This window comes from Gobio gobio (assembly GCF_949357685.1).
Source record: "Gobio gobio genome assembly, chromosome: 23".
NCBI lineage: Eukaryota > Metazoa > Chordata > Actinopteri > Cypriniformes > Gobionidae > Gobio > Gobio gobio.
In genome coordinates, this window is record NC_137119.1 from 41,625,585 (window position 1) to 41,697,673 (window position 72,089).

Genomic DNA, 72,089 nt, shown 5'->3' on the forward strand with positions numbered 1-72,089 from the left:
TGCTGCGCAGATTCTGAAAGAGTGAGGGGTGTTTACTTCGCCGTTCAATCCGTAAGGATGGCATGGCGGTTTCAGTTTAGCGGAGAACCAGGCGCTGGTCATAGGTTTGCCGTCTGCTGTGAGGAACAGCGGGTCTTGGGGCGGCGTTTCTCCGGGATTGCAGATATCGTGACATGAAAGAAAAAAGGCAAAACACAGAATTCTGGATAATAAAATATGTGACCCTTTATTGGATTTGTCGGTTTTTTGAATGCTTTAAGAGTAAAGAAAAATGTTTTTTTTGAAGGTGAGATCGGCTATAGTAAAATCTATATCAGGATTAAATGATAAGGATTTGCATGTGAATTCTCCGCACTTTAAAAACCCATTAAAGGCTGCAAGAAACTGCCTCTAGGAGTGTGTTGGTATAAAGATCGAAAACACGCTTTTTAAGACGGAGAAGCAATTTGTGCAAAAGAGGAAGAGTAAAGGGTAACCATGTCTTTGGTTGCAGGAGTCTTCACGATACCGTTCAATAGCAGACGAATATCAGGATGTTCTTGGTTATCACACAGAACAGTTATCTTTTCCTAGACCATTCGTTTCCCCAGTAGACATGATATGATAATGGGGTAGATTTCGAATAGCGCGGTAGATTTAATATCTGATGCAAGGTTAATGATCTCGGACGGCCATTTGTGCACAAACCACTTGTTCCCGAACATCCCCCCCGAAACCTGTGATGGAACGCGTCTGTAAAAATTTGGAGGGAGCTGGAAGTTTCAAAAGTGTTGTTGTAAAAGAAGATATGCCATTCCATTTATTTAGTAGGTGGGTCCAGAAACGTAATTCGGAAAGACATCCTTCGTCTAACGTGATTAGATCGTGTAGATTGTCAACTGTTTATAAATCTAAGAGTCTGATATGAAAGCACGGCCTAGCAAAATTAAAGTGACCTAATAAAGACAGCATATCTCATTTTGAAAGAGACCGAACAGTTTGGAATTCGGAGATAATTTGGTGAATGCGTTTGAGCTTTTCTTCTGTGAGGGATGCTTGCATTGTTTTGCTATCCAATATGATGCCTAAAAATTTGAGACGAGTAGATGGGCCGATTGTTTTTCTTTTGACAAGGGAATTTTTAAACTTGAAAATTTCTCTTGAGTTTAGATGGAGAGCGCTCAGCGGGAGAATTGGGAAAATCGACCACAAGAAAATCGTCTAATAAATGTAAAACAAAAGGGAGTTTACATTTGTTAAGCAGAATCCAGCATAAAGCTTCCGAGAGACAATCGAAAATCTTAGGGCTACTGCGGCAGCCGAAAGTTAAAACGGACTGCGAAGTACATTTTAGATCTCCATCTGACACCGAAAAGGTGCCATTGCGAAGGATGTAGCGGCATGATTTTAAATGCGTCTGTTATGTCTGCTTTGCTTGACCATGCGCCTTCACCTGCTGTTTTGATTATTTGAATGGCGTGATCTATGGTAGCGTACGAAAGAGAGAATATATCCTCCGGAATTAAGCTGTTAATACTAGGTGTAGAAGAATTGTGGGGAGAAGAGTGATTGATAATTAATCTTTTCTTTCCTGAATATTTCCTGGTAGCATTACCTATAGGATTAATGTGGAAGGTAGGAAACAGATATTTACTAAGAGCCTATTATATATCCTTTATCTAGCTCTATTTGAATTAGATTATCAACGATTTCAGGTTGATTTGTGGCTGACAGTAAATTTTTGCAAATGTGTAAGGAGGAAGGAATTAGACTGAGCCCAGCTAGGAAACCTTGGGTTAGACCTGTAATGAGGAAATTAACCCAACAGCGATTTGGATGAGAAGATACATATTTTGACAGTTCTTCAACGTTGACAAAAGTAGAAGGATGTTTATTCATCTTTTGAAATGTTGCGGGTTCTTGAACCTGCAATGATCTGGTTTCTCAGGTTGTGAGGGATTGCTGCTGCTGGAGAAATGAACGGAGACCCGTTTGATGGAGCTGGCAGCGCTGAGTGTGCCGTGGAGCTGGATTGATGCAGGGTGTTACGTCGACCGTATGTTGCTCTGTTGGAAGAGCGCTGGATGTCGAAGGAGAAGGGCCGTTCTTTTCCAGGGTTGATACTCTGTTCTCTAGTTTCCCGATGGAGTCCATGATTTGAAGGAGAACAGAAAGATCTGGATCGTTGACATCCGAGAGGTCGCTGCGCCTTTGCTGGAGGAGTAGCAGCAGGTGCAGTTGTATTCTTGCGCTTGGCCTTAGCTTTGGCTGGTGCAGGGCGTTGCGCCAGACGAGCGCTCCGGCGAATGGAGCTGTGAGGAGCTGCCTGGATTGTTCCAGTGAAAGGAGAGTTTGGGTTCTCTATATCAGAATCAGGGTCTGGATCAAAAGCTTGGTCTACCAAAGATAATATCTCATCGACTCCCAGATGAGACACTATTCCAAGTAAGTAGATTGTTATAGTAAATATATTATCAGAGTTCTCATAATTTTGCAGCATGCGAATAGCTGCTAGGATACGTTATAAGTAAAGCCACATAGATGAGGAAGTACCTCCGATTGGCTGGTGTCGTAGACTGAAAGAACCAATCAGCGATTAATAGAGTTTCATGACTGAACTTTGTATTTATCACATGCAAAATCAACAACAATAATATACAACTTATTGCCATATTAAATTGGCTCTTACAGTGATAATCTGTAAAGTAAATTATCCCCTGTCATTAGAAACTGAAAATTGAGGCAAAAATGCACGTTTTGGCACCTGATGTCAAAACCAAGATCTTACACACCGCACAGTTGTATTTACATTTACATTTACTATTCTTTTATTTTAATTTTTTAAGATCAATGCTGAATTTATACGAATAACAACTATTCCACTTATAACGCGATTCCTGGCTTCTCTGGACAAGCACCACAGCAAGCGAATAAAGATCGTCAGAAACAAGGGAGGAGTTGTTAGAGAGAAGACCCAGAATATTCTGAATGTTCTTGATCAAGTATGTACTTGCACAACACATCAAATTGTATTACTTGTATCACATAAATAGTAATTGAAGAAACAGTGTTCATTTAGTCAACAAGTTGCGTAATTAGATTAGGCCTTTTAACTTCCTTTTTTTTCAAAGCTTTTGTAACTATACAACTACTATAACTCTGATCACACAATTGTGTGCATTGTGTATTGTTTGCATCAGTGAAAATGCACAATTGGACTGCATAAGAATGCATTATGTGTGTTTTTGCGCTCTCACCTAGAGCCTCGATGTGAATCAAAAAAGGAAGTGTTTGCTGAAATGCCTTATTGTGTACCTTGGGGAAGATGTGGACAAACTTATCAAGGAGTATCTGGTAAGTAGTTTTGCATTAATCACTTAAGCTTTAGATGAGTTGAAACATCAAATTTTTTACTTTTAAACGTGGACTCAGGTCTGATCAAAATACTCGTACATATAAGTACATTTGCCTAAATCTCATACATCTTGTCCAGGCATCATTGTACCCACATTAAGCTGATGCTCCTTAATAATTCCATTGTTCCCGCAAGAAACACACATTCAATGGCCGGTCATTTTTGACCAGGAACACCACGTGTGACTCTGTGCCATTTTTACAAAATAAAAGCATTTAAAAACAAACTTCCTGGTAGACATTAAAGTAGACTAGTGTGATCAACAGAGCAACTTTTCATATTTGATTTAATATTCCCAAAATTATTCACAAATAATGCCTTTTTTATTCATTAATTTGTCATTTAATTTACTCATTATTCTACGATTAATCAGTTAAAAAATAAATACAAAACAGTCCTAATTGAAAGAAAACAAGTTGACAAAAAGATTAAATCCAATATTTAGTGATATTATAGCATAATGAGAGATGTATAAGCTTTTTTTGTAGGCTGTGACAGGGAACACAAAAAGTGTATTATGGTTTTCAACACAAGAGTTAAAAAAAGAGCTAACTGACCACATAACTATCTCTGTGCTAGTTAATATATTGTGTATTATATTTTGTAGAACACTGTATATTGAATCTTGAATCAAAATATGTGTTACTTCAGAGCAGCAGCAGTGCAGATGGAGCAGTGAAAGGCTGGTCATAAAATGTATATTGTATCCAAATATTGTATTGTGGAATGTGTCAGTCTGTGGCCAGATTCTGAAATGAATGAAAATATGAGTATGGCAGTTGTATCTTTTAACAGTATAATGAGTATTGGTTGAGTTATGTATAATACTGTATTAAACTAAAAAAAAATGTTTTTTATTCAACATTTAACATTTTGAATAAATATATTATATAATACTTGTACCAATGCTTTACTTGTGATAGTTTCTATGAGAAAAATATTTGGAATTGCTGACATGAGTATCTGCTGAACTTTGCAAATCATTATTTTATTACTAGACCTCCAATTAGTTTTTTGAGATTTGATTGGGATTAATTTTTTTGTGTACATATTTTTTATAGCAGACACTGATTTTATCAACATAACTTTGTAATACATGTCTTGTCTTTGTCCTTTATTAGGTTGCTCAAAAGGATGAAGCTGAAACTGAGCTTGAGAGATGTTCAATGGCAGTGTTTGTCATCAAGGAAGATGAGGATCCTCTCCAGCCACCACATCACAATGGCCCTCATTTATCAAAAGTGCGTACACCAAATTTCCAGCGTACACCTGGCGTACACCCAAAACCACGGTGACTTTGAGATTTATCAATATGGACGTTGGCGTACGGCACGCTCAAATCCTACGCCAGCTCAGGAGGTGGTGTACGCACGTTTTGAGTTAGTGCGAAAATGCGCAGAAAACAATTCCTAACACCACAAAACGCACTGACAAAGATATGCTATATTATGACCCACTGTGAAAAAAACCCAACAACAACAACAACTAAAGCCCTATTCGCACGGGATAAGTAGGCTATTATCTGGGGACCTTGTGTGATTAAGAATACTCCCCCAAATCTGAATTTTGCGTGGCGCATTTGCACAGGATAAGCTGTGATTTTACTTGAATTTACTGATTTATCTCCCGGATATGAAAATGTTTTTTCGTTATAGATATAGCTGTATGTAATTATAAACAGTCGTATCGATATCATTTTGATTGTTTTATAGTAATAAAAATAATTCCGTTCAGTTAGAGAACAGACGCAATAAAAAACGTAACTGAGCAATATAATAACAATATATGACGGAAGATTCAGTTTCAAAGCTAAATGTAAAAGTGCCCATTTAAGCGAGTTGTCATTGTAGCCTACTGTTCTGTTTTTGTGTTTTTCATTAAGAATAATATTAAACACACCATTCTAGCAATTTACTCCCAAATTGGTGCTCATTCTAAAGTGAAAGTATAATCCGCACGGCCGCACGGGAAGTCATAACTGTGCGCATTATATGCAGCCTAGCTCCATTCTTCGTGAAAGATAAAGATAGAAATGTGCACAGGACACAAAAACATTGCAAAAATGATATACGATCCGCCTAATCCCGGCCAAATCACAGAGATGCCGATTCGCACGGGACTATGTTATCACAGGACCTCAGTGTTTGGCGAAATATGGGAGGTCATTTGTAGGGGGAATATTTACTGTACATATTACAGACATGGCCGATTCGCACGGGATTAAGATCACAGACATTCTCTGCAATTATTACAAATCACCAGAGGTCCCCACATAATAGGCTACTAATCCCGTGCGAATAGGGATATAGTAATTATAAACTTCAGTGTTTATTTTTGTACAACATGGACTTCAATGTTTAATTTGTGTGACTTTACCAAAGCATTTGATTTGTAGGCATATGTATCCCTCCAGTTGCGAGCCTGTGTGCTTTACCTGATGTTTCAGGGTTAGGCCCGACAGCTGCGCACGGACTGAAAATAATTCAGACTGACAAAATAATAAAAATGACATTCTTCTTCTTTTAAATAATAATAAAATAAATAATAATAATAATAACGACATTCTTCTTCTAAATAACAATAAGCGTCATTAATAATACAAATCATAATAATAATACGAATCTTACAAATTGTCATGCAATTATTAATGTGAATGAATGGTACTCCACATCACATCATCATCACTATTGTACACCCCCAATACATGTGACGTGATACGAAATTAAATGCTAATTATTTCAAAACACGTGCTGTAAAATAATGAATTGTGAAAGGTAATTTCTCATCCATACTGCTATTTAAACTGGATTTCCACCGTACACCTTTTTGTGGGCGCCTTTAATCCCACTCTTTAAACTCCCAAATAAATGTTTTTTGTTTTTTATCCACTTCCCTGGTGATGGTCTCGATCTCCACGTCAGAGAAGTTTCGCTTCATTGCCGTCTTCCGTGTGTCCATGGCGTAAAATTAGGGCGTGGGGGAGGCAGAGACTTGAATATATAGGGGCGTATTATTCTAATGACGATCGTTTTCAGCCGCGGCATTTATCAAGGGCAGGTTTTGCGTACGCCTGGATTTCAGAGGTGCGCACAGCTTCATAAATCAGGCGGTGAGAGGAGTGTAAGCATAATCTTACGCCAACATATACGCCCGTTTCTACGCAAGATTGATAAATGAGGGCCATTGGGATTGTCATTGAAGGTGTGGAGGTCCTTAATGACTTGCCATCAGTCCTACATGCATGTGCCATGTTGTTTGGGCTCATCTATGTTTTAAATTTGAGCTATCCAAGTGAGCTCAAATACACCTTTGATGCACTGCAGAAAATTTCCATGGAGATAGAACGTCTCGGTTACGTATGTAACCCTCATTCCCTGAGGAAGGAACGGAGACGTAACATTAGTGACTAACGAATGGGGGTTTCGCTTAGAAGCCAATTACATTCGAGGAGTCTAACAACGCCCAATGGCAGTTCCAATGCCATGGGCATGCGGAATTTGCATGCGTAACTCCGCCCCACCGTGTGGGTATATAAGGAAGCACACTGGCAACATCCCATTATGTTATCTGCTGCGGAGCCAAGACTGAACTCCCGGCCGTTCCAGCAGTACAGCGGATGTGGCAAAGGGACGTTACGAGGGTTACATACGTAACAGAGACGTTCCCTTTCGTTCAGTCACTACGACGTAACGTTAGTGACTGACGAATGGGGGTCCCAATACAGTGACGCGACTCGGCTGTCTTCCAGTGCCCTGCGTAAGTGTGAGTTCCCTGTCGTAAGACTAGTACGGACGAAGGACTCCCACTTATCACAGGAATACCAAGGTACACTGGGAAGCATATTCCAGTGGAGATATGCCAAAATGCCTACCCGTAGGGAGGACTTATAGAGTACACATATGACCCGCTGAGGGCTGCATATGGGAAACTCTAGGGTACCAGCCAGAGGGTGGATTTTTAACCCCAGGGGTGGCAGGGACTTGCCAAGGGAAGACACCTGCTCACTGAGCAGGCTTACGGTGGAAAAACACGTGTGGAGTTTGCCGGAGGGGAACCATGCACACGGGGCACCTGGCCGGACACGAGGGTCTGGGCTCGAGAGGGCAGACTTACTGGTGTCAGCGGCGACAGTGCTGGAGGAGCTCAGGGCTTTCTGGAAGCTCACCTGAGGAAGATATCATACGTATCCAGTCCGCGGAGTGGAATGGCGAGCAAGCAAAGACACCTGAGCCTAGTCCATTACCGGCCACTAGTAGAGGCGAGTACATAGTCGGACATGGGCTCCACTCAGAGATTGTAGAATCTGGCGAATGTGTTGGGTGTCGCCCAGCCTGCAGCTCTGCAGATGTCTGTTGGCGAGGCGCCATGCACTAGAGCCCAAGAGGAGGCCACACTCCGGGTGGAGTGGGCCCTGACCCCAAGGGGACATGGTCGACCTTGCTGCTGGTAAGCCATAACAATGGTGTCCACTATCCAGTGAGACAACCTCTGTTTCGAGAGAGCTCTTCCCTTCTGCTCTCCACCATAACAGACAAAGAGCTGGTCTGAGGTCCTGAAACACTGCGTCCTGTCTATGTAAGCGCGGAGAGCGCATACTGGACAGAGCAATGCCAAGGCTGGGTCTGCCCCCTCCACGGGCAGCGCTTGCAGGTTCACCACCTGGTCTCTGAACGGAGTGGTGGGAACCTTGGGCACATATCCGGGCTGGGGTCTCAGGATCACGTGAGAGTTAGCCGGCCCGAACTCCAGGCATGCTTCGTCAACCGAAAATGCCTGCAGGTCCCCTACCCTCTTGATGGAGGCCAGTGCGGTCAGGAGCGCTGTCTTCATAGACAAGAACTTAAGATCTACTGACCGCAAAGGCTCAAAGGGAGACCTCTGCAGAGCATCTAAGACTACTGAGAGGTCCCAAGAGGGTACGAGGGGAGAGCGAGGATGATTTAGTCTCCTGGCTCCCCTCAGGAACCTGATGACCAGGTCGTGCTGACTTACCTTTTTGTCTCCCAAGAGATCGTGGTTGGCCGAGTAATTTTACATAAACTTTAAGGGTGGAGGGAGACAGCCTTCGCTCCAACCCTTCTTGGAGGAACGAGAGCACGGACCCGATCGGGCATTTCCAGGGGTCTTCTTGGCGGGAAGAACACCAGGTGACGAAGAGGTTCCACTTCAACGCATAGGCATGCCGAGTGGACTCTGCCCTAGCGGAAGTGATGGTAGCCACCACCGGAGGTGGTAGGGTACTCAAACCTGCCGCAACCCGTCCAGGAGCCACACGTTGAGGTTCCAGAGTTCGGAATGCGGGTGCCAGAGGGTGCCCCGTCTCTGAGTAAGGAGGTCCTTCCTCAGAACTGTTCCCAAATCAGCTGGACCGTCTGGGGATGGAGTCTCCACTCTCCAGGAAGTGGCTGAGACAGTGAGAGCTCGTTGGCTGCACGGTTCAGTTCTCCCGGGATATGGACAGCACGAAGGGACCTCAGGTGCTTCTGACTCCATAGAACGAGATGGCGTGTGAGTTGATACATATGGCGGGAGCGCCCTGGTGGTTGATGTACGCTACTGTGGCCGTGTTGTCTGACCGGACTAGTACGTGTTGACCCTTCAGCAACGCTCGGAAGCGGTGCAGGGCGAACCGTACTGCCAGCAACTCGAGGCAATTGACATGCACAGGACTTCCAGGACCATGTAATCTCCTCATGCATCTCGGGAGCGAAAGGCATTGGGGGCGGGGCCCAACAGCTGTCAGGTGCCACCCCCAAAAACCAATCGCGCAACCACGAGCGCTCGTGACAGGGCGGAGTTCCAAACCAGCCCGAGGCTCGCGGCTGCCCGAGATAACATGGCTGTCAACTCTAGGTCGGATCCGGCAGCACTGGCACACCCAAAGGCGGAGCACAGCCTAACCGTAATCCCCAAAGGACTCTAGCCCACCTTGAGATGCGGCGATCGACATCTCGCTGCTATCTGGAGTGTGAACGAAACAAACTGGGCGTCAGAGACGATCCCGCCGCTTCAGTCCAGCACTTGCGGGAAGCGACGTGCGAGAGGGGGGCGTGGCCCGAGGAATGATCGTCGGGGTTCTTAATACCACGGTACCGCCCTCAGGTCACCCTGGCCACCAGCCAAAGTGCCACCTCTCTTGGAGACGGTAGATTGGGGTGTGGCAGAGGGGACTCTCTTTCCTCACGGAGATCTAGACCACGACATTGCGATGGTCACGTTCCCGCAGTGGGAACATGACACATCCACAAACACTGCCCGAACGTGCTGAAGCCCAAACACATCGAGCAGTGAATGTGCCCATAGACAGCAACGGAGATCGATCGCACCCGGAAGTGCGCCGGCGAACCGTCTTGAAAAAATGCCACGCACAAGCTCTTTTTGTGGGAGGAAAGCTCTGCAGAGTGCCGAAGCGCCCAGGGAAAACACACACAGCTGTTGCAGATCACTGCACAGATCAGCAGTCAGGCAATGTGAGATCGCTGGAATGCGCCGTCAAACCAACACCCTGGAGAACCGCTCGTCTCGAAGACTGAAGAGAGAACTTCAGAATTCAGGCTTGTAGGAGTGAAGAGATGCTCTTGGCTCCAGAGCAGAAACATAATGCGATGTTGCCAGCGTACTTCCTTATATACCCACGCGGTGGGGCAGCGTTACGCATGCAAATTCCAAATGCCCATGGCATTGGCACTGCCATTGGGCGTTGTTAGACTCCTCGAAGGTAATTGGCTTCTAAGCAAAACCCCCATTCGTTAGTCACTAACGTTACGTCGTAGTGACTTAACGAAAGGGAACCCAAGAAAATGACGTGCAGAGTGTTCAATTTGAGGGTCAAGCTGTAAATATTGCATAAATCCAAGAATGACGTTCGGATACAGGATACGTTTTATTATGTGTTATAGCTTGTTTTCAAATAAATTTGACCCAAAAAGGGACCATTGTTAATATAAGTTATACATATGTTAAACAAGTTAACAGAGCTGTTTCTGTTTTATAAATATTGAGGCACTGATATCAACACTGAAAATTTAAATACAAAATTTACAATGGCAGCAATAGTGGTGATGTTTTTCTGAAACTGACTTAGGCAATCAAGATCAAACTTTGTTCATGGATTACACCCCAAGCAATTGAACTTGTTTAGATTTTTTGTTCTCTTGATTTCTCATTTGTAATGGGATTGACATTCATACATGTGTAGCAATACGTGGCCGTCTAGTAGTGACTACGCCACCCCGAATTACCGGGGAAATAATCTAATAAATAGGACACAAGTCCGTTTGCTCATGAGAGGCAAGAGACGTGAGTTCAAATAGAAACAGGCATTTTTTTTATTAAAGAGAGCAATTAAACAAACACAATCAATTGTCTCATTACGTAATAAACAAAAGTTAAGGCAACCAAAACAAAAGAATATGATCACGGCAGGGGCTGAGACCACAGAGAAGCAGGCTAGCTATAGCTGCATCTGGCAATGAAACACACCTTGAAGAATCACTCCACTACAAAATAGTGATTAAGAATCACACCACACTTTTAACCCCTATCTAGGGTGAAGGCCTGCAGCTAAAACCCACCAGCCTGCCTCCAGGGGAACCCAGCTCCTGCAGGATACAGAAAAGAAATAAATTTAGAAATGATTAGAGATAGACAAATCGAAATGAGACAAATAATGAAAACAAAATCAAGCTATGAGATAAATGATCATCTATAATAAATGATCATCTATAATAAAAAAACAAAGAAAATAAAATATAAACCAGTCACATTCATAAGAAATAAACAAAACACAATTTATGAGACCAAATAAAGTACTCCTTCTGACCCACTTGAGCCCGAAAGAACGAATCAATTGCCTGAGCAATAGATAAAGTGAAGTCCAGCAGTACAATTCGGCTTCCACAAAGCAGCAGACGTGGCTCACAAAAGCATGGGTTGCTGACAGCAAGTTCGTTAAAGTAGCTGCTCAGCCTTGCTTTAACACGAGCAAAAGAGAACTCCCTGATTCAACTTCGGCGCGCACACACACAATCACAGGCACATAGAATTCATATGCTGTTAGTGAGTCAATAAACAGCTGATACTCCGACGCAGAAAGTGAGGAGACGTCACACCAACGGAAGCCCAAAGGCGTGCCACACACAATGAAGGTGTCACCACGAGAACGCGCACAGCCTCGATGGCCGAGTGTCACACTCCGCGATCTCTTGGAATGAATGACAAAGGGGCGGGCTTTCAATGACGTATCCCAGGGAGCATCCACAGACTCTATATACCCCAAGGGACAGAACCCTATTGGCCATATATGTAATGAGGGTGACGTGGCAATGAGTCACTCACTTCACCACATTTTACCCACCCTTTTGTGTCGTCGCCCCGACGATAGATTACAAATCACCACGTATTAGTCCCAAGGCCTAAACAACCTAGAAGTTATGCTGGATATAGACCCTGGAACACACGGGACATCTCTCATTCTCTCTACTGATCGAGGAAGATGATAGAGATTAGGGTGTTGACCTGCAGTAGCTCGTCTCGTTCGTCGTACTGCTCCAACACCATCTCCCTCGCTTTGAACCGGCCGGGGAATAAACACCCCTGCCCGGCTCGAATCAGCATCAGGTGCCAACTCACCAGCTACCGAGGGTGCAGACACTATTGGTGGAGGCCCCACCATTTCCGGCGATGATGATGCCGGTGGCTGGCACCTAGATACGACTGCTGGTTTCAATGCTACGGTTTGGCCTGACCCTGCCTCCCAATTATCAGAAACGGCCACCCAGAGGTCTACTTCCTCTACTTCCCCCAATGACGACGGCGTCCCTACTAAAGGGCTATTAGAAGGTACAACTCTTGGGGATTCTCGTTGTATACGAGTCCTCATCGATGAACGATGAACGTGTCGGATCTTACTCAGATCATCCGTAGGTGCCACAGCATATACAGACCCTCCATCCATAGGAGCTCTCACGATCTGATACACCACCGAGCTCCACAGGTCCTGAATTTTATGACGGCCTCTCACGCTGTGATCCCGGAGATAAATCAGCTGACCCTCCCTCAGTGGTGCATCACGAGCGTGTTGATCATGCAGTCTTTTACGTCGCTCAGCAGCAGCCTTCAAACGCCCTCGTGCCCCTTCAAACGCCACGTGCATTCTAGCCTGATGCTCTATCATCCACTCATGAACCCCACCCCCTCCAGATTCCTGGACCCCACCCAACAGGAAATCCACCGGGAGTCTGGGCTCCTGACCAAACATCAGAAGATATGGAGACGCACCTGTACTCTGGTGAGGGGTGGTGTTGTAACAGAACAGGATCTGCGGGAGGCAAGATGCCCAGTCCCGTTTACGGGAGGTCGGTAGAGTGCGAAGAAGGTTATGAAGGGTTCGATTGAACCGTTCACACTGGCCGTTGCCTGCCGGATGATAAGGGGTAGTTCGAGATTTTTCGATCCCATAGAACCTACAGAGTTGCTTCATAAGGGCAGACTCGAAATTCCGGCCCTGGTCGGAGTGAATACGACCTGGAACCCCGAACCTGAAAAACCACTCGGTCACTAAAGCCTGTACCACAGTCTCTGCCCGCTGATCTCTAGTGGGGACCGCCAGAGTAAATTTACTGAACACGTCTGTTAACACCAGCACATTCTCTTGTCCAGAACTGGAGGGCTCAAGCAGGGTAAAATCGATAGCTAGGATTTCATTTGGCCTAGAAGCTAAAACATGACCCATGAAACCCTGAGCAGTTGGCTGGACGTCTTTAGCCAGCTGGCATCTTTCACACTCCCGACACCACTGTGCCACTTCTGCCGACATCCCCGGCCAATAACACCGCTGACGCACTAATTCAGTAGTGCGTTCAACACCCTGGTGTCCATGATGTTGATGTAACTCAGTCAATACCTCATGCTTTAAAGCTGCTGGCAGAATCAACTGTAGCACCTCCTCACCCCCATCAGGGCGTGACACACGTCGATAAAGGACCCCATCCTTTTGTAAAAGACGGTCCCACTGCTGAAGCAATGTCAAAACAGGCTTCGGAAGCTGCCGGCGCACTGCAGCGCTGGGAAAAGAACCCTGTTCCCAAAATGCCAAAACCCTCTGAATATCTGGATCCGCCTCTTGTAACAAACTCAAATGTTCAAACGAAAAACTGGGCAATGCTGTAATTACTGCTTGATTCACCTGTACTACCGGTTCGGCCCCTGCCACCTGCCTTACCACAGCTGGAATTATGGTCCCTGGTAAGAAACTCTCCCGAATCTCCTGACAACCCAAATTCTGTCTAGAAAGGGCGTCAGCATTTCGGTTACTCCTGCCAGAACGATACCGAACCTCAAAGTCAAAGGCGGCCAACTGGGCCGCCCACCGTTGTTCGGTAGCTCCCAGTTTAGCAGATGTCAGGTGGCTAAGGGGATTGTTGTCAGTATAGACAATACACTTCTGACCCAATAGGTACTCCCTAAACTTCTCGGTCATTGCCCACTTGAGCGCCACAAATTCCAACTTCATGGAACTATAGTTAGTCATGTTGCGCTCAGCGGGCCTCAGGCCGCGGCTGGCATAAGCAATAGGGCGTACCTTACCCTCCTGCTCCTGAGAGAGGACGGCACCAAGCCCACTATGGCTTGCATCCACCTCCAAAATAAAGGGCCGGGAGAAGTCTGCATATGCCAGCACGGGGGAAGTAGACAACCTGTTCTTTAACCCTTCAAAGCTTACCTGACACTGTTCAGTCCAAGCACCAGCAAACCCCTGATCCCCTCGCTTTCTGGGTCCCAAACCAGTACACACTGCAACCAGCTTATGTAGGGGGGCTGCCAATTTGGCAAACCCCTCCACAAAACGCCGATAGTAACTGGCGAAACCCAGAAACGAGCGCAACTCGGCCACATTAGATGGCATTCGCCAGTCAGTTACCGCATCAATCTTCGCAGGGTCTGTTGACACCCCTTCAGCTGATATAACGTGGCCCAAATACCTCACCTCCCTTTGGAAAAACGCACACTTACCTAGCTTGACCTTAAGTCCTTCACGTTCTAACCTACTCAAAACCACCTCCAAACGCTCCAGATGTTGTGCTACCGAGGTGGAAAATACTACCACATCATCCAAGTATAAGAGCAAGGATTGACACTGTTGGTCCCCGAACAGACGCTCCATTAACCTCTGAAAGGTGCCAGGGGCATTACACAAGCCAAATGGCATACGGTTCCACTCAAAGAGTCCAAAGGGTGTGCAAAAAGCTGTCTTAAACCGATCTTTCTCTGTGACTGGAACCTGATTATACCCACTGGCCAAATCGAGGGTCGAAAAACATTTTGCACCGCTCAGAGAATCAAGGGACTCGTCTATTCGGGGCAAAGGGAACGCATCTTTCCTAGTCCTGGCGTTAAGTTGACGGTAGTCAACACACATGCGCAGTCCACCATCTTTCTTTTTAACCAGTACGATTGGTGAGGCATATGGACTACAGCTCTCTCGAATTATATCTGCCTCAAGCAACTGATTTATGTGGGCCTTTACCACCTCGTACTCCGATGGGGGTATGCGCCGGAAACGCTGCCGAATTGGAGTCTCATCCACCAAGGGGATATCATGCGAAATTAAATTTGTACAACCTAAATCCGTCTCCTGAGTAGAGAACACTGCCTGAAATCTACGGAGTAAAGGCTTCACCTGACTCTGCTCTACCTCTGATAAAATCGACAAGTCCATGGCCTCCACCTGCTCCTGCACGGTAGGTGCTACTTCTGCGCATTGCGACCCCACAAGAGCCACAACTGGCTGGACCTCTGTAACACCTGTGGGTAAACTGATCACATAAACACTACTCAACGTGCCCATAGTTGACCGTGGATAGAGCACTACATCAGTCACACCGACATTAACAACAGGTATATAAGCTGTCCCTTGGCTCACCCGAACTACTGCAGGAGAAGCCAATAACCCAGCGGGCAAACCGGATTCAGGAGGCTCAAAGAGTACGGTTCCAGCAGAAAATTCATCAGAGCAAGTCGCTGGAACAAATTTAAGCATGCCCCCTGGGATACGGCAAGGCCTACGACCCCGTACACGGACTCTACCTATATGGTTGGTGCCAGATACATTAACGCTACAATATTGTAATGCTTGAGATACGAACTGCGGAGCTTTAGACACATCAGGCAAGTTAAAAAGAGCGGGGCCATGTTGACTAAAGAGATCCTGGTAGCATCGTTTTAAAACATTCATCCCAAGGACCCCTGGAATCCGATCACACAAGCCACCAGGAGGATCCTTAACAACAAGAACCCCACAATTGGAAATGACTTGGCCACAGAGCTCAATATCCAGCTCTATGTAACCAATATAAGGAATGGCAAAACCGTTAGCGGCGCGGAGCTGTAACCACTGACATGACTTAAGTCGCTCCTGTCCCCATATTGCAAATTGTCGCTGAAAACAGCTTTCCGTAATGGTGGAGACCATTGAGCCGGTGTCAACCAAGCACGGTACCGATACTCCACCTATGGAAGCGACGAGATGAGGACACGACGACATTAAACTAGGTGCCTCAACAGAACCCGTCGGTAAAACTGAGCCGGTAATGTCCCCAATCGAGCTGTGACTCCGCAGCTCGATGGGCACTAGTTTTCCGACTGCACGGAAGTAGATAACTGCCTATCTCTAGCAACAGGTACGGTGGAACGAGGAGCGTGTTGAAGAACCCGCTCCTCATTACACTCTCGGGCAAAATGGCCCGGTTTTTGGCACCTTCTACAGATTATAGGTCCACTACGAGGGACTCGATTACGCATCTCTGGGCCTGACAGTCGAGCGAAACTTTGAGTGAGGCGATTTAACTGCTCTTGCTGTGTTTTCAGCATTTCCCTTAACTCACCCAACTCGGACGTCTGAGGTGAACTACGAGCACCCACCCATGAATCTCCGTGAACGCCATACTGAATCCCATGTGCCACTGGAACGGATAAACTTCGGGCCCTCACACCCCCCGGCATCCCTTCCTGCTCCCATCGGAGGGCTTCACTCCTCACCTCTAATAAAGTAGAATTGGGTTGTCGGCGCACCAGCTGTTTAAGCTCACGTCTCAACATATTGTTATTAACATATTCAACGAACTGATCACGTAACAACGTTTCAGCATTTGCCATTACATTTGGCGACTGTTGCTTAACTCTCTCCAGGAGACTCATCAAGGCGAGGGAAAACTCCAAGAGTGTTTCCCCCTCCTGTTGTCTCCGGGAGAAGAAAGCTTCCTGCAAGGCTACATACGACAATGAACATCCATACAATTCACGCAGTGCCTTAATGATTCTCTCAGGGTCCCCTCGCTCTATCTCTGACCGATATCGGATCTCTTCTCGCGCCTCCCCCTCCAAATTGTCAAAGAGAAAGAAGGCCTGATCCGCAGGGGATAAATGACGGGCTCTCATACAAGCTTTAGCTTCCTCAACCCATTCATCAATATTTACCCCAGCCCTCCCACTAAATTTTGGACACCTTCTATCTCTAGGTACAAATACCAGCCTATCAGTAACTGGAATGTTACCAGTCGCCGCTGGAAGTATAGGGGCAGTAACTGTGGCAGAGGTGCTAGGTCCCGCAACATTGACACCCTGCAATTCAGAGGCCCTCTCTTGTCGCAATCTCTCATTGTCAGCTCTAAGCTGAGCTACAAGCTCTTTTAGTTCTTGTAATTCTCCCTCCATTCTAATAGCACGTACCTACTTAATTTAGCAGAACTCAGCACCCACAACAAATGGTGGGTCAAGCCAAAAACTGCAATCGTCTGAGCACACGTCTGCTGCTTTGTTCCCCCTGAAGGAAAAGAAAAACCAAACACACAAAAAAAGAAAATTTAATTAATAAAGCAAAATATACAACTCAGTCACATTCATAAGAAATAAACAAAACACAATTTATGAGACCAAATAAAGTACTCCTTCTGACCCACTTGAGCCCGAAAGAACGAATCAATTGCCTGAGCAATAGATAAAGTGAAGTCCAGCAGTACAATTCGGCTTCCACAAAGCAGCAGACGTGGCTCACAAAAGCATGGGTTGCTGACAGCAAGTTCGTTAAAGTAGCTGCTCAGCCTTGCTTTAACATGAGCAAAAGAGAACTCCCTGATTCAACTTCGGCGCGCACACACACAATCACAGGCACATAGAATTCATATGCTGTTAGTGAGTCAATAAACAGCTGATACTCCGACGCAGAAAGTGAGGAGACGTCACACCAACGGAAGCCCAAAGGCGTGCCACACACAATGAAGGTGTCACCACGAGAACGCGCACAGCCTCGATGGCCGAGTGTCACACTCCGCGATCTCTTGGAATGAATGACAAAGGGGCGGGCTTTCAATGACGTATCCCAGGGAGCATCCACAGACTCTATATACCCCAAGGGACAGAACCCTATTGGCCATATATGTAATGAGGGTGACGTGGCAATGAGTCACTCACTTCACCACACATGCATGTATACAATGGGATTTATATGCATAGGTCATTGTCAAAGGATAGCCAAGTTTTAACTGTTAACTATATTTTACAAGTCTTAAAAGAGAGTTGTAGAAAAGTCTTACTAGTAAGAAAGGTTGACTTTGCATTTGTAATGGTTCAAAATAATGTGACATTCATACATCCTGGTAATTTTGTCTAAGGATATCCAAGTTTTAAGACTGTTACAAGGTCTATGTTTATACTGCTTAATGTTATTACATTACATTTCTCAAGTTTTAAAGGAGAGGTGTACAAATGTTTTGGCATTGCTCTGTCCAGTAAGCGCTCTCCGCGCTTACATAGACAGGACGCAGTGTTGACCTCAGACCAGCTCTTTGTCTGTTATGGTGGAGAGCAGAAGGGAAGAGCTCTCTCGAAACAGAGGTTGTCTCACTGGACAGTGGACACCATTGTTTTGGCTTTGTTTGGCATAATGTTTTACATTAATGCGGTTACATTTAGAGGAAGTTTACATAAAGTTTAAAAACAGAAAAAGGTCTTGAAAAGACTCTCGCGAGCACCCTTCTGAGATGGCAAATAGGACACCCTGCGGTCTCGTGGACTTTACGGACACGCGCTCGCAGCGGCCATTGTAAGTACACAAGACCGAAAGTGCACATGAAGTGTACCATTTGGGACAGGGCCACAGTGTTTTCAGCCAATCAGCATGTTCATTCATGAGTGACAGCCAGGTTTTTAGCGTGATAACTCTGAGCTGTATATTCAAGTGAACGCTAAGCTAAAGTGGCATAAATATACAGTAAGTTGTAGCTACAGTAAAGAGTGGGAGAGTGACTCAATTCTCAAAACGTAGATTACACCTGTGACTCGAAGACTCTTTATAAATATAACCATAACTCCTGTCCATCATCATATACACACTCAGGACATCTTCAACAGGCAACCCCAACAGCTGCTGAAAGAGGTTTTTGTCAAAGCAAAGCGCAAAACAAAGCTAAGCGCATTGTTGTTATGTTTTTTTGGCGGATTTTTGGATTATTGTACAGTATCAATGAATGACACATTTTGGCTTGTGTAACATTTTTGTGTACAATTTTTGTAATATTTGTGTAAAATTTTTGGATTATTGTACAGCAGTGGTCACCAACCTTTTCAAGCCAAAGATCCCTGACCTCAGCCTTGATGAAAGGCAAGATCTACCTATAGATTTTTCATGGCCGATTCAGAGGTTTTTTTAATTTCCGAGACCATCTGTCGTTTTTTTTTTTTCTTTATTTAAGCAAATTTATTTGTTTGTTTATTTGCTCTATAACAGGCCAAACTGACCTTAAAAAAAATTGCCATTTGAAATGTGAGGCAACCACTGCATTTTAATTACGATCCAAACAAAGATAAACATATGTAGCATGAGCAGTTGTTTTTTATTTAAATTATTGCATAATTTCAAGACTTAGAGTAAATACAGAATGCTCTGACTTTAGCTTTGTGAAATTGTAACATAAGACACACCTGCACAAAACAAAAACAGATGGACTGAATAAAAATGCTAATTCACTCTCTGACAGTAGGAGGTGCTTATGGAAAACAAGCGTTTATTTGGGTACCGCTGTAAAATGCCATAGAAACTATTCTGAAGACAGTCAGTTTTGTTCAGGGATACATTCATGTAACCCCCCCCTCCCCAATTCAATATCTATATTTTTCTTCCTATAGTTCAAGCTTCCCAAAGAGTGATCTTGCTGGGTCTATTAGGCTGGTCCACTTCATGTGTTTTTACAGATCAGATATTTATCTGATTTATAACCATTCCATTTACACTTGGCCACATAAATGTGTCTTCACAAAACGGATATAAATCCAATCTTCAATTCCCACGCTATATGCCTGTTCACATCATCATGTATATGAGTTCACATCACCAACATTTTATTGATCAACAGTTAATTCAAGGACCGCGAAATGAGAGAGAGAGTGGCATAAGAACTGATCAATTAGTTTCTTTACCTTTAATGATGATGATGATTGTGTATTGAGCGTCTGCAACTTTTACTTTAATTTGCGTCAGTTTGCTGAAGAGATATTCAGCTGATCGTCTGCGGCGATGCGTCCTTGCGTCCAGCGGTCATATCTAACTATAACATCGGTCGATTTGTGCTGTGCGAATTTTGAGGTTGCAGAGAATACATTTTGGGAGCATATGTAGCTATTTTGTGCCTTGATAATGTGTTTGTAACGCTCGTACACAGAGAGGCCGGATAGCTGGCCTGAATGGTTGTAGCCAAGTGTAAGCAAAACTCACGTATCGGATATTTCACAGGGGTTTATTATCAGCATCGTCGATCCCACGCACACATGGGGCAGTTTGCAAAACACTCCACTAACAACAGTGTAACTGAACAGAAAATAAACAGTGCAAAGAGCAACAGAAATACACGCATACATGCGATGTTCATAGCTCGCGCTCCATCCACGAACTGCCCACTCATCAGCGAGTGAGTGAGTGCATGCGTTCTGCCTTAAAGGAGCAGTACCTAATTCTACTTGTTACATGTTGTTAATTATTTTTCGGTTATTTATCGGGAGCTACCAGGACATTGATAAAGATCGACCAGTCGATCGCGATCGACGGGTTGGCGACCACTGTTGTACAGTATCAATGAATGACACATTTTGTGTGCATTAACGTGTGTGAAATGCCTGCTAATCACATTGTTTTTTTCCGATCTCTTATATTGGGCACTTTTTGCACTTAAATTGGCTTATTCTTACTGTTGAAATTGAAAATGATGCATGTGTTTTTCTGAGGGATTGCCGCTTTGACAGTTTCCACCTGGACATATAACGTTAGTCAAATTTGATCCGTTTTCCTGCATGGGAAATTGATTTTTATCATCAACATTATGTTTTAAGGAGATAAAATTGTACTTGTGTTATTCAAGTCTTAAAGATGAGACTTGGTTTTAATTCACAATGCACTTGTGCTCAAACTTTAATGTTCAAATGAACATCACCAAAACATCCTGAATCCTCTCTTACTCATACCATGGTCATATACCTAGATAGTATTAGGTATTACTGTTAATCCACTGCATATCAACAGAGTACTTATCAACCTTGATTGGTATGGCAATAAAATAATATCACATTATTTTGGCAGTTCAAGTTTTGGGCGTTTTATTATTGGAGTGGGTGGGTTTTGGTGAGCTTTTGGGCTGGAAATCGTCGACCCAATCTGGCAACACCGGTCACAAATGTACATTTACATTCCAATAAAGGTTATTGATAACTTGCTTAGCAATACAATTACAATCAGTTCTAGTATTTTTTTTTCCCCAATAAAATAATTACAGTAATCACTATAGTGTTTTACATAAGTTAATTTAGCAGATTGTATATCCAAACCAAATTACAACCAAGTACGATGATAGAAAATTGATAATAGATCAATCCAGTTAGAATCAATGATAAAATGGCTTTTGAAAAGAAGCAGAAAAACTGTTAGGATATTTTTTCACAGTTTTGCTGAGGCGTTGTTCATGTTTATTTTTTTATCATTCTTTTTTATGTATGCCAGTGCTTGTTTTTTTTCCTTCTCCTGCTCTCTTCTTGATGTTTTCCAGTGTTTTGGCATTTTCAGGTTCATTTATTTCGTTCAGCTTCTCAATCAGATCATCAATGTGCTGAAGTGTGAACAGAGAAACGGTGTTGAGTGCGATCATCTCCAGTTGTTCCACACAGTGAAAAGCTTCCATCAGTAGGCTTGTTTTCTCTTTCTCTAGTTCTTTCAGTTCTTCATCCAGCTTCTTGACCAAAGACGCACTGTCTACAATCCGCCCAACATAATCTTTCTTTAAATCTTCATATGTCCTCTTCTCCTTCTTTGTCTTTAAAGCATATATTTTTGCTTCTTTGACGTGTTTGCTGAAGTGGCATTTCTTAGTGCACACTCTGCAGTGATCATGCTTCATCACGCTGCACCATTTGAGCTTGGTGGCCCACCAGCATCCTGGATAATGACAGTTCTCCTCACAGACGCTGCAGCACATCGCCTTACTGGCTAGAGCAGGATCAATATCAACCTTCTCTTTATAGGGCACTTCAACTTCATACTCAAAGTTCTTATTGTTCTTGACATGTTCCTTGTTCTTCTCCAGAGCAGCTTGAGTTTGTTTCAGCTCATTCTGCTTTAGCTCCATCTCTTGAACTCGTGACTGTAGATTATTGATATTTGCCTTCAACTGCTCCCGTTTCTGCAACACATCTTGAGTCAACTTCAGGGATTTTGGTTTTATTGTGTCAAGAAAAATTAACAATTGTGCCATTCCTCTAAAGCTGAGATTCCATGCATGTTCCCGCATCATTTCATATTCTTCATCAGCGGCGTCCGACTGGCAGTTGTTAAACAGGAAATACACTGGCTGATTCTTGTCATCCACTGCACACTTGACTTTAGCCTCTTCAACAGCCGTCAGGACATTTCTAGGAGGAGCTCCAGATGAGTGTGTGAAGAGCAACACAATGTTTTCAGCAATATCTCTCCCAAATAAAGACTGAACAGCATCAAATATGTATATTTGTCTGTCAGAGAGTCGAGTCTGTGTTGAATTCATCACCAGACACACTGCGTGTATTTTATGAATCCCTTCTGCAGATTGACTTAAACTAAGCAAACTCACAGCAATCTCTTCATCCATGTCAATACCACGAGTGTCTCCATATCCTGGTGTGTCGATGATTGTTAGATCAATTTGAGTCTCTCGAAGATAAAGGCCATAAACAGTGATGCTGGAGGTCTGACTCTGAGCTGATGTTCGGTCACTCTGCTCATCTGTGATCTCAAACCAAACCTTGTCTTCTCTCTTTACATCTAACATGTAGTTGATCATCACATTGATCAGGGCTGTTTTTCCTGTTCCTGTTTCTCCCACCATCAGAATGGTTTTATGGGGTTTGTTTTTGTCTCTCTCTCCAAAGTTCATTTTTCTATATGGTTCAGATTGATTCAAATTATCTGTAGTTGTTTTCAGACGATATCGAGCAGGATTTCCATCTTCAATTGAGTTGCTTTTCTTGATGATTTCATGTAATTCTTGATGTAACCCGGTCATATGTTTCTCTCTGTAATCAAAACAAAATGTTATTTTATATGGCTTGTTCAGATAAATGTATGTTTATTTTTAATTGCTCAAGAAATAACAGTACAGTTAATGTGGTACATTCATGTAAAGCCTGTTACAGTCTTTAAAATGAACCAACTCACAACTCACACTGAAAATGCATGTAACGAAAAGCCAGAATAAAAGCAGTGTAATTCCCATTTCAGTTGATTAATTCATGTTAATTCATTCACCGCCGTTGGTGTGTGAATGCGTGAATGTGAGGCAATGTGTAAAGTGCTTTGAATGGCCATTGGTCTGTTAAAAGCGCTATATAAATGCAGTCCATTTACCATGTTGTTACATGTCTATATAGTGTATTTGTGTAGATAACTTTTGTTCACAAAGTCGTCACCATGAATTGCTTTTTAGCATGTTGCTAGCAAGAATGTCCAAGGTTCTAGCATGATTTATCACATTGCTAGCATGAATTAGCATTTTATTGCTAGCATGAAGTAGCAGGTTTTAACACATTGCTAACACAAATTTACATGTTGCTAATTTTTTTAACACATTGTTAGCATTAATTAACATGTTGGTAACACAAATTAGCATGTTACTAGCATGATTTAGCACATTGCCAACATTAATTAGCATGTTACTAGTATGTTTTAACACATTGTTTGCATGAATTAGCATGTTACTAGCATGTTTTAACCCCTTTGCTAGCCTTAATTAGATTAGCATGTTAACATGTTTCACTATGATGCTAGTATGAATTTTTTCATATTGTTAGCAAAAAATCTAAAATGTTGCTAATATATTTTACAACATTGCTAGCATGTTTTAGCACTATGATAGTAAAGCCTATCAACTAGCTTAGTACATGCTAAAGATGTGTTAAAACAAGCTAACAACATGTTAAATCATGCTAGCAATATACTAAATTATGGTAACAACATATTAATTCATGTTAACAATGTGTTATAACATACTAGCAACTCATTAGAAAGTTAGAAAAGGTATAGCATACAGAGGCAGATCAAGGTCTGACCCGTGTTTGTTGGTTGTAGCATGAATGCTCTAGGAAGAGATACTGTTTTAAATTTAGTCTCAGAACAAGAACATGCTTAAATAGTAGATCGGTATGTTGGCTTTGTCAAGCCAAAATAATAATTAGGGATGGGTACCAAAACCCGCGGTATCATAATGAACAGTGCTAAATTATGAAAGACCATCACCGCAGTATCGATAAGCTCTGACGCTGTTGGTTCTGCTGTTGGTACTGGAGAAATTAAGAAAATGCACTTACTTACTATTATTGCTATATATTAAATGTTCTTGCAAATTCTATTTTTTCTATTCGTTTCTATATGCAATAACAATAATCCATGTGTTACATTTTTGCTATTCGCAATCCAGGAGAGAGAGAGAGAGAGAGAGAGAGAGAGAGAGAGAAAGAGAGAGAGAAAGAGAGAGCGAGAGAGAGAGAGAGAGTCCCTGTTTAATGTGACGATGGTCGAGAGAACTAAACTAAACTAAACAAACCTTTGAGAAAATGAGAATTCAGACGAGCCGATCTATTACATCTTAATATTTTTAATGATACTTATATTAGCACACACAAGTGAATATTAATGAATGCGAGCACATATAATTTAACCCAAGAAACGTTTAAAATAGTGCTAAAATAGTGCTAATGCAAACTTATTTTTCCTCATGTGTACAGTAGGCTATACACATATGAATTGATACTGAATCAAGATCAAAATTAATATTTGAGCCAATCACCACCCGCCCATACCAAAAAAAAATCTCACTCCAACTTGAACTTAAAAGTTGGCAACCCTGATACTGTTTATGCATCAGTGAATCAAGCCAGTGACTAAACGATCAACTTCACATTGTTTCTGTTAGTGGCATGAAACAAATTCATTATTTAAGTGATTAAACTACAGAGAGCGATAAAAGAACACTCTCTTTATGTTCAGATCTGTCAATCACACGTCGCGTGTATCTGTGTATCTGCACACTTGCCCAAACTGGCGTTATAATGAATGATGCTGTTATGCTGGACAACGAAGCTCTTATTGTATTCATGTCCATGTCGTGTTTGCTGTTAGTTGTGGTGAAAGTATTTTGTGAGAGAAAACGTGTTGCAATGATGAGATCACTGCATTCATGCAATCAACAGACTGCCTGTGTACTCAATGCTCGTCACTGCAGCCGTTCATGTGATGGGAAAAGATCGAAAAATAATGCTATAATTAAAATTTTCACGATTCGTTAATCTCGATGGCTGTAATAGTAAAAAACTTAGTAAAAGTATGTTTGTAGAATAAGGAGGAAGAAGACGTGGCTGGGACTCGTGTTTATTCAGAACTCTCAGATACAAACAAAATAAATTTGCTCTCACAGCGCTCTCAACAACTCAGTACTTTTCTCAGCAATCTTCCTCCAACTCTGCGTCTTTCTGGTCCACGAGTGCCCAGTCCGTCTCTCTTTCTGGCAGCCCTTGCAGACCTCGCTAAACCACGCCCCCTCCGCCACATAATCTAATACTCATTTCAAATGCAAAGATGTCAGCCAATCACAACAGTGGGCGTTTTCACCGAAGTCTCGCAGCAGACACGCCCCTTGAAACAGAGCATTCAAGCCAGACGGCTAATATCAGTTTAGAAAAAATGCCTTTTATTTCTAAATTGTGACATTTTATGATGTAAAAAAACCATACTAATAATATAAGTACACCTAAGGAAACATTATAAAATAAAAAAAAAAATCCACGCCATGGGACCTTTAAAGTACAATAATCCATGCAAGAGACGCTGTTTCCTACTTCAAGGCGGTTTATGTGTGCGTGCTCCGAAACGACCGCAGCTAGAAAAGCAAATTATACTTTAGGCTTTGTGTACACGTCTAAACCATCAAATACACACAAAAATAGCATATGTCAAAATGACTGGATTGGAGAGTATTCACGTGTAAATGCGTGTAAATGAGAGAATGAAGAAGTTTTGGGAGAACATATGATGTGTATAATTAGATCTGCATTTGGTCTTAAAGGGGCAGCAGTCTAATAAACCTGCTGACAATTGTGCATTAATGTGAAACAAACAACAAAAGGCAAAGAGAAAGTTTATCTCAGCTCTTGAATGAATAACTTTAGCTTTAATAAGCTTTAATCTATCTGTTTATTCAGTGAAAATGATTAAAACTGTTATTTTACATCTGATTACTTCATTAGATGTCTTTTGTAGGCCATATTACATGAACAGTAATGTTAGTAGACTTTCCTGAGATTAAAGCACTGTATTTCATTTGTATCTTTGTTTTATTGTATATTTATTGCACTTATTTGACCATTTGTTTGTTCTTTGTTCTTATCTTATATTATGTAAAACACAAAAAAAGCAGACACACTGGTGCATTTACAAATATATGTTTTATATCGGTAAGAGTAATAGCATTAAAACCTTAATGATACACATCCCTAATAATAATGTAATCTTACCCTTCTGATGACAGTTGAGATTCTGCCATAATGGTGATTACTCAGCAATCTGATGCTAATTAAAGAAAACAGACATTAAGTAAATGTATTTAAATATAGACATGTAAACATACTGATAAATCACATTAGAGGAATCACATTATGTAGTAGAAACATTTACATGACAACAAGCAATACAAATTGTTAATTAACTTATATACTTCATTGTTTTTTTCATTGTCTTTAATCCTAAAGTCATTTGACAGTCACAAAACATAATTCAGTTAATAATTTAGTGAAGTGGATCTACTTACAATATGATCTCTTTCAATCAATCCTCATTCAGCTGACACAGAAAACCTGACAACTCCTAAAACAGAAACTGCATTTATACTAAAGCCAACACCCATTTTCAGACGGTCACGTGATGTGATTGTTCTATTCCTATTGAATCAAAATAATGCCACATGTCTGCAAAAGTATAACATTGTGCAAAAGAAAAATAAAGTATTGAGCAAAAAAGTTAAGTAGTGCAAAAATAAAGTGATAATTAATTGCAAAAAATCTACGGATTGTCTATTTACACTAAGTGCAGATATCGTGCCTTGTTGGCAAGTGCCATTTATAATGCCTGGTTGGGCCAAACAAGAATAAAAAAAGATGTGCATATTTTAATGTCTTCAGTGGTGTAGTCAGTAGAGCATAAGGCTCCTGGAACTTGGTTTTGACGCCGGCTTCGAATCCGCCTTTTGCCAAGCTCAGTCTTTTTTTTGCAATTAATTATCACTTTATTTTTGCACTACTTAACTTTTTTGCTCAATACTTTATTTTTATTTTGCAAAATGTTATACTTTTGCAGACATGTGGCATTATTTTGATTCCATAGGAATAGAACAATCACATCACGTGACCGTCTGAAAATGGGCGTTGGCTTTAGTATAAATGCAGTTTCTGTTTTAGGAGTTGGCAGGTTTTCTGTGTCAGCTGAATGAGGATTGATTGAAAGAGATCATATTGTAAGTAGATCCACTTCACTAAATTATTTACTGAATTATGATCTTAAACTGAATTAGGTTCTGTGACTGTCAAATTACTTTAGGATTAAAGACAATGAAAAAAAACAATGAAGTATATAAGTTAATCAACAATTTGTATTGCTCGTTGTCATGTAAATGTTTCTACTACATAATGGGATTCATCACGTCTTAGCTATGAGTGGTTATATGGTATACAGTGCAAGACATTTGTGCAAGACTTTTGTGAACAAGCTCTGTTTTCTTTATTTAGCATCAGATTGCTGAGTAACCACCATCATGGCAGAATCTCAACTGTCATCAGAAGGGTAAGACCACATTATTATTTTGGCTTGACAAAGCCAACATACCGATCTACTATTTAAGCGTGTTCTTGTTCTGAGACTAAATTTAAAACAGTATCTCCTCCTAGAGCATTCATGCTACAACCACCAAACACGGGTCAGACCTTCAGACTGTTCTGCCTCTGTATGCTATACCTTTTCTAACTGATCTGAATTATGATTTTCATTAAATGGATGATCAAATCTATGAAACGTCCTATAGACTTTCATTGAGGGGGGGGGGGGGGGGGTCACAACTTTTATAGAACAATCCTAATAGAGTATTTAAAGGGTTAGTTCACCCAATAAATGAAAATAATGTGATTTATTCCTCACCCTCATGCCGTTCCAGACCCGTAAGACCTCTGTTCATCTTCAGACACAAATTAAGATATTTCTGTTGAAATCCAAAGGCTCAGTGAGGCCTCACTCAAGATCCATTAATGTACTAAACACATATTTAAATCACTTCATGTGAGTACAGTGGTTCAATATAAATATTATAATGCTCTCTATGCAGGCCTCACTGAGCCTTCAGATTTCAACACAAATATCTTCATCTATCTTTAAGTCTTACGTCTTACGGGTGTGGAATGGCATGAGGGTGAGGAATAAATTACATTATTTTCATTTTTGGGTGAACTAACACTTTAAGATTCATCTACTAATCTATCTCTAACATAAATTAATGTTGTTACCATAATTAAGTATATTGCTAGCATGATGTAACACATTGTTAGCATTTACTAAGCTAGTTGCTAGGTTTTGTTAGCATATTGTGCTAAATCATGCTAGCAATGTGGTAAAACATGTTAGCAAACATTTTTGTTTTTTTATAACAACATGATAAAACATGGTAATTCATACTAGCATCATGGTGAAACATGCTAGCAAAATGCTAATTCACACTAGCAGCATGTTAAAATATGTTAACATGCTAATTAATGCTAGCAATGTGGTAAAATGTCTCGGTTACGTATGTAACCATCGTTCCCTGAAGGAGGGAACGGAGACGTACATCGGAACTGACCGACGAATTGGGATCTGGTTTCAGAGACCAATCTACTTCGAGTGTGTTAAAAACGCGTCAATGGAGATTGTCATGCGATCCACGCATTCCACGCTCCGCCCCGCGGTGCGGGTATAAATAAGGAAGTGGAATGCTTGATCATTGCTTTTTTCTGCTGAGGAGCCAAACTAGTGACTCGGCCCCCTAGCGGAAGTGTAGCACCTGGCGACAGGGGGCTGGCTCTTCCAGCGTCCTGCTTGAGCGCACTGGACCGTCTTAGATGTTACGGAAGTCAGGGCTCCAAGCAGGGAGGTCAGTCACTGCTGTTTCTGCAAGACCCACTCAGTGTGACTATTGGATAACGCTGGGAAAGCGTGCTCATCTCGGGAGATGGTACGCTGAGAAGCCACGTCCTTCAGTGGAAGGATTGGTGGCGGAATACACATAAGGACTAACCTGGCAGGGTAGTGCAACATATGGCAGTCTCTGGGGTGGTTCCAGCCTGGTTCCAGGGGGGAAAGAACCCCGCCAGAGACGACAGAGCGGGCTCTGTCAAGGGAAAGACACGGGCTAGCCAAGTAGAGTAGCAGGTACCGTGGAAGAATACACATATGGGGTTGCCGTGAGGGAACCGCTACATATGGAACCCAGCCTACACACACGTTTCACAAGCATACGGGTGCAGGCCTGGCGTCAGACAGCCGCAATGTCTGGCACCGCAGGGGTGACGGAGGAGCTCGACAGGGTTAGCCGTTTCCAGGGAACACAACTGGAGACAATATCCGGCATATATCCGACATATCTGGCTCAGAGGGCGGGAGTGGCATTGCAAGCAGACCCTTAGAACGGGCACTTAGCGCTACTGGCCCCTGGGGGCGAGGATGCGGGAAGATACCGGCTCTACACGGAGGCTATAGAATCTAGCGAACGTGTTAGGTGTCGCCCAGCCCGCAGCTCTACATATATCTGTCAGCGAGGCACCTTGAGCCAACGCCCAGAAGAAAGCCACACTCCTTGTTGAGTGTGCTCGTAACCCGAACGGGCAAGGCACGTCTTGGGACTGGTAAGCCAAGACGATAGCATCCACTATCCAGTGGGCTAACCTCTGCTTGGAGACAGCCTTTCCCTTCTGCTGGCCTCCGTAACAGATGAAGAGTTGCTCTGAGGTTCGAAAGCTTTGATTCTGGGCACGGACGGGACATAACAAAGCCAGGGCTGGATCTGCCTCCTCCGAAGGCAGCGCTTGCAGGTTCACCACCTGGTCCCAAAAGGGAGTGGTAGGAACCTTGGGCATGTATCCAGGCCGGGGTCTCAGGATGACGTGAGAGTTGGCCTGCCCGAACTCTAGGCACGATTTGTTGACCGAAAGTGCATGCAGGTCCCCTAACCTCTTGATGGAGGCCAACACCGTCAGGAGCACTGTCTTCATTGACAGGATTTTAAGCTCTATAGACTGCAAAGGCTCAAAGGGAGGGCTCTGAAGTGCTCTGAGCACTAGAGCCAAGTCCCAAGAGGGTAATGAGTTTTGACGAAGACGATTTAGCCTCCTTGCACCTCTGAGGAACCTGACGATTAAGTCGTGCTTCCGTAAGGACTTACCTTCGACTGCGTCGTGATACGCCGCTATTGCTGCGACTTACACTTTGAGGATGGAGGGAGACAGCCTTCGCTCCAGCACATCTTGCAGAAAAGAAAGCATGACACTAACCGAAACCCTTCGGGGGTCTTCCCGGTGGGAAGAGCACCATTCAACGAACAGGTTCCACTTCAAAGCGTAGAGGGGGCTCTAGCAGAAGAGATGGTGTCCACCACTGCCTGTGGTAGACCACCTAGAACCTCCTCATCCCGTCCAGGGACCAGACATGGAGTTTCCAGAGGTCTGGACGCGGGTGCCATAGAGTGCCCCGTTCGTGAGAAAAACGATTCCTCCTCAGGGGAATCGCCCAAGGAGGGGCTGTTGCGAGGAGAGTTAGTTCTGGGAACCAGGTCCGGTTGGGCCAGTAGGGCGCAACTAACAAGACCTGCTCCTCGTCCTCCCTGACTTTGCACAGGGTCTGTGCAAGAAGGCTCACTGGGGGAAATGCATACTTGCGCAGGTCCCGGGGTCAGCTGTGCACCAGTGCATCCATGCCGAGGGTGCCCCCGGACAGGGAATAGTACCACTGGCAATGGGTCGAGTCCGGAGAGGCAAACAGGTCTACCTTTGCGGCTCCGAAGAGGTCCCATATCAGCTGGACCGCCTGGGGATGGAGTCGCCACTCTCGGAGGTGTTGCTGCCGTGAGAGCTCGTCGGCTGTCCGGTTGAGCGCACCTGGGATGTGACTGGCACGAAGCGACCCCAGATGCTTCTGACTCCAAAGGAGGAGGTGGCGGGGAAGTTGGAACATGCAACAGGAGCGTAGACCACCCTGACGGTTGATGTACGCAATGGCCGCAGTGTTGTCCGTATGGACCAGTACATGCTTGCCACGTAGTGGCCCCTTGAGGCGGCGCAGTGCCAAGTGTACTACTAACAACTCGAGGCAATTGATATGCCAATGCAATTGAGGTCCCGTCCACAGACCTGAAACTGCATGCCGGGTGTATGTGGCCCCCCAGCCCATGGAAGAGGCAATCCCTGAAGAGCACAGCATGCCTGGACACTTGTTCTAAGGGCACCCCGGCCCGGAGAAACAAAGTGTCGGACCATGGGCTGAAAGTTTGGCGGCAGTAAGGAGTCACTGGGACCTGACCTCTCTGCCGCGCACACCTCGGGACTCTGCCATGAAGCCAGTACTGAAGCAGTCTCATATGAAGCAATCCGAGCGGCGTTACCTTGGCTGCAGATGCCATATGCCCCAGGAGCCTCTGAAAAAAATTTCAGTGGGACCGCTGTCCTGCCTTTGAACAAATTCAGGCAGTTCAGCACCGACCGGACCCGCTCTTCCGTGAGGTGCGCAGTCTGGCTGACCGAATCCAACTCCATACCGAGATAAGAGATCCTCTGTGTGGGACAGAGTTTGCTCTTCTCCCAGTTGACCCGAAGGCCCAACAGGCTTAGCACCATGTCCCTGTGTTCGCACAACTGCTCCTGAGACTGGGCGAGTATGAGCCAGTCGTCGAGATAGTTGAAGATGCGAATGCCGCGTTCTCTGAGCAGAACAATGGCTGCCTCTTCGACTTTCGTGAAGACGCGAGGTGACAGGGACAGCCCGAAGGGCAGGACTTTGTACTGATATGCCTTCCCCTTGAACGCAAAGCGTAGGAATGGTCTGTGTCAAGGAAGGATAGAGACATGAAAGTACGCATCCTTCAGGTCGATCGCTGTGAACCAATCTTGGGGACGGATGCATTTGAAAAAGCGTTTCTGCGTTAACATCCGGAACGGTAGCTTGTGCAGGGCCCGATTCAGGATACGCAGGTCCAAGATTGGCCATAACCCACCACCTTTCTTGGGTACAATGAAGTAGGCTGGAGGAACCGGGATGACTGCGTCCTTCACCAGTAGGACATCGATCTCTGATCGCAAGACCTGAGCATCGCTGCTTTGCACGGCGGTGAAGAGGATGCCCTTGTACTTGGGAGGCCGGTGAGCGAACTGAATCGCGTAGCCAAGTCTGATGGTATGGATGAGCCAGCGACACGGCCTGGGGAGCTGTGGCCAAGCCCCCAGAGACCAACAGGCGGGACCAACGGCACCACAGACATACCCGGGGTGGGGCAGTGAGGTGGAATAGACAGACCCGACTTCGGAGGCGGCCCGGAGTGTTGTCTGAGTATTCCAGGGTGGGGCAGAGTGTGGGTGAGAAGGCCCGGGGGCGTTCTTGGTGCCCACACTGCTGCCCTCTGGTGAGAGGAGGGGAGGAAAGAAGTGGCAAGGGGCGTCGCACACTGCCAACCGGGCCCTCTTGGGGCCCAGGGAGAGAGGAAACTGCTCTTTATTGAAAATGTGGGTACCGCTGGACTCCGGAGAGCCAGCAGCAGAGATGTTACACCGGTCAAGGCCCCCCGGTCCTCCTCCGGGGGGTGGGGGAGGGATGCGGACATCATCTCCTTCGGGGCAGCTCCTGTTCTCCCTGGGCTGCCCGTCTAAGGGCCGCTTACCATTGCGCTTGCTTTGCCGGCTTAGCAGGACCCTGAGCGGGTTGGGCGCCTCCCTTACATCCGGCACCCTGCTTCCCCGATGGAGGCTGCTGCTTGGGTTTTGCAGGGGCGGAGGCGGACGCAGGGGGATGCCTTGCCGTCGGGGCAGGATGTTTTTGATTGCATCCATCTGATTCTGTGCCACCGAGAACTACTGGGCAAAGCTCTCGATGGCATCGCCGAAGAGGCCGCCTGACAGACAGGGGCGTTGAGAAACCGGACCTTGTCAGAATCACGCATGTCTGCCAGGTTCAGCCACAGGTGGCGTTCCTGGACCACTAAGGTGGACATCGCCCGACCCAGGGAGCGTGCAGTGACTTTCGTCGCCCGGAGAGCGAGGTCCGTCGCGGCACGCAGTTCCTGCATAACACCCTGGTCGGAACTTCCCCCGTCCAATTCCTTAAGCGCCTTGGCCTGGTGGACCTGCAGGAGCGCCATGGCATGCAGAGATGATGCGGCTTCCCCACAGGCAGTGTAAGCCTTGCCCGTTAGACCAGACGAAAACTTACACGCCCGGGAGGGGAGACGCGGGGCACCCCGCCAGTCCGCAACGGTCTTGGAACACAGCTGCATCGCCACAGACCGCTCAACTGGGGGGGATTCCCACATAACCCTTAGTCGCACCACCATCGAGGGTAGTGAGGACGGAGGAGTCACTCGATCATGAACGAGCATTGTAAGGCGCTGGCCACGACTTTGTGATCTCCTGATGCACTTCCGGGAAGAAAGGCACCGGGGCGGGATGCTGAGAACCAGCACGGGCAGTCCCAAGAAACCAATCGTCCAACCGTGAGGGTTCGGGACACGGTGGAGGGTTCCACTCGAGCCCGACACTCGCGGCGGCCTGGGAAAGGATAGCCTTAAGCTTTGGGTCGGACTCAGGCAACGCTGTCACACCCGAAGGGGGCAGAGCAGCCGAATCTTCATCCTCATAGCCCATTAGCTTGTCCCTCGACGCTGCAACCGACATCATGTCCTCAGCCGGAGCCCCAAAAGTAACGACTGGAACCCCCCGAGAGGGGCCAGCACGCTCTTCAGGAAGCTCCACCGGCGCAGCATGCTAATTAATGCTAACAATGTGCTAAATCATTATAACAAAGTTAAAAAATGTTAGCAAACATGTTAATTAATGTGAGCAATGTGCTAAAACTTGCTCATTTATGTAAGCAAACATGTTAATTAATGCTATCAATGTGGTGAAACATGCTAGAACAAGGGCGCGGAAAGTGGGGGTGCTGGGGGGCTGCAGCAGTCAAAGGATTGCAAATGTAATGCACATTTGTGTTCATTTACATTTATTCATTTTTAGAATTTAGTAATTTAATTGTAATAAAAATTTTAAGTGGCCCATTAAAATGTATTATTTATATGTTGAATTATGTTTTTAAAACATGGTCATATTGTGACCACTGCGGTGTGCATTGAAAGAGCGGTAAAATTTCCTCCAGTGGAGAGCGCCTTTCTGAAGATTCCGTTCATTTCTGAAGCTCATTCCGCTCAGCACCGCACGCTCAACCCAGAACTCCCTTTGTGACAAGCTGGATCAAATATAGGCCTATCTGAAATAAATAGCTACGGCTGTCAATGACTAAAGTAGTTTTTTTTTTTTCTTTCTAGTAGTTGTTCATTTAAGCCTTTTGTTCACGCCTCCATGTCATGTCATTGATCTGCTATATTTGCTTATTAAAGGCTTTCAACAAAACATCTTAATGAAGTGTTCAAAATTATTTCTGACCCCCATGTCTTCTGACATATTATGCATCGTATGTGTCCTGTTCACTTTTCAACGTAAATGAAATAAAAAAATAACATTATAATAATTCAACTGAAACTAAATACGTGTTTTAATGGCTACAAGTATAGTAGGCTACAGTACAGAGAAATATCATGTCGGAGCGGGATTTGAGCATACGTCATTTTACCGGTGAGCAGTTCATGAGTGAAGCTCCGCTGTGCTTTGCTGACATGCTCTGGTGAGGTAGGCAGAGTTTTTTTCGTTCATTTTTATTTCCTGTCGCTGTGCAGGCTCTTTTATTGTATATGTGTAAACAGCAAAAAAAAAAAAAAGTATTTAAAGGTTTAATGTAGGCCACAGTCCATTGCATTAAAATTGCAAGAAGAATCAACATTGTGAAAAATGTGGTGTGCAGTCAAATGTCCCATGGCGGTGTGTATGTGTATGAGTATTCTTCTCATCAATATATTTGTTGTGCTTTTGTGTTTTATAGATTTTTTGATAGCAAAATGCTAAAACATGATAATTCACACTAGCAATATGGTGAACAACATGTTAACAACATGCTAATTCATGTTAGCAATGTGATAATGCCAGCAACATGCTGATTCATTTTAACATGTCAATTAATGCTAACAAAGTGTTACAAAAATTAGCAACATGTAAATTTGTGTTAGCAATGTGCTAAAACCTGCTACTTCATGCTAGCAATAAAATGCTAATTCATGTTAGCAATGTGATAAATCATGCTAGAACCTTGGACATTCCTGCTAGCAACAATGCTAAAAAATTCATGGTGACGACCTTGTGAACAAAAGTTCTCTACACAAATAGGGGAGACCGGGGCACAACCTAACGCTTTTTGATTTTCTCAGTTTGTGTAAATCCACTTGGGGTTCAGAGTATTTATTTTATCCCACATTAATTGAAAATTATGTGGTTTTGTTTCATTAATACAGTGTATACTTTTTTCTTGATTTACCCCGAAAGAATGGAAGTGATGCCCCATAGATGGGGTTCATTGTAACATGTGGTGGGGCACAATGTAACATGACGCTTTTATCCAAAGCGACTTACATTGCATTCAAGGTACACATTTTACTTTTTTTTTTGTCAATTCTTGCTTTCCCTGGGAATCAAACCCATGACCTTGGCATTGCTAGCGCCATGCTCTACTGTTTGAGCTATAGGAAAGCTAAATAACAGCATAAAAGGTTACTTGATATAATAAAAAATATATACAAGACAAACTAAAATATTTTGTCAACAAAATACAATTATTACATTTTTAAAATAAAAGAATGGCATTTTTTAATCATTAAAAATATACAAATTTTTGAGTTTGACTACAAACACATCGCTAAATACAGCTATACAGCAAAGTTCAAAACATAATAATAATGAATAATTTCTGAACATCGACTCTCAGTCATTATTCGCCGTTTTCTCATGGTTTCTCAAAGGAATTCATAAAAGTATAGAATATAATGGCATATTTCTAATAGGGGCTGATTGTAACGCAGTGTTAACACACCCCGCCTGCACAACTGGGATTTAAATCGCGGCTTGTGTCTTCTGCTGGTTAGATCAGCATTAAAGAACATCTCAACTGTTAAATAACAGATATAAGATTAAAATAATATTGGATTTGTCCTATTTTAAATAAACAAAAAAACAGAGATGAAAACTAAACTTAAGTAAGAAATTTACTTTTGCTATGGTTAAATAAATGTTCAGTAATATCTTCCAGAGATTTTTTAATTTTGGCGCTATTTTTTTCTCTAAATAATGTTGATATGGCAAGTAAATACACTAAGTTTCGTAATTCTGGCATGTGTGGAAAGGGTTAAAATATGCGTGTTACAACTAACCCACGCATTAGGTTGTGCGCGCGCTCCCCTACACTATATAGACATGTAACAACATGAATGAATCAACTGAAAAGGGAATTACACTGCTTTTATTCTGGCTTTTCGTTACATGCAGTAGTTTGAGAAACACGCATGCTAACATTAAAATTGGTTCATTTTAAAGACTGTAACAGGCTTTACATGAATGTACCACATTAACTGTACTGTTATTTCTTGAGCAATTAAAAATAAACATACATTTATCTGAACAAGCCATATAAAATAACATTTTGTTTTGATTACAGAGAGAAACATATGACCGGGTTACGTCAAGAATTACATGAAATCATGAAGAAAAGCAACTCATTTGAAAATGGAAATCCTGCTCGATATCGTCTGAAAACAACTACAGATAATTTGAATCAATCTGAACCATATAGAAAAATGAACTTTGGAGAGAGAGACAAAAACAAACCCCATAAAACCATTCTGATGGTGGGAGAAACAGGAACAGGAAAAACAGCCCTGATCAATGTGATGATCAACTACATGTTAGGAGTAAAGAGAGAAGACAAGGTTTGGTTTGAGATCACAGATGATCAGAGTGACCGAACATCAGTTCACAGTCAGACCACTAGCATCACTGTTTATGGGTTTTATCAGCAAGAGAGTCCAATCCATCTAACAATCATCGACACACCAGGATATGGAGACACTCGTGGTATTGACATGGATGAAGAGATTGCTGTGAGTTTGCTTAGTTTAAGTCAATCTGTAGAAGAGATCCATAAAATAGATGCAGTGTGTCTGGTGATGAATTCAACACAGACTCGACTCTCTGACAGACAAATATACATATTTGATGCTGTTCAGTCTTTATTTGGGAGAGATATTGCTGAAAACATTGTGTTGCTCTTCACACACTCATCTGGAGCTCCTCCTAAAAATGTCCTGACGGCTGTTAAAGAGGCTGAGATCAAGAGTGCAGTGAATGACAAGAATCAGCCAGTGTATTTCCTGTTTGACAACTGCCAGTCGGACGCCGCTGATGAAGAATATGAAATGATGCGGGAACATGCATGGAATCTCAGCTTTAGAGGAATGGCACAATTGTTAAATTTTCTTGACACAATAAAACCAAAATCCCTGAAGTTGACTCAAGATGTGTTGCAGAAACGGGAGCAGTTGGAGGCAAATATCAATAATCTACAGTTACGAGTTCAAGAGATGGAGCTAAAGCAGAATGAGCTGAAACAAACTCAAGCTGCTCTGGAGAAGAACAAGAAAGATGTCAAGAACAATAAGAACTTTGTGTTTGAAGTTGAAGTGGCCTACAAAGAGAAGGTTGATATTGATCCTGCTCTAGCCAGTAAGGCGATGTGCTGCAGCGTCTGTGAGGAGAACTGTCATTATCCAGGATGCTGGTGGGTTAAAGATCTCAAATGGTGCAGTGTGATGAAAGATGAGCACTGTACAGTGTGCACTAATAAATGTCACTACAGCAAACACGTCAAAGAAGCAAAAATATATGTAACAAAGACAAAGAAGGAGAAGAGGACAAATGAAGAATTAAAGAAGAAATATGATGGTGAGATTGGTGATGGTGTGTCTGTGGTCAAGAAGCTGGAAGAAGAACTGCAAGAATTAGAGAAAAAGAAAGTAAAGCTGCTGAATGAAGCTTTTCACTGTGTGGAAACTCTGCAGATGATCGCACTCAACACTGATTCACTGTTCATACTTCAGCACATTGATTTTCTGATTGAGAAACTGAAGGAAATAAATGAGCCTGGAAAGGCAGAAACACTGGAAAACATCAAGAAGACAGCAGGAAAAGAAAAACAAGAGCACTTGGAGACATAAAAGAGTGTTTTTCCATTAGATATACATGTACAATCAGTACTGTATGTGATTGAGATTACAATAAGCTTCCCATATAGTATACAGACAAATTTGTTGGTACTCTCATTTAAAAAGCTTGAAGTGATAAAATTAAAGGCAATTGTCTCATGTATATCTTTGTGCCTTTGCAAAGAAAAGTGTACAAAAATATTGCTTATTCAAAAAATATATTATAAAAAGGTCTGGATGGATTTGTTTGTACCCATAGAAAATAAATATAAATCACTGGATTATAGTGACGTTTCAGTCTAACTGTTTTCGTTCATTATTATCATGTCTTCAGTCTTGCAATTGGACATTCAGCCTAAATGTATAGTCACACATCTGTTTAGTATCATTGTGTGAACCACTGAACATAGATCAGAGAAAGCAAAGGAGAGAGTTATCTGAGGAAACAAGAAAGCAAATAATAGACAAGCATATGTAAATGCTATACATGGATTTCTCGGCGACGTCATCACTGCTTGCGCACGCACCCGAGAGGCAGAAAGAAGAAACCTCTCATGTTGTAGGTTAGTAGCGGCGTGTCTGTAAGTCAAAATGCCAAGGAGTTGCTGCGTGGTTAATTGTACCAACAGAGCCAGTGCTGGGTGCCTGATGTTTAACATACCTAGCGGGAAGCATGCGTTTGCCAAAAAATTATTTATGTTATTGCAGGTACATTTTGATAGGTAGACGTACCCTGCCATGCATTTGCAGTTAGCCGTGAGGATGTACCCAAGGGCCTTGTGGACATACACCCAGGCATCATAAGGCTTGGCTTTAATCCCTTGCCTTTGACTAGGGAGCACACCTGACCTCAACACGCAAAGATCCGGTGCAGCATCAAAGTATTTAACAAGCAGCACATGACCGCACGTAGTTGTATGCATCGAGGGATTTGTACGCTCTATTTCTCTAGTATACACACGTGGTGTCTGAATTAGATAATTGTATATATCAGGCCATTCAATTGCTGGCCATTTTTTGTCATCCACAATCCACAGATCGTCATGTATAGCGTAAGGATCTGGCAAGATCTCACCATTGCTGAGAGTAAGTTTTTTTTATATAATCGGCACGGTCGGAGGTACTAAGGCTTCCCACGTAATCCATTGTCAAATATTTTATTTACAGTTTAGTATTTTGTGTATATATGTGCAGTCATGAAATGTGGCAGGTCGTAAAGTAACGTAAACAAGCTTAACATAAATAAAAACAAATTCACGCTGTCCAGTAGATGCGGCTAGTACATTACTAGCCTAACATGATAATTCATACATGTATCACAGCAACACTGCAAAATTAAAGACAGACAAACAGATCCAACTAAAATCACGTTTTATTGAGTCAGCAGTTATATACAAACAATAAGGAAAACTTCAATACTTAAGGTTGTTGCAGTAGCGGACCAGCTCAGCGATCTGTCTTTCTGCCTCCAGGATGCGCACGCACCCTGTAATGTTTGTAAACAGGAAACCCGTGTATAAAGATATCTCCAAGAAGCTTGATGTTAATGTGACTAGATTTGCAATTATTATTGAGAAGTTTAAATTCCCAGATTGAACAGAAGGATAGAGCAATTAGTAGACAAAAGAGCTGAGGGCACTATCTGCCACTTTTTGAACAACCAGGAGGATTCCACTTTTGAAAAAAACAAACAGAGTGTAATATTTTTAAATGCATATTGACAAACCACAATGCTTCTGAGTAAATGTTCCTTTTGGACAGGTTCCATCAAAAGACAGACTCTTTTTGGAGTTCAACACTGTAAAAACAAATTACTGTTTGTAATTTTAATGGTAAAAGCTAAAACATGTTGTCTCCTTACTAATTGAGAAACTAATAAATCTAATGGGACATTTTATGTATTTTTTCAGTAAAATACAGTTAAATGTACAGATTGAAGTGACTTTCCTATAAGCCACAGACAGGTGGTAAGATGTTCTTCACACTTAGTTGGGAATAAACAATATCCACACAGTGAAATCCGTTTCAAAGCGCTTGTTGTCCATTTCATAAAATGTATAGGCTGTTACAGAGTTGTGAAGCTGTGGTTCTATGGTAAGAACCATGTATTGCTGCCACCTGTCCATACTGATACAACCCACAGGAAGTTTAAATATCATGTGATATTACTGGTGACCCCACCTACAACATTGGTGCACACTGCCATCTAGTGGTTGAAACAAATTGTTACATTTGGCTCCTACACAGATTTTGGAAATATTCCAATTACTGCACCATTTACCATAAGAATATGGTAGCCATATTTTAGGTTTTATTGCATTGAACTTAAATTTACTGTAGAAACTGAGCTGTGGTGGCCAGTACTTTACCATAAAAATATGGTATTACAAACCATACATGCACAAAAGTTCTTATTAAGAATTATCAGAGATTTAGATGTTGCACTGTAAATTCGAACAAGTTCAGTTTACTTAAAAAAAGTTTGGAAACCGATTGCCTTATTTTTGCAAAGCAAACTTAAAGGGAAAACTGAAGTTAATTTAATAATCAGCTAAAAAAGAAAGCTAACACCTCCCAAGTGAATTAAGTAATACATATCAAGTTAGTTTAATGCCAATTCTAGTTAACATCCTCTAGATATTTACTAATCTTACTTAAGATTTAATTGTAAGAATACTTGAGTAGTTCCATTTAACTAACTTTTATATTATGTTCTGCAAACATCTTAAATACTATTATACTCAACATAGTTTTAATCTGTAATTTTTAGCTATGGTGACTTAAAAAAACTATGTGCAATCGGTTTCCACGTTTTCTTCAAGTAAAGTGAACATATTTTTAGTAGTTCAACTAGCATGAATGCACTTACCACTCAATTAAGTAAGCTTAATTGCAGTATAACCCCAATAACAACAGCAAATAAACTTGTAAACGGTCTTATTAAGTGTAAAAATAAAAAATAAAATAAAAACATTGTTACCATTATTGTGTTTTGCATGCTGAATGTTGAAGTGTGTGTGGACTCAAGCATGGTCAACTGCAAGATATTGTCACAAATATATAGGGATTATATCAACACAATTAAAAGTTTGTCATAAGTGTTAGCAATAAAATGTTAAAAGATTATTAATTGGCATTACATTTTTTATGTGTGTGTGAGTATATATATATATTACTTATTACTTCCCTTCCTTTGAAATCAGAGAACTGTGATTTCTTGTTGCATCAATAGGAAAAGATTTACAATAATATAAATTAAGTTCCAAGTGCCCAACCAAAAGGAACACTAATCACCATAATGGTGAGAGATTTTAGGAAATCAACATAAATTTATGAAGTCAGCTTATGTGATGCTTTCCCAAAATATTTAGTTGGCTAAGTAAAGTTTTCAACAAATTATTGGACATTCTGTAAGGATTGGTTTTGGTGCTAAGACAAGCTGAGATCCAAACCCCAGCAATAGAACAATACAAGTCACTAATCTTGAGAGAAGATCTCACAGAAACGTTGGGACATCACCCATTTCTCCCCTCCCCATTTTACCCTCTCCTTGCCCTGTTTTCAAGTCAAAAAATGCAAATATACCAATGATGATGTATCTTTTAAATCTATTGTTTTATCCCTTCCATGTTTGGTGTCCTTTTAAAGGTCTCGGTGCGAATGGTAAAATGGTCTCAGTTTCACTGCAGTCACTAGTAGTATTAGAACGATTGAAAACTAATGAGAATTCAGTTCTCTTATCTGAGCCTCTCCCCCAAAAGCAGGTGTTTGAGTTGCATATATTTACAACCCTTTTGTTCTAGTTGGAGTATTTAAAGGTCCCATGGCATTAAATTTTCATTTTATGAGGTTTTTCAACATTAATATGAGTTCCCCTAGCCTGAATATTGTCCCCAAGTGGATAGAAATGTTGATCGGTGTAAAACCGAGTTCTGGCTGTCTTTCTCTGCCTTTGAGAAAATGACAGGCCAGACGAGCCAATCCTGAAGTCTCCTGGTTTGACGTCCAAGCAGGAACGGTTTCCTCCCTTTCCTCCGCCCAGAGAATCTGGCCCATGCAAACGCTCCAGAGATCATTGATCATTGCTTGTGAACGAGTGAACGCTGGCAGTTTCTCAGTGTTGGATGTACAAATGAAAACAGAAGTCTTTTTTCAGTTCCTTCTGATCTGTGATCAATGATATCTGATGTGTAGCTAATTATTTATTATTCTTGCACACGCAGCGGCTTCTCTCTCTCCCGACAGAACGGTGTTTTCTATCTTGTGAGTCAGTGTTTTTGTACGTCCTCGTCGCGTCTATCGGTTTTAAAACGTGCATACAGTCATGAGTTTCTGCTTAACATCGGCAGAGTCAGATCTTTTTATAGATAAACTTCACACACGCTGAAGCTCGGGCTGCCCTGGCCGGTGGCCTTCAACATCCCCGACCCCCAGTACTGCATCTGGCCCACAGCGGAGGAGCCAAACGCGGCGTGAGATTAAGCAGACGGGGGTAAGCGTGAGCATATCCGGGCTAGGCAGCCTAGCCCCACAATAAACTGGATTACATTCGATTAATGCTGTTGTGTCTTTGTTTGCGCTGTGTACTCAACGCGCATCACTGACGCTTTTATTTTATTTTAAAAATAATGCTATTATCAACACTTACTTTTAACTCGTTCATCTCGACAGCTGTAATGGTACTTTGCATGCGTTACAAAGTTGGTAATAATGATGAAGACAGACTCGGTGTGACTGGGACTCGTGTTTATTCAGAACTCTCAGATACAAACACAATAAACTCGCGCTGACTGACAGCGCTCTCATAACTCAGTTGTTACTATAAATAACTTTGTTAGCAATCGCTGAGCTCCGTCTCTGGTACATTAGTGATGTCCGGTTCGCGAACGATCTTTCTTTTGAACCGATTCTTTTTAGTGAACCGAATCAGTTCACCAAATCGGACTGAATCGTTCTAAACGTTTCGCGTCTCCAGTCAGCGCTGATCCATAATTTACTAAAGTTACTAACTTTCTGACATGAGTGACAGCCCCTCCGACTAGAAATAGACTAATAACCTGAAGTATATGCTGTAACTACAACAGTTCAGACATGCTGAGAACTGATGTGAAGTGAACTCAGGTCCATCCGTCTCTCTGGCAGCAGCTCGTGCCTGCTCGTGCCTCGTAGAGACCTCGTTAAACCACGCGCCCTCCGCTCATTTAAAATGCAAAGATGTCAGCCAATCACAACAGTGGGCGTTTTTACTGAAGTCTCACAGCAGACACGCCTCTTGAAGCAGGGCATTCAGCCACAGGGCAAACAGCAGTATAGAAAAAATGTCTTTTATTTCTAAATTATGACATTTTATGATGTAAAAGTCATACTAACAAACTAAGTACATCTCAGGAAACATTATAAAATAATAGAAAAATGCCATGCCATGGGACCTTTAAGGAAGGATAACAGAGCTGCCGGGGGGAACATTCTGTAGCCAGAACCCCCATGTGGTACTGTGTCAGTGTCTTTGAGACACTCACACACACTGCATGTATTGTGCCAGACATGATGACTCTTTGCGATTGTGTTTATGTTTTGACGCTGATCAGTTGTGTACCATGGATTCTTGCTTAATTATTTTCTTGTCTGGCCAAAATAAATGTTAATCTTGATTTATTCTGTATCTTTCTGAAATCATTATTTTAGTAGTGTCGCATGAGGAGTAAGTAGGAGCTACCGCAAATCTCTCTGTTGGGACAGATCAAACTGAGGACTCCATAGCGGGAGCATCGAGCCAAGCATGAGAGAAAATCAGATTTCTGACTGTCGCTGGGATTATAAATTGCAGCTTTTCGTGGCTATTAATCAAATTACACTTTTTATAATGAGTAAACATGTGGGACTCACTTAAAGTTAAAATAGTTCACTCTGCAATCCTCTGTAATATCAGAACTGACTAATTTGTGTCGTGAGAGCTTGTGGGTCGCGACACTAGCCTCTGTGCGGCTCCGGGTCCCATGGAGGAATGAATATTTGAAAATAAGTGATACTAAGAAAAATCAACGATCTAAATTTAATCGCAACTAATCATAAAATCAGCTGATAAACTCTAAACGTAACACACTTTATGGAGTCACATAAAATTGGAGTCAGATAAAATTATTCATGGAGTCAGATTTGAAATGAGATATCAATAAATTAAGAGAACTTCACTGAAATGCTGAAAAAGCTTAGACGCAGAATTCCTTTTGACCAAGCCGTTAAAATCCGGTTTTTGGGCTAAATGGATGGAAGTTTACAAGTAAAGTTAATTAAAAAGTCTAAGTAAGAACAACTATTGGATTTTACAGTGTGAGTGTTTTCTTTGAAGTTAACATTATGGTGATCAGTTTTTGCTTTAGTTGGGCTCTTGACTTTTTAACACTAGTTTTTCTCTGGCTTTTATTATGACAAAAAAAAGAGACAAAAAAAATGTGATCAGGTGATATTAGCAATTAATGATGACATAGTTAACATGTAGTAACCTGTTGTGGGGTGTTATTCATTTTGTGCCATTGATTACTACAGCATGAGATCCAGTGACAAACTAAAGAATTTGGAAACACATTGTGCACAAAAAAAGTTTTGAACTGATGTATCATTTGGACACACACATTCCTCTCTGGACTGGGGACAGGAGACGGAGTCCTCTCTAGACTCTGGTCATGGGCTGGAGCCATCACAGGCCACTCCATGGGGACAGGAGCCATCGCTGGATTCTGGTCAGGGGCTGGAGCCCTCACTGGATGCTGGTCAGGGTCTGGAGCCCTCACTGGAATCTGGACAGGGACAGGGGCTGGGAGTCGATGTGTGCACGTGCACTGCCCAAACACACCACATAGCTGTGGCCACAATGGTCAGCGCTGCACATGTAATGCTCCTTATCCGGCAGCATTCAAATCCCCAGGCGGACACGAGGAACTGCGTTTCAATCATGTGTTGTGTTTATTTTCTGTAACACAAGGAGAAAAATATTTCCTCTGGCGACACAGTGGGCATTTAGAGATGTGTGCATCCCCTCTCTGCATGAGACACACTTCTCTGCCCTCTTTCTAAACAAACAGCAAATCGCGATGCAACGCAAATCTAATTAGAATACGTTTAACAGTCAATATTCAAACATACCTGTAACACAAGGAGAAAAATATTTCCTCTGGCAACACAGAGGGCATTTAGAGATGTGTGCATCTACCCAAAAGAACAAATAAGATATGAGGTTCACCTGTATAGCACTAGTCAAAAAGATGTCATCAGCCATGCTACGCACATGGTGAGCAAATGATGTCTAAACTTAACAAAGTTAGTCATATACATTCACAATCAACTACCATATCATTACACAACATCACTGAACTTTCAATTTAACATTATTTGTGAGATAAACATGTATTATGTTATAAAAAATAATCTCATTTCTCTTTTACCTACCCCCTCTCTGCATGAGAAACACTTCTCTGCCGAGGGAAGGGGTGTGGCTACACGGTTAAAGGCGAATGACCCAATAATTACTTAATGTTGCCACCGGAGGTCGCACAACAACAATTAATTGAACAAAAACACAGTAATTTTGGTGAAAGTCATAACATTTACAGTAACATTTTTAACCCTGTTACACACTCTGAAGACGACTCTGGGATTGGAGACTCTGGCATGGCGGCCATCTTGCCTGAGGGCTCAGGTGTGGTGGCCATCTTGGCTGCAGACTCTGGAATGGAGGCTATGATGGGACGAGACCCTGGACTGGCGGCCATGACGGGACGAGACTCTGGACTGACGGCCATGATGGGACGAGACTCTGGACTGGCAGCCATGACGGGACGAGACTCTGGACTGGCGGGCATGACGGGACGAGACTCTGGACTGGCGGGCATGACAGGACGAGACTCTGGACTGGCAGCCATGACGGGACGAGACTCTGGACTGGCGGGCATGACGGGACGAGACTCTGGACTGGCGGGCATGACAGGACGAGACTCTGGACTGGCAGCCATGACGGGACGATACTCTGGACTGGCGGGCATGACGGGACGAGACTCTGGACTGGCAGCCATGACAGGACGAGACTCTGGACTGGCAGCCATGACGGGACGAGACTCTGGACTGGCGGGCATGACGGGACGAGACTCTGGACTGGCGGCCATGACGGGACGAGACTCTGGACTGGCAGCCATGATGGGACGAGACTCTGGTGTGGCGGCTATGACAGAACTGCTGCATTCATCCTCTGCGACTCCCAAAGTGAATGCAGAGCCGCTTACCTGAAGGGCATAATCTAGGAACTCACTCAGTGACCCTCAAGGACCATCACGGATGAGTTTGCATTGTACCTGGTTGTTAAAGGGATAGTTCACCCAACAATGAAAATTTGCCCATGATTTACTCACCCTCAAGTCATCAGGTGTATTTGACATTCTTCTTTCAGACGAATAAAATCTGAGTTATATTAAAAAAGTCCAGGCTAATACAAGCATTATAATTGCAGTAATAGTTGCTCTGTTTTTGAAGTTCATAAAAAATGCACCTCTCCGTCGAATTACGTGCTCCACATGATTCCATGGTGTTAAAGATCCCATGGCATGGCATTTTTCTATTATTTTATAATGTTTCCTGAGGTGTACTTATATTGTTAGTATGATTTTTACATCAAAAAATGTCATAATTTAGAAATAAAAGGCATTTTTTCTATACTATACTTCTATATTTCTAAGTGAGACTTCTGTGAAAACGGCCACTGTTGTGATTGGCTGACATCTTTGCATTTGAAATGAGTGTTAGATTATGTTGCGGAGGGGGTGTGGTTTAGCGAGGCATGAGAGAGAGAGACTGACTGGGCACTGGTGAACCACGGAGAGCTGGAGAAAGTTTTATTGTAACAGACTTCATTGTAATGTATCTTATAATTTGTTTTTGTGTACATTTTTGACATTTCTGTGCATTTAAATAGGTTTTAGGTCTGTATCATCTGTGTAAATAAGTAGGGACTTTTATTTTGACGGGTGTTGTAGTCTACGGAGCAATATGAAAAAAGAGGGATCACTAGTGAGAGCTTGCGGTTCATCATTCAGTGGGTTTAAGCAGATTTAAAGTTTACAGTTTGTTTAGCACCCCCCAAAAAGACAATAGGTGTGTATGTGCTTGTTTACTGTCATTTGTAATAAGGATGTTTGTATATATTGCTGTATTGTTTGTTATTGATTATCCTATGGAGAGAGATTTTGTGTACGAGGTGTTTATGCCCACTTCTTTGTTTTTTGTTCAGCTCTTACGGTGATTTTTGGAGATAAACGGTTTCAATAAACTCCTGAAACATCAGTAAAGTCTAGCCATCATTCGGACGGGGTCCGCTACATTTATTGTACTGAGTTGTTGAGAGCACTGTACTGTTAGCGCGAGCTTATTTGTATCTGAGAGTTCTGAATAAACAGTCCCAGTCACGGCGACTCTGTCATTGCAGCACGTTTTCTCTCACAAAATGCTTTCACCACAACTAACAGCAAACACGACATGGACATGAATACAGTAAGAGCTTCGCTGTGCAGCATAACAGCATCATTCATTATAACGGCAGTTTGGGCAAGTGTGCAGATACACTCAAGATATGTGATTGACAGATCCAAACATTATAAAGAGTGTTCTTTGATCGCTTTCTGTAGTTTAATCACTTAAAAAACGGATTTGTTTCATACTAGTAACAGAAACGATCGTTTTAGTCACTGGCTTGATTCACTGATGCATTACGCTTAGGGCATCAAGACGGCGATCATTAAACGATCTAGAAAGAAAGTCTGAGTGAACTTGAATGATTAGCTACACATCAGAAATGGGGGGGGGGGGGGGGGGTAGAGAGAGCGATTCGAGAGCAGCCGGCTAATACAGCCGATGCAGTTTCTCCAGAGCAGCTGCACGGACTCTGATGACGACACAGCTTTTCCACGATTGGCCAGATTCACTGCATGACAGCGATCACATGTGTTTCGTGTTTATTCTAGATCCTTCTGTTCCACTAATGCACACAAATCTGTGTTATATTGTTATATATGTCGCAATGTTATATTGTCATGTTATTCAAAATAAAACTGATAAAAACGTAGACCCCACTTCATATGTTGAACTTTATTCTTGTACAAACACACACTGTATTAAGCAGTAGCCTACATAAAGTATTACATGACAATAATGTCTCTGAAACATCTGTGTATTGCCAAATATTGCATTTATTTCACTTCAGTTTATAAAGTATGCAAACAAAGTGCGAGCATCACTGCGGGAAGCAGAAAGTGTCCGACTTCACGTCTCCGTTTGCAGCTCCTCCCCGGCTACTCTCGCCGTTCGGTTGCATTCGGCCGCAGCCGATGTCAAACACACCTCATGCCTCTGGTCTATTGTCAACACACCCATCTTGTTATCTGATTATCGGTTAATTTGCCCCACCTGTTCTCCCTCATCATCCTGCCTTGTTTGTTCCTTTTATATTCTCTTTGTGTTTGCAGTCCTGTGCTGGATCGTTGTTTGATGTCTTCTTTTCCCTGTTGTGCTTCATGATCCTGCTCATCGTACTTAGGCCCTGATATGCGCAGTTGCGCAGTTATCTCATTGTATTGCAGAACAGAGGCGCCAAAATGTAGTAATACAACATAGTAAGGCAAGTGTGTGAAGCTTCAGCCCTGCCCCTGTGTATATACAGAAGGGTTTCACTGAGCCCATAGCATCCCTCAGTGCATCGGTGCCGTGGATGGGTCCCATGTGGAAATCAGGCAGCCAACCATAGCATGGTTTAGCGTTTTCATGTGGACAGAGTTTTTTTTTTAAACCGTGGTTGTGTGGACATGATTGTTTTTTAAAACGGAGGAGGAAAAACTCTGGTTATAAAAATACTGTGTACGTGTGGACTAGGCCTTAGTTTATGTCAAGTTTGGTTTTCCCCCTCGTGGGTATTCGGTTTGTGTTTGCATTTACATTTACATTTACATTTATTCATTTGGCAGACGCTTTTATCCAAAGCGACTTACATTGCATTCAAGGTACACATTTTACATTTTCGTCAATTCTTGCTTTCCCTGGGAATCGAACCCATGACCTTGGTGTTGCTAGCGCCATGCTCTACTGTTTGAGCTATAGGAAAGCAAGAACACCTTTGTGTCATGTATGACTATTGTGCATAACATAATATACTGTAATATGGTATATGTGATATAAAAAATTATATAATGTATATGCAATGCTGGGATTCTCCAATTTTTGTTGTCAGCTGAACCTCGTTGAGCTAATATATTTACTTGAAGAATCCCAGATTTGTACACTAATAAGTGAGGTCAGTAATAAAATAATGATAATAGTAAATAATAAAATTAAGTTCAAGTTCTCTGATGTCTGTTGGTCACATGACGTGTCACAATCCACGCCTGTCCCGGACTCCAGTTCCCATGATCCTCCCTGTCTCACACCTGAACTCACTTCCTCATTATCTCCCTCTCTCTGGATTCCCTGCACCTGTTCATCATCTCCTACACTCCTTTATTGACTCACTCCTCTGCACTCATGGTCCGTTCTTGTTAATATGTTGTATATTTTTTAGTGCTGTCAGTTAAACGCGTTATTAACGACGTTAACGCAAACCTATTTTAACGGCGTCAATTTTTTTATCGCGAGATTAACGTTCTTTTTGGTCTAACAAACTTTGTAGTTTTTTCACATGCTGTTGCAACAACTAGTAACGTTAGAAAAACTGCGGATGTAGCTAGACCGGAAACAAAACATCAGGCACGCTGCGGCTGCCCGCACTCGTTTGGGCCATTAAAAGAGTAGACGTGGATGGCAAGCGTGAGACGCCGAAATGAGAAACGTATTATGCCATGGTTTAACTCAGGGGTCTTCAACTAAAAGTGCTTGTCTTGAGCGCTGCTTTCTGCTCTGATGGTGCTTTCACACCAGACGCGAATGAAGCGTTTTGCGCGAGTGATTTAAGTCAATGCAAAGACGCAAATAGACATTCTGCGGCGCGGATTAAGCGGCGTGCATGTCGCGTCATTCGCGTCCGGTGTGAACGCACCATCAGTCTCTTCTTCACTGCATGCTTGACCGCGCGTCTGGGTCTGAACGTAGTAACTGAGCATTGCAACGTTAACTGTTTCATTACGTCAAAAGGCTTCGCGGTCCGGATTCGGACCGGAGTCCACTAGTTGGCGACCCCTGGTTTAACTGCACTATAGGCGGAGTCCTAGTTTACCTTGCATGTGCACTTTGTAATTTTATTTTGTATCACCCTGTTTTGATCCCTTAGAAAGGGCTGTTGAAGGGGCTGTTTGTGCAACAAAGTATTTGTTTCACCCTTTTATTGATGGGCAGTGTTACATTGTGTGAGATTATTTGCTCCAAGTGAGAATGTTGGTGTGAAATCGAACACTAAAGTATGCCAATGTTGTTTTCAATAAAACAAACATTTGAACAAAGCAAGCCGATCCACTTTTCTATGTTGATAAGAGCATTAAAATAAGAAAAAATAATGGGACAAAAAGAAATCAAGGGACATTTAGAATAAATAAAAATGTGCGATTAATTGTGATTAATTGTGAGTTAACTATGACATTAATGCGATTAATCGCGATTAAATATTTTAATCGTTTGACAGCACTAATATTTTTTAGTGAGTGTTTTATTTTGATTCATTAAATTCATGAACCCAGTCTGGGAAACTCTGACATCATGTAATTGTTAATGAACTTCATGTTGTTAATAACAAAGAATGGAATGCATTTTCTTTTTTTTTCTTTTCTTTTTATATCAATATGGTACAATATTATTCAGGTCCAATCAATGTGATAAACAAGTCAGGTCAAAAGTAATCCAAAAGTAGTCTGATTATATTACCTTAAATATGTAATGTAATGGTGTTACTAGCTACAATTTTTGTCATGTAATATGGAATCAGTAACTCATTACAATTTGTAAGTAATCTCCCCAGCACTGGCCTTACGTCACATGGTTTTCATAAGGAATACTAAGCATGCTCCCTCAGATTTTTGAGCTGCATTCAAATTAAGATGTGAAATTAAGTAAATTAAGAACCCAGGTCCCCTTGCATTCTAAATGAAACTTCAACCACTAGACTAAATCAACTTACCCTTACATTTCATCTTCAAAAATAAGTACATTCACACTTATCCTGGATTTAATTTGTAATAATAAAAACATTTAAACTTGGTATATAATCTTTAAAGAACAGCATATGCTGATGACATGCTGTGTTTGACTTTTTTCCAGCAGGATTTGACTAGCTGAAGTGTTTTATTCATGTTTATTTTTCTGGAGGTATCTTTTTATGAATCTAAGTACTCCTAGTTTTTCTTCTCCTGCTCTCTTCTTGATGTTTTCCAGTGTTTCAGCCTTTTCAGGCTCATTTATTACCTTCAGCTTCTCAATCAAAAAATCTATGTGCTGAAGTGTGAACAGTGAATCAGTGAATCAGTGTTGAGTGCGATCATCTGCAGAGTTTCAACACAGTGAAAAGATTCATTCACCAGCTTTACTTTCTCTTTCTCTAATTCTTGCAGTTCTTCTTCCAGCTTCTTGACCAAAGAAACACTGTCACCAATCTTACCATCATATTCCTTTTTTAACCCTTCATATGTTTTCTTCTCCTTCTTTGTCTTTGTTACATATATTTTTGCTTCTTTGACGTGTTTGCTGTAGTGGTATTTATTAGTGCACACTCTGCAGTGCTCATCTTTCATCACGGCACACCATTTGAGATCTTTGGCCCACCAGCAGTCTGGATTAGGGATGGCTCGATACCACAATTTTGGCTTCGGTACGGTACCACAATCTAATACCGAAGTACCGATATTAAATCGATACCATACAGGGTCTGAATTTTGATGCGGGTATTGCGCATAATTTTACTCACTCTCGCAAGTTTTGGGTTTATGAAGCGGGAAATTACCGCAAATGTTTATGTCACAGGTCGGGGCGGGCCAAACCAGACTGCACCCACCCCTGGAAACCCGGGAACCACCCCGAGGAACGTGTCAAGGACCAGACAGACAAGGGAATAAAATAATACAGTTTATTTATTATTGTTAAAAGGTCGATGAATTGGATAAGTCCTAATTAAAATCTTCTTCTTGCCACCAGGACAGTTCAAGAGTCTACCGACCTCCCGGGACGGGAGGGGAGGGACGTCCGTGGCGGACCGGAGGCTCGTCGGAGGGGAATCGGGGGGAAATCCCCGCGCCGTCCAGGTAGGTCACAGGGTAAGTATTCCTCTACGGGACTCAAGAGGGGAGGCCGTGGTCAGACGAACCCCATTCAGACTGGAACCAGGTAAGTATGCCGATGCGAGGGCGAAGCGAGTCACTGGGGTTACTCCGGAGGGAGGTACTCAGAGGTGGGGGCAAGCGAGCCACTCTCTTCTTCTTCTGAGCAGGGTAAAGGCTTCCAAATAGGGCGTGTGGGGACCACCAGGCGGGGAGGACACTTTGGGCAGAACGCTCCACTTCAGCTGAGCACTGGGACAGACACAGCACAGTTTCGACGGTTCAACAATATGTGAAGCTTTTCAACTGATATACCTTCTCTCCTTTCAAACGGGGTCAAGACTTCCAATAGGGGCGTGTGGAGACCACCAGGCGGGGAGGACACTTTGGGCAGAACGCTCCACTTCAGCTGAGCACTGGAACAGTACAGCAAGGTCTCAACGGTTCAACAGTATGTGAAGCTTTTCAACTGATATACCTTCTCTCCTTTCGAACAGGGTCAAGGCTTCCAATAGGGGCGTGTGGAGACCACCAGGCGGGAAGGACACTTTGGACGGAACACTCGACCACCAGGCGGGGAGGACACTTTGGACGGAACACTCCACTTCCGCTGAGCACTGGAACAGTATAGCAAAGTCTCAACGGTTCAACAGTATGGGAAGCTTTTCAACTGATATACCTTCTCTCCTTTTGAACAGGGTAAAGGCTTCCAATAGGGGCGTGTGGAGACCACCAGGCGGGAAGGACACTTTGGGCGGAACACTCGACCACCAGGCGGGGAGGACACTTTGGGCGGAGCACTCCACTTCAGCTGAGCACTGGAACAGTACAGCAAGGTCTCAACGGTTCAACAGTGTGTGAAGCTTTGCAACTGATATACCTTCCCTCCTTTGAACAGGATCAAGGCTTCCAATAAGGGCGTGTGGAGACCACCAGGCGGGGAGGACACTTAGAGCGGGGCGCTCACGTCGGCTGAACACTGGGATAGGCACAGCACAGTTTCAACGGTTCAACAGTACACGAAGCTTGCAACTGATATACCTTTTCTTCTTCTGAACAGGGTAAAGGCTTCCAATAGGGCGTGTGGAGACCACCAGGCGGGGAGGACACTTAGAGCGGGGCGCTCGCGTCGGCTGAACACTGGGATAGACACAGCACAGTTTCAACGGTTCAACAGTACATGACGCTTGCAACTGATATACCTTTTCTTCTTCTGAACAGGGTCAAGGCTTCCAATAGGGGCGTGTGGAGACCACCAGGCGGGGAGGGCACTTTGAGCGGGACGCTCACTTCGGCTGAGCACTAGAACAGACACAGCACAGTTTCAACAGTACATGATATATGAAGCACTCAGCACTAGCGGGGCCGGGTCTTTTCAAGCCGGAAGTTGGGCAGTTGCTTTATCAAGACCCTTCGTTAGAGACAGCGGGTGGAAGACTGTAGGAGAGGAGTGCACGGCAGACTTCTATTACTTCTCCACACACAAATTTCACTTCACAGCACAAACCGTGTAAATCTTCACTTCAGGCACTGCAATTCCACTCGCACACCGTGCATTCGGGCCAGCACTCACCCACCGGTCTTTTCTCCCACCAGATCGGATCTCGTCCTCGATCAGGGCTTGACTTTGCTCCGGGAAAGCAGAAGAATGATGCAGCGATCACCACATTCGGCAAGGAGAGGACAGAAGTTGGAGACAGATCATTAATTCACTCGGTGTAATAGTTCACTCGTGCCAAACGTTTTCCAAACTCTCCACACCACTTCAGTGTTAGTGCATATAAACAACGGATCAAATACTCATCACTTGCGTCTTTCTCACTACGGACGATATTCCTCAAGTCTTCGCTGCCAAATACTTCACTCCTTCCTTTCCTCTTCCACAACTCCAATCTTCCCCACTCCACAGCCCAGCCTCAATAAAAAGAGCAACCCGCTGACAAACACAGCATCATACGGGAGGAGATCCACCCCAACAGTCTGTTTTCTCTCTGTTTTTAAAGCCTCATCTCAATAGGTGTCCCTCTCACAGCGTTCTCTATAATTGCCCCACACCTGCTGTCACTCAGGCAATCAGCCCTGCTGCCATGGCAACAGATTCACAGGGCATAGACCGGAGGTTCACTGGAAAATCCTGAACAACTGCATTCACCAGGATCTTCGTCCCGTTAGGTTTGTTTTGTCACCCCGTGACACACCCCCCTGCCAAACCGTTCTAGTCCCTAGAACGGGATCCGGACACCCAGTCTCCGTACCTGGCTGGGGGTTGCCCCCGGTTCTCCCGTTGGGATCGCCTTGGCGGGGAGTTAGGTTCCTCTGGCCTTGGCCCTATTTCCAGCCTCCGGGGGGCCACAGCCCATCCCACCACGGGAGGCATCCACGCTGGTTCAGTCGGAGGTCTCTCTACAGTTGGTTCGGGGTAATTCGGACAAGGGCGCATCAGGTTTCGGTGGAGCACCCGCTCTGGACCTTCTCTCCCTTCGGGACGGAGGGCATACACCGGTTGATCGAGACGCGGCTGTCGTTGGACCACGTACGGCTGGGGCTCCCACCGATCACTGAGTTTGCCCTTCCCTTGTCGCCGGCTATCTCGCACCAGAACTCTTTCACCAGGCAGTAGCGGCGCACTTCTAGCCGTACGGTCATACAACCTTTTGTTCTTGGCTGCGGCTTGCTTAATTCAGTCCGAGACCCGTTCGTAGGCCAGTTGAAGGCGTTGATGGTGTCTGGCCACCCACTCCGTTACACCGCCTCCCTCTTCAGCGGCCGCAGTTCCCAGCAGTAGGTCAACTGGTAGTCTCACATGCCTTCCGAACATCAGGTAGGTCGGTGCATACCCGGTCGTGCTGTGTATGCTGTTGTTATACGCCTGGACCATTGCCGGAAGGTTGTCAGCCCAATGCCCCTGTTGTTCGTTTTCCAAGGTCCCCAAGAGACCGAGCAGCGTCTGGTTAAACCTCTCGCACCCTCCGTTCCCCTGAGGATGATAGGGCGTTGTATGGGTCTTCTTACACCCATACAGTTGGCACAGCTCATGTACTACCCTGGATTCAAAATTTGGCCCTTGATCTGAATGGAACACTTCGGGACACCCGAAGGGCTGGATGACATGCCTCCACAGGGCATTAGCGGTGGTAATGGCGGTCTGGTCCAGAGTTGGGATGGCCCAGGCATATTTGGTGAACAGGTCAGTGACCACTAGGAGGTTTTGAATGCGATCGACCGGCCGACCCAGCGTCAGATAGTCCATAGCGAGGATATGCATCGGTGCTTTAGCTCGAATTGGGACCAATGGAGCTCGTGTCTCTTTCCTGGCTTTGAACAGGGTGCAGCGCGGGCAGCCCTGTAGGTAAGTCCTCACGGTCCCCTCCATCCCAGGCCAGTAAAAGTGGCGTCGCAAAAGGGCCGTCGTCCTCTCCCGCCCTTGATGACCAAGCTTGGTGTGATAAGCCTCCAGCAGAGCGTGACATCTTCCCTCGGGGACCACCACTTGCCAGACCGGGTCACCCGAGCGTGAGTCCTGGAGGGACCGACAAATCACCCCTTCCTTCAGATGGAGCCTCTCCTTCTGGCCCATTAGGCCCCTCACGATTCGGGTTTGAGCCCGGCGTCCCGCACCCTCCGGCCACTTGTCCTGTTCCAGCCAGACCCGGACCAGTGACAGGTCCTCATCTTCACCCTGCAACATCCTCCAGCGCTGTGGGTCCCATCCCCAACTTGCGGGCGGTTCCTCCAACGGTGGTCCCGGTGCCTCCACAATGCCCACCATCATTCCCTCGTCGCGGTCCACCTCCCGCATGGGTCTCGGACCCTCCGGCCCTCCTTCTGGCCACCTAGATAGTACGTCAGCGTTGGTATGTTCCCTTCCTGGCCGGTATTGAAGCTGGTACTCAAAGTTGGCCAATTGTGCCACCCACCTCTGTTCCACCGCCCCCAACTTGACGGTTTGTAGGTGTACCAGTGGGTTGTTATCGGTCACTACGGTCACCTTTGCTCCCCATAGGTAGTCCTTGAACTTCTCACTGAGCGCCCACTTCATGGCCAGTAACTCAAGCTTAAAGGAGCTGTAGTTGGCATCGTTCCTCTCCGCGGGGTGTAGACTCCGGCTCGCATAAGCAATGACTCTTTCTTCCTCCTGCTGTTTCTGCGCTAAGACAGCCCCCAAGCCCAAGTGGCTGGCGTCAGTGTAGAGGATAAAGGGCTGGGTGAAGTCTGCGTATGCCAGGATGGGTGCTTGTAACAGCTCCTGCTGAGCCTCTGGAACGCGGTCTCGCATGCCGGATCCCACTGAATCGCTGGGGACTCTCGGCCCTTGGTGTGTCCCGTTCCACCCAGCAACTGGTTCAGGGGTTTGGCGATCTTAGAGAAATCCTTAATAAATCGCCTGTAGTACCCGACAAAGCCGAGGAAGGATCGAACCTGACGCACGGTCTTCGGGGCAGTCCACCCCTGTACAGCCGACACCTTCTCTGGGTCCACAGCGATTCCTGCAGCGCTCACGATATGGCCCAGGAACTTCACCTCCTTCCGGAAAAGCTGACATTTATCCGGTTGGAGCTTCAGCCCGTACTTCTCCAGGGAGCGGAACACCTGCTCAAGATGCTGAAGGTGAGTCTCAAAGTCAGGGGAATAGATAATCACGTCATCCAGATACACAAGAGCGGTATCCACTAGCTGGCTCCCCAGGCAGCGCTGCATTAGCCGTTGGAACGTGGCGGGGGCGTTGCAGAGGCCGAACGGCATCCGGTCCCACTCATATAACCCAAAAGGAGTCGTGAAGGCTGTCTTCTCCCGGTCCCGCTCGTCCACCTGTACTTGCCAGTATCCGCTCGCCAGGTCTAGTGTGGAATACCAGGCCGCCCGGGTGAGACTCGTGAGGGAATCCTCGACTCGAGGCAATGGGAAAGCATCCCGCTTCGTCACTTGGTTCAACCTCCGATAATCCACACAGAATCTCCATGCGCCTGTTTTCTTCCTCACCAGAACAATCGGGGCCGCCCAAGGGCTACTGCTCTCGCGGATGATCCCTTTATCCAGCATCCCCCGCAGAAGAGCCCGAACCTCAGAATATAATGTTGGAGGTACCGGCCGGCAGCGTTCCCTACTAGGCGGGGCTTCTCCAGTGGGAATCTGATGCTGAACGATGTTAGTACACCCATAGTCCTCGTCATGGGTGGAGAACAACTGTGGCCATTTTGATAGGAAAGCCTTGAGCCGTCTTGTTTGATCCTCCTCCAACCCTTCTCCCCGTAGGGACTCACCTCCGAGATGGGCCGGCAGTCCTCCTTCAGCCTCTCTTCTGTTCCACTCTGGAACAGCCCCTCCCAGCATTCGGAGATGACATTCATGCCCAACAGGGCGCGATGAGACCCCAAGCAGGCGTCGCGAACCACCACCACCCCCTTCTGGGGTACGACCATGCCATGGATCTCTAGGTCTGTCACTACGTATCCCACGTATGGGATGTCGAGACCGTTGGCCCCTCGCAGAGTCAGCCAGGGGGCTTCGGTCGTCGGCCGGCCCTGGGTACCGAATAGTTCCTGGACTAGGCTCTCCGCGAACAGAGTGATTTGCGACCCCGTGTCCAGCAGACACTGCACCTTCTGGCCATTGACTTGAACCACGATGACCGGACAACGGCCCACCAGGCGTTCCTTCGACAGTTTGGAAGACGAGGGGTCTGAAAAGGGGGTCCCGACCACTTGACCCACAGTGGCCGGAGACTCTAAAAACCCCCCTGCGAAGCGCGTCTGGCGGAGCACTGACGAACGTAATGTCCGGCTTCCCCACAGCCGTTGCAGATAGGACGCCCCTGTTCGTCCCACTGGAATCGGGGACCCGTGGGTCGAGTGAAGTGACGCTCTGGAGGGTGATTCCCGTCGGAGTAGGCTCGCTCCCGCGGTGAGGGTAATGAATGGAGGCGTTCTCGGCGGAGTTCCTCGACGACAGACTTAGACAATTCAGACATTTGCTCACGGATATCCCTCTTTAGTTCCTCCCGGAGGGCATGCTTCCAATCGGAAGTAACAGGGGCCGAAGGCCCACTGACAGCGTTCGCAGCCAAACAGCTGGGGGGATCCATACCTTCGTTGTGGTCACGCTCGAGGGCTAGAGCCTCCTGCCGCAGCTCTTCGAACGTGAGGTCCGGCGTCCGTCTCAGTTGCACCCGCAGACTCTGACGCACGGGGCCCTCCCGTAATCCCAACAGAAACTGATCTCGCAATAGGGTCTCCTCGTCCCCCAGGCCGTGATCCTGTCTTCCCCTTAGCCTGGTAAACTGTTCCCTCAGTTGCAACGCGAATGGCCGAACAGTTTGTCGAGGCCCTTGCCTACAATTAAAGAATTGCGTTCTCAGGACAGCTACCGGGGTGGTGTCTCCGTATTGCCCCGTGAGAAAATCAAAGATGGCTTGGACTGTGATGCGGGTTGCTTCCGGCGCTGCCTGTACTTCTCTTCTTGCTTCTCCCTCCAACGAATTTAGCACAAACTGTACCTTCTGAGGGGCACTTAGCCCTTGGAGCCCTGCCAGGTATTCAACCTGGGTCTTCCATGCTGACAGGCTCAATTCTGACCCTGGACCTCCGTACTTCTGGGCCCACGGGGCCCCCATAAAGAAAGGCATAACTGGCTGCCGGGCCACTGGCTCTTCTTCTGCCATCTAGGTCCTTGATCGCTCCACTCGAGGTGGTAACCCTGCCGCACTACGCCAAGTTCTGTCACAGGTCGGGGCGGGCCAAACCAGACTGCACCCACCCCTGGAAACCCGGGAACCACCCCGAGGAACGTGTCAAGGACCAGACAGACAAGGGAATAAAATAATACAGTTTATTTATTATTGTTAAAAGGTCGATGAATTGGATAAGTCCTAATTAAAATCTTCTTCTTGCCACCAGGACAGTTCAAGAGTCTACCGACCTCCCGGGACGGGAGGGGAGGGACGTCCGTGGCGGACCGGAGGCTCGTCGGAGGGGAATCGGGGGGAAATCCCCGCGCCGTCCAGGTAGGTCACAGGGTAAGTATTCCTCTACGGGACTCAAGAGGGGAGGCCGTGGTCAGACGAACCCCATTCAGACTGGAACCAGGTAAGTATGCCGATGCGAGGGCGAAGCGAGTCACTGGGGTTACTCCGGAGGGAGGTACTCAGAGGTGGGGGCAAGCGAGCCACTCTCTTCTTCTTCTGAGCAGGGTAAAGGCTTCCAAATAGGGCGTGTGGGGACCACCAGGCGGGGAGGACACTTTGGGCGGAACACTCGACCACCAGGCGGGGAGGACACTTTGGGCGGAGCACTCCACTTCAGCTGAACACTGGGACAGACACAGCACAGTTTCGACGGTTCAACAATATGTGAAGCTTTTCAACTGATATACCTTCTCTCCTTTCAAACGGGGTCAAGACTTCCAATAGGGGCGTGTGGAGACCACCAGGCGGGGAGGACACTTTGGGCAGAACGCTCCACTTCAGCTGAGCACTGGAACAGTACAGCAAGGTCTCAACGGTTCAACAGTATGTGAAGCTTTTCAACTGATATACCTTCTCTCCTTTCGAACAGGGTCAAGGCTTCCAATAGGGGCGTGTGGAGACCACCAGGCGGGAAGGACACTTTGGACGGAACACTCGACCACCAGGCGGGGAGGACACTTTGGACGGAACACTCCACTTCCGCTGAGCACTGGAACAGTATAGCAAAGTCTCAACGGTTCAACAGTATGGGAAGCTTTTCAACTGATATACCTTCTCTCCTTTTGAACAGGGTAAAGGCTTCCAATAGGGGCGTGTGGAGACCACCAGGCGGGAAGGACACTTTGGGCGGAACACTCGACCACCAGGCGGGGAGGACACTTTGGGCGGAGCACTCCACTTCAGCTGAGCACTGGAACAGTACAGCAAGGTCTCAACGGTTCAACAGTGTGTGAAGCTTTGCAACTGATATACCTTCCCTCCTTTGAACAGGATCAAGGCTTCCAATAAGGGCGTGTGGAGACCACCAGGCGGGGAGGACACTTAGAGCGGGGCGCTCACGTCGGCTGAACACTGGGATAGGCACAGCACAGTTTCAACGGTTCAACAGTACACGAAGCTTGCAACTGATATACCTTTTCTTCTTCTGAACAGGGTAAAAGCTTCCAATAGGGCGTGTGGAGACCACCAGGCGGGGAGGACACTTAGAGCGGGGCGCTCACTTCGGCTGAGCACTAGAACAGACACAGCACAGTTTCAACAGTACATGATATATGAAGCACTCAGCACTAGCGGGGCCGGGTCTTTTCAAGCCGGAAGTTGGGCAGTTGCTTTATCAAGACCCTTCGTTAGAGACAGCGGGTGGAAGACTGTAGGAGAGGAGTGCACGGCAGACTTCTATTACTTCTCCACACACAAATTTCACTTCACAGCACAAACCGTGTAAATCTTCACTTCAGGCACTGCAATTCCACTCGCACACCGTGCATTCGGGCCAGCACTCACCCACCGGTCTTTTCTCCCACCAGATCGGATCTCGTCCTCGATCAGGGCTTGACTTTGCTCCGGGAAAGCAGAAGAATGATGCAGCGATCACCACATTCGGCAAGGAGAGGACAGAAGTTGGAGACAGATCATTAATTCACTCGGTGTAATAGTTCACTCGTGCCAAACGTTTTCCAAACTCTCCACACCACTTCAGTGTTAGTGCATATAAACAACGGATCAAATACTCATCACTTGCGTCTTTCTCACTACGGACGATATTCCTCAAGTCTTCGCTGCCAAATACTTCACTCCTTCCTTTCCTCTTCCACAACTCCAATCTTCCCCACTCCACAGCCCAGCCTCAATAAAAAGAGCAACCCGCTGACAAACACAGCATCATACGGGAGGAGATCCACCCCAACAGTCTGTTTTCTCTCTGTTTTTAAAGCCTCATCTCAATAGGTGTCCCTCTCACAGCGTTCTCTATAATTGCCCCACACCTGCTGTCACTCAGGCAATCAGCCCTGCTGCCATGGCAACAGATTCACAGGGCATAGACCGGAGGTTCACTGGAAAATCCTGAACAACTGCATTCACCAGGATCTTCGTCCCGTTAGGTTTGTTTTGTCACCCCGTGACATTTATTATTAAATTAATCAACAAAGATTATTACATTAATCAGTCATTTGGAAACTTTTTTGTAAGTAATTTCAGCATTACTGCGTGTCTCCATTCTCTCAAAATGAGCAAATTGCTTCTGGCTTCAAAAGACATCATGCATGGACTATAAAAGCAGTCTGCACGCTCAGATTCAACACTTTCGCTTCCGTTGCGGGACAGCTGACGGAAATCACTGCCCACGTCTTTTTAAACCTCACCAATTTGAACATGCAAGCGATTTTATAGCATTTCGTAATACATATGGGATGAGAGCTCTTTGAGAGAGAGCTTTCTTTGCGCTCATGCCAACAACAAACACACACACACACACAGGCCTAAAGAGCTCAGGCCTAAAGAGCTCGCACATTCCAAATTAAATTGTTTTTCCTCAGTCAAATACACACAAAATTATGTCAAAAATATCAATCTTTAGTGAGTAGTCACATAAACAGAGTTGGGTATGTCTTTCGCGGATGTAAATAGTGCAATAGTACGCATGCAAATATTAGGTCTAAAGTAACGTCACTGGTTGAAACGAACGCTGGAGATTTCATTATATTTAAACGATACGATCTTATGTATGTGCGTTAATCAGTGTTAAAAGAAAAATGTCTAAATTAGATCGTTAGAATTATGCACTCACCTGTCGATCTCATAATGTCTTACAAGTCAGGAATTAAGTGACTTGATTAAGATGCTTGTCAAGGTTTGATGGTTCTTCAGCAGTTTTATAAGCAAAGTAATTCCAAGTTTCACGTCTACTCCTCTCTTTTTTTAATGAGTTTTGTGCGTGTTGAGTGAGATTCAACTGCTGTATTCATCTTGTTCTGTTGCCACATTTGCCGGTTTCACGTCAGTTTGGGTAGCGCGCTGCCACCTAGCGGTGTACTTCGGAACAGCAGCATATACCGAAATGAGCAAAATCATGATATCGTACCGTTTGAAATAAAATATATACCGGTATTTTTCCAGTACCGGTATACCGCGCATCCCTAGTCTGGATAATGACAGTTCTCCTCACAGACGCTGCAGCACGTGGCCGCTTTGGCAGTAGCAGGATTAATATCAACCTTCTCTTTGTATTCCACTTCAACTTCAAACTCAAAGTTTTTTTTGTTCTTGATATATTCCTTGTTCTTCTCCAGAGCTTCTTGTGTTTGATTCAGCTCATTTTGCTTTAGTTCCATCACTTGAACTCGTAATCGTAAATTGGAGATATTTGCCTCAAAATGCTTCTGTTTCTGTAAAACGTATTGGGTCATCTTCAGGGTTTTTGGATTTACACTGTCAAGAAATTTGAAAAATCCTGTCATCCCTCGATTACTGCGATCCCATGAATGTACCAGCGTCTGTTCATGTTCTTCACCATGTTCTTCATCGCATTTTTCATCAGGGGTCTGAACTTGACGATTGTTAAACAGGAAATACACTGGCTTCTTCTTGTCATTCGTGACACACTTGACTTTAGCCTCTTCAACAGCCGTCAGGGCATTTTTAGCGTAACCACCATCTGGGTGTGTGAAGAGCAAGATAATGTTTTCTGCAATATCTCTCCCAAATAAAGACTGAACAGCATCAAATATGTATTGTTGTCTGTCAGAGAGTCGATTCTGGGTTGAATTAATCACCAGACACACTGCATCTATTTCACGAACCCCTTCTGCAGATTCACTTAAACTAAGCAAACTCATGGCGATCTCCTTATCGATCTCAATATCCTGGGTATCTCCATATCCTGGTGTGTCGATGATTGTTAGATCGTTTGGACTCTCTTGTAGATAAAACTCATAAACAGTGATGCTGGAGGTCTGACTCTGAAATCTGTGATCTCAAACCAAACCTTGTCTTCTCTCTTTACTCCTAACATGTAGTTGATCATCACATTGATCAGGGCTGTTTTTCCTGTTCCTGTTTCTCCCACCATCAGAATGGTTTTATGAGACCTGTATCTGTCTCTCTCTCCAAAGGTGATTTTTCTGTATGGCTCAGATTTATCCAAATTGTCTGTCCTTGCTTGCAGGTGGTATCGAGCAGGATTTCTATCTTCAATTAAGATGCTTTTCTTGATTTTTCATCAACTTTGCATGATTCTTCATTTAAACTGGCAAAATAGTTTTCTCTGTCATGTTAAAACAGAAAAAAACATGTTAATTTAAGCAGCTTATTGGATGTGTTAAGGTTGTATGTATGAATTCTTGTTTTATTAGCTCAGTGAAGAAGGAAAAGTACATTTAAAATGATTCAATCATGTAAAGACTGACATCCAACAACTTTTTAATGCTACTGTAGCATGCTTTAAAAAAAAAAGAAAAAGAAAAAAGGTGTCAATCACTTAGGGCTGCCTGTAGGAGCCAAAATGTGTTTGGAAGGGTGATGTTATTCTTGTTTTGACCACTGAGTGGCGCTGTGAACATTACTGAGAGATCAATGTATAGAGGTAGCCTTCCTTATGCTGTAGGTAGGGGTTTTGACCCAGAGGGGCAAAAAGGTTTTGACCGCAACATTCAGTAAACGTATGTAAACTTCCATTTGGATGAATGTATTGAATATTCAAATGGATATTATTATGCACTGTGGTGTTTGTGGAGCCAATAAACTCTGTATAGTGATGCAATGGAAGAATGGTGTTCTCGTTTCTTATGGACGAAGTAAACAATGTAACAACAAAGAAAGTGAGTAAACCTAATTTCTCCGGGAGAACTCAGTAGCTTAAAATATTAGATTTAGCTCCTATACTGCCCTCAACTAAAGATTTTTCTAGTCGACTATAGTGGTTAATTTAACCAATTAGTCGACTAATTCATATTAATAAGCCATAAATCATAATAATAAACCTTTAATTGCATATAGCCTATACTGTATAGCCTAATCAGCACTCATGGCCTAATCAGCGCTCAAACGCACACATAAAGCTTGCCACAGCGCACCGGCACAAGTAATGATTATAAATGTGTCATGAGAAAAAAAAGAAGGACACATTTTAATAATTTATTGATGTTTTCTGTGTTTTCGGCTGCAGAAATTAAGTCGAAAATGTTACTCGCTAATTCGTCATCTCTGCAGTTGCCTATATTTCATACAGATTACATAATCAGAGAATTTGTTTTCACTTGAATTGGTTGACAATCGCTTGACATTTCAAGCTTTCTATAGATATATTTCTTATGTCTGTGAAGTAAGTAAAGTTTTGGTTAATTTTTGTGCTCCAGTTCACTGAGACGGCAGAAAGCGCATCCTGATTGTTTTCATTATTTTAAAAAGTAGACCATTTACAGTTTGCATTCCTGTATGACCAAAAATGACATGTATTTTAATTTAACTGCGGGTAAACGCCGGCGCCTGTATATCATGCGGTAAGCGAGCTCTCCACACAAACATGTGCCTAATAATAGTGTACATTTATCAACAGTGCATCTGGAAAATATTCCACATCTTATGTTACAGCCTTATTCCAAAATGGATTAAATTCATTATTTTCCTCAAAATTCTAAAAACAATACCCATAATGACATTGTGAAAGAAGTTGGTAACACCCCCTTGTCATCCAAGATATCCATGTCTTTCTGTCTTCAGTCAAAAAGAAATGAAGATTTTTAATGAAAAGATTTCAGGATCTTTCACCATATAATGGAAGTCCATGGCCTCCAAACGGTTCAAGGTCCAAATGAGAGATTCAGTACAGCTTCAAAAGGGCTTTAAACCACATCAAACGGTACCAGACGATCAATAAGGGTCTTATCTAGCGAAACGATCGGTCATTTAAAAAAAAAAAGTTTTATAAGCACAAATGCTCGCCTTGCTCTGTTCAGTGATGTGCGCTCGTGATGTCACGTAAAACGCAATTACGTTGAAAAGGTCATGCTAGACGCAGGCGGAAGTACCGAGTCAGTGTTTACAAGTGAGCGGAAGGAGGACCGAATCCACATATTCAAATGTCTTTGCACCTGCGTCTAGCGTGACCTTTTCAACGTAATTGCGTTTTACGTCACAAGCGCGCATCACTGGACAGAGCAAGGCGAGCATTTGTGCTTATAAAACTTAAACTTTATTTATAAAAAAAAAAATGTCTGATCGTTTCGCTAGATAAGACCCTTATTGATCGTCTGTTACCGTTTGATGTGGTTTAAAGCCCTTTTGAAGCTGTACTGAACCTCTCATTTGGACCTTGAACCGTTTGGAGGCCATTGACTTCCATTATATGGAGAAAGATCCTGAAATCTTTTCATCAAAAATCTTAATTTCTTTTTGACTGAAGACAGAAAGACATGGATATCTTGGATGACAAGGGGGTTAGTAAATTATAAGCAAAAGTTTATTTGAAAGTGAACTAATCCTTTAAGGACAGAAAGACTAAAATAACAGTGAATGATATGGTCTTACCCTTCTCACCGTTGAGATTCTGTCATAATGGTTCAAAAGGTGGGGTCTTATAGGAGACCTGTCTGATGCTATTAAAAGAAAATAAACATTAAATAAATATATTTAAAGATAACTATGTAAACTGAATGAAATGTTGAAAATTAATGGGAACATTAAAACTCTCCCTCTTATTTCTGTATTTGTGTTAGTTATTCGCAAATATCTTGCAATATGTACATTATAAATGATGACACAAAATGGAGTCCACACATCATCACTTTAATGTCAAGCCCTATGTGAAGAACAATACATTGTTATACAATGCATAAACTGCTATATACTTTTATAAAATGTGAAAAATGTGATAGCGATCTTGATACTGATCAGACATAATACTTATGTAATAATACAATGTGATGCTTTGAACAAGCCTTCCTTCTTCAGCTGACACTGAGAACTTGCAAACAACTTGATCAGAAGGCATATTTATATTGAAGGGAAGATCCGTTTTCTAAAGGTCATGTGATTTATAGAAACAGGTTACTTTTAAATAATGATCCAGGTAGACTGACTAAACAAACACAATTCTAACAAGGTTGTTTAATGTTATTTGTAGGACATTGTAAGTGATGACAATTTAAGACATTGTATGTGAAGGGTCATGATGTTATAGGCTATGTGTTTCTTGTTCCAAAATTTCCACATTACAGCTGGGTGTTTGTGTGTATCTTCAATATGAAAAAACAAAACAAAAAAACATTTGGATTGTAGTTAATGATTATCCAATCAATATGCAATCATTGGCATATTACTGTAATATAATGGATCTATAAAGGTTATGTTTTTAACAATTTATTAATGTTACAGGCGATGCATGTATTTGGTATCTGAGATGTGATTTTCTGCCCTGTTAGAAATGTACATAACATTGTTTAGTTCAGCTTTCAGAGAATAAACATGTATGATTCATGTATTGATAATTCAGATTAATCAAGACTTGCATTTTGTATAAAGACATTTTTCAGGTCAGGTCTTGTTCTTATTCATTATATTCTGCTGATCATATGCTTTTTGACTGTTACACATGTAAAGACTTCCGATCAGGCATAACATTATGACGGTGAAGTGAATCACACTGATGATCTCTTCATCTCCTGTTAGTGGGTGGGATATATTAGGCAGCAAGTGAAAAATTTTTCCACAAAGTTGATGTGTTAAAAGCAGGAAAAATGGGCAAGCGTAAGGATTTGAGCGAGTTTGACAAGGGCTAATTTGTGATGGCTAGACGACAGGGTCTGCAGTGGTCAGTATCTATCAAAACTGCAGCTCTTGTGGGGTGTTCCCGGTCTGCAGTGGTCAGTCTCTATCAAAAGTGCTCCAAGGAAGGAACAGTGGAGAACCGGCCACAGGCTCATGGACGGCCAAGGCTCATTGATGCACATGGGGAGCGAAGGCTGGCCCGTGTGGTCCAATCAAACAGACAGGCTACTGGAGCTCAAACTGCTCAAAAAGTTAATGCTGGTTCTGATAGAAAGGTGTCAGAATACACAGAGCATCTCAGTTTGTGGAGTATGGGGCGGCACAGCCGCTGACCAATCAGGATGCCCATGCCAAACATTCAGTCAGGTGTTGATTTGGCCTCCAAAATCCCCAGATCTCAATCCAATCGAGCATCTGTGGGATGTGCTGAACAAACAAGTCCGATCCATGGAGGCCCCACCTCACAGCTTACAGGACTTAAAGGATCTGCTGCTAACATCTTGGTGCCAGATACCACAGCACACCTTCAGGGGTCTAGTGGAGTCCATGCCTCGAGGGGTCAGGGCTGTTTTGGCAGCAAAAGGGGGACCAACACAACATTTATATCATAATGTTAAGCCTGATCAGTGTATGTGCATTCTTCATATTTGTAACTCTTTTAGGGTTTACAGCTCCATTAAGTTTCTTTAAATGTTGTTAAATTATGAGTAAAATTGATCTGGCTGGTTTTCCAGCGAGGTCCTGAAAAAATCAAACTTGGAGGAAAAACCCCACCTTTGTTTGTTCTACCTCGTGTGACTGAAAAGATTGTTTAGGGTAATGAGAAGGAAAAATACACCACCACAGGTTTTTCCAGGTTATGAGAGGCATGTGACCATGCCAAAGTTCTCCAGGAGAATCAACAGCCACCCATATGAGAAGAGTCTGCAACCATAGCTTTAAGAAATATGCTAAATGTCTTAGCAATGGAGCACAAATAAACATATCTGCACCAAAACCAAAATTAATTAAATACATTTATTGATATATTCATATTCTTTTACATTGTGTCGCTGTTAATTTGTTACTTAATTAAAAAAAAAACATAAAGCAGCACAATTTGTCTGTCATTTTTAACAGGGACAGTGCACATTAATAAACATTTCAGTAAATGCATGAATAGAATGTTACCTGAGAGAAAGGAGAGAGAGAAAGAGCAGAGAGAGAGAGAGCATAACAGAGCAAGAGCAACAGTTAAAATCTTCTTATATCCCTTCCTTGACCATATGACTGAAACCCAAATGTGAGACATTCATACTGACCAATCAGACCAAACTTCTGATTGGTCTTTTTCTTAGAAAAACAAAATACCTAATTAGAAACACAATATAAATGTAATAATAATTTGAAATTGGAGTCAGATTAAGCACAGAGCTAAAGTAACTAAATACTACATTCTAAAAATTAAGTGCACTTCACAGAAATGCTTTATATGTATTATACCTTCACCCACGCTGTTGGACTCCGTCGTTTGATTCCTTACAAGTTTATAAAATTCATTGTTAACCTGTTAAACTGCAACCCCACTTTGGGGCTCACAGCTGAAAACGACCTACCTGAATTAAAACAATTATAGCTCCTGAGAACAGTGTGCTACAGGCACAATTAAGGTATCTTTGGAAAGAAGACACTTGGGACTCTACTAAAAAGCAATCAGAGTTGATAATTCTCAAACAGATAAAAAATTATAATAGTTGAAATGCCTCAAAAATTATTTGCACTACACAGAATGTTGTATTATTTCATGTAAAAATATATGAAAATAGACCTGGAGGAATCCAGTTCAGTTATGGATTGAAAGCCACACGACTTATCAGTTTATATTTCAAGTTTGAGGAAGATATAATGAAAAATGTGGTTCCTGCAAGCTTTTTTCCAAGACTATGTCTGTTCCATTTCTCCCTCCGCCTGCTTGAGGCACATCCCCAGAAATGACATCTCCCAACTAAAACAATTGCAGTTGCTAAACAATTTGCACTACATGCACAATTTAGACATCTTTAAAAAGAAGACACTTTACAGTTTATTACCCAAACATTAAAGTAGAAAAAAACTTAGAAAGACAAACAGTTATAGAAGTTGAAGTGTCTTGAAGATGATTTGTGCTACAATGAACACTTTATTATTTGATGTAAAAATATATGAAAATAAGCCTGGAGGAATCCAGTTAGTTAATGAATTGAAAGGCAAAAGTCTCATCAGTTTATATTTAAAATTTGACGAAGATATCATGAAAAATGGGGTTCCTGCATGCTTTTTTCTAAGAATATGTCCAGGTGCCAAGAAACCTACAGGAGACTTGATAACCTAATGTTATGAAGTGTACTGCAAGCTGTTTTAGCCATCATATATGATGCTTGAATGCTTTTTCAACTATAAAATAATAGGCAGAACCATAAGACTTTGTATTAGTGATTTATTTGTACAACAGAACTTATAAAAATATAATAAAAATGAAATATTAATAAAAAAGAGCTAAACTTCTTTGCAACTGAAAATACAACAAGTAATATAAGTATAATAACTATAAATATAACTAGTAATATAAATAACAATATAATATAAATATATAGCTATAAAAACACACACAATTTGCAAATGTAAAAAAAAAAACATTTACTGGCCTTTTACTGGCGGATTCAGGTCTACAACAGCAAGTGCAGATCTTGAAGAATCTGAAAGCGTTCTTCTCTTTTCTGCTGGTTGGCTGGTGCTTGGATGCCATAGCTCATCTGAAGACTCAACCTGATGCCTGTAGAATGGCAAGGAAAGGAATGAGAATTAGCACTGCATGTCCTATTTCTGTATAGTTTGCCCATTCAATCAACAATCACACTGTCATCATTCACTCTAATTACAGGCCATCCCATGAACAATGAAACTGATGGGCAGTCGGTTAGACAGCATTCATATTGACGGCGGCCCATACATTCTCACACAGCCCAAGCATCAATCTAACGGCCGGCTATACAGTGAGCATTCATATTGACGGCGGCCCATACATTCGCACACAGTCCTACAATCAATATAATGGCCGGTGAAACAGTGAGCATTCAACAATCACACAGATGGTCGGCCGTCCAGAACTTTTCTTTTTTCGTCAATTTGTTTTTGTAGCACAGGGGAAAAAAATGCATTTTATATATTATATATATATATATTTTTTTTTTCTGTGTGTGCTAGAAAAAATGCTAAATATCAGTATATGTATAATCTATACTGGTATATTGTAATTTTTCTAGCACACAGGAAAAACATAAAATAAATACAGTCTCAATATATATATATATATATATATATATATATATATATATATATATATATATATATATATATATATATATATATATATATATATATATATATATATATATATATATAAACAATTACATGTGTTATATATATATATATGTTTTATTTACACACACATGGGGAAAAATTATATATACTTTTTCCCCATGTGTGCTAGGAAAAATGCAAAATATCAGCATATGTATAATGCATACTGGTATATTGTAATTTTTCTAGCACACAGGAAAAACATAAAATAAATACAGTCTCAATATATATATATATATATATATATATATATATATATATATATATATATATATATATATATATATATATATATATATATATATATATATATATATATATATAAACAATTACATGTGTTATATATATATATATATATGTTTTATTTACACACACATGGGGAAAAATTATATACTTTTTCCCCATGTGTGCTAGGAAAAATGCAAAATATCAGCATATGTATAATGCATACTGGTATATTGCATTTTTTCTAGCACACAGAAACAATAAAATACATACATTCTCACACACATTCTCAATATACATAAACAACTACACATAGCAACTCACCGGTATGTTATTGGATCAACTTCTCTGTCAACAAGCACCGTCACCGCTGTGTTCACTCTCCTTTTTCACATCGCTGCTTCGAGTGAGCTCAAATAAAGCATCTTCAGCACAATAAAAACTTCTTTTGACGATCCATTGGATAATACATTCCGTCCAGTTAGTAAGATTAGCAAACAGTTACTACAAAGAGACCTCTGTTTGTTTACTAGCGCGTTAGCTTTTAGCTGTCAGATGGGGGGTGTCAGGCTCGCAGCATCTCGTCGGAGATAGCGCCACATTGGCACATTCAGATGAATAAATATTCACGCCCATGTGACAAACATACACATGCAAGGTCTCGTTGGAATCGTGTGCTCATTGGCTACATTTTCTGTCAGTCATGACGATTCAATGCTTTTATTGGCTCCAGATAAACAGACATTATCATTGGATGAGCACGTCATGACATCAGATAAAACGATCGCTATGGTTGGATATTTTTGACTATATCGCGGCTATCTTTGCATGTTTTTGAGTGGGGTTAGTTGGATTTTGTTCGTAACATTCTAAGCTTTAAACCCATGCCACTTTATTCTACCGGGAGACTGTTTTTGGTGCATTATTTTATTGCATAACAGTCTAGTATGATACTTCGCTCCGCAGAAATGCAATGTAAACAAAGGATTAACCATCAATATTACACCGTTATTGTTTCGTTGGATTAAAATGCTCTATGGGATGTTATTCAGTGGACCCTCACCTTTCCATTCGTTCTGGAATTGTTTGCAATGGATGCGTGTGTGGCTCGTAATTAG

The 72,089-nt window shown here is 43.2% G+C and overlaps 2 protein-coding genes across 2 annotated transcripts; one reads left to right on the forward strand and one right to left on the reverse strand.

Annotated features, from left to right (window-relative positions):
• Nucleotides 1-19,140: 19,140 nt before the first annotated feature.
• Nucleotides 19,141-26,853, reverse strand: LOC307120094 (uncharacterized protein). The gene is made up of 3 exons (XM_079806959.1): nt 26,767-26,853; nt 26,474-26,528; nt 19,141-22,981 (listed from the first exon to the last, which is right to left on the reverse strand). The coding sequence occupies exons 2-3, from the start codon at nt 26,500-26,502 to the stop codon at nt 21,415-21,417; spliced, it is 1,596 nt and encodes a 531-aa protein (XP_079663085.1). The 5' UTR covers nt 26,503-26,528; nt 26,767-26,853; the 3' UTR covers nt 19,141-21,414.
• Nucleotides 26,854-27,417: 564 nt separating this feature from the next.
• LOC307119449 (uncharacterized protein) lies at nt 27,418-38,657 on the forward strand. Its single transcript, XM_079805721.1, has 3 exons — nt 27,418-27,468; nt 27,740-27,794; nt 36,831-38,657. Exons 2-3 carry the CDS (start codon nt 27,766-27,768, stop codon nt 38,383-38,385), a joined length of 1,584 nt encoding a protein of 527 aa, XP_079661847.1. The 5' UTR covers nt 27,418-27,468; nt 27,740-27,765; the 3' UTR covers nt 38,386-38,657.
• Nucleotides 38,658-72,089: the final 33,432 nt, after the last annotated feature.

Bases quoted from the DNA above. Each gene is read 5' to 3' on its own strand.
- LOC307119449 (XM_079805721.1), top strand. From the start codon at position 27,766: ATGGCAGAATCTCAACTGTCATCAGAAGG. The intron at 27,795-36,830 runs GTAAGACCACAT...TTTTGATTACAG, and splicing joins TCTCAACTGTCATCAGAAGG to AGAGAAACATATGACCGGGT.
- LOC307120094 (XM_079806959.1), bottom strand. From the start codon at position 26,502: ATGGCAGAATCTCAACTGTCATCAGAAGG. The intron at 22,982-26,473 runs GTAAGATTACAT...TTTTGATTACAG, and splicing joins TCTCAACTGTCATCAGAAGG to AGAGAAACATATGACCGGGT.